Here is a 52573-nt window from a genome sequence, read left to right on the forward strand (position 1 = left end):
TTCTATTTCAAAAAAAATATTATAAAAAGGAAAATTAAAAATTATAAAGGTATGAATATAGTTTAATTTAATATTGAATTATTTATTATATAATCTTAAGAGTATATTGACTGAAGTATTGATTTTAGCATGAGGGAAATGTACAAATTATTAAGTGGATATTTATGATTTTTTAAATGGAAAATTGTGCTTGATAATTATTTTTAATTTAAATAAAGTAAAAAATATCAAATATAATGTGTAATTTAATTTAATTAATAAAAAATAGGTAAAATTTATTCCAACGAAATAAGATATCAACGATAAAAATAATATTAGATATTAAACAATGAACAATAAAAATTATTTTTTCATCTTTTATTTAAATTTTTTTAAACCATTTAAATTATAATAAAAAAAAGAGAAATTAAATATAAATAAGATTAAGAATTTTAAACTTAAATATACTTAAAAATTAATTTAAATAATAAATAAAAATTTAAAATAATTTAACTACTAATTAAATTTAATATTTTATTGTGATAAAAGAAATTTTTAATAGACATTGTTAGGTAATATTATTATTTACGTCCTTCTTACTTTTTTTTTTTTGAAATGGGTGTCCTTCTCAATTTATACATATTATATAGATACAAAATATAATTTTAATTTTAATTTAGTTATATATATATGTATATATATATTAAAATAATTTAATTCATAAAATATTATAAAAATATCAATTTTATAATTAAAGTATTTTTTTAAAACTTTCTTACCAATAGATTTAAATTTCATAAAAAAAAGTCAATTAGACGGTTTTAAAATTTACAAAATCTAAAATAGTAAAATTTTAAAAATTCTTATTAATGGATTTAATTTATGTAAATTAATGAAAAAAAAGTTTTTGCTGTTTAATTTTTAAAAAAGATTTTGTATTTAATTAAAAAAATTCAAAATTTTAGAAAAAAAAAAATTTTCACCGTGCCTTCACCCTCACGGGTGGAGATCGAAGGCTTGACATCACTTTAAGTGATGTCGGACCTTCTATTCATGGCAAAAAATTTCTGCTATGAAGAGAGAAGTCTCTTCGTAGCAAAGAGAAGTCTTTTCACGGCAGAGATTAGTGGCGTCAGGCCTTTATTCATGGCAGAGAATCTCGCCACAGGAGGTCACTCAAATTTCATCAATATTAATTGCTCCTAGCAGCACTCCAGAGCTTTTAGTTTGGCGTCATACTACGAGTAGATTTTACATTGTGCATTCTGGTCATTGGCTTTTACTACATCACCGCCAGCTTTCAGGTTCAATTTTCTCATCATCTCTTGTCCTCGTCATAGTATATGGAAGAGTATTTGGTCCATTCCAGTTACACCAAATTTGAGATTCTTCATTTGGAGATCACTTCATAATACTTTGTCTATTTTACCTAGTTTAGTCAAGCATGACTATTTATATGACTCAGTACAAGATTTGTCACTCTAAACTTGAGATTTTGAACGTATATTTTTTCACTGTTTCTCTATCCGTTTAATATGTTTTGCCAGTCTGTGTGCTGTGTCTACTGCTTTCCTTACTTTCTCGCCTGGTGAGAGGCTCTTTTAGCACAGTCCAACTCCAAACTGGATCCTAAAGGTTTGAAGCTTTAAACTCTTTTCATACTTACACTCTGGCATTTTTGGAAAGAGCGTAACCATTGTGTTCTCAATAAAGTTTCTCCTGATCCTATACACATTGTGTCTTGTATCTTGTTTGATTTCTCATAATTACAGCTCAGTGGGATTTTTGCTGATCCTTCCTCGCGTCCTTCCATATGTCGGCTACAGGCATGAGTTTGATTACTCGTTCTCTAGATTGTATTTTATTACATTGTGATGTCTCGTGAAAGAATCAGTGTTCTCCTGTGGCTATAGCTATTATTATCATTGATCAGGTTGGATATATAATGCATGGTCTTGCTATACGTCTTTGGTGTTTATTGGTTTTGGCAGGTAAAGTTCAAGTTATGTTAGATGGTATTAAACTGATTGTGTCTCTGAGCTATCATCCCTCGTGTGTGACACAAACTCTCATAGTTTATATTCTGCAGTCCAGAATCTTGCTCGTCTAGTACCTTGAAAAATTTGGATATCAGTAACATCTATTTTGCAGGTTTGGTCCTGTTTGTAACAAGTCTCCTATCAATATATTCTTTAATATTTAAATATTTAGACAAATATTATAACTAAATTGTGTCGTTTAAAATCTCAAAACTAGATTTTATACTATATGTATCATTTATAAATTCTTTTATAGTTTTACTATTTTAGTAACCTTGAAAATGTTTTTTTTTTCAGTTTAAAAAATAAAGTAAAATAATTTGCCAGTATTTTTTATAATTTAATAAGTGATTTGATAATTTATTAATTTATGACATAGTACTAAAAGAAATAATAAAAAAATTTATTAGTAATTTCCAACTCATTATTATCCACCGCAAAAGGAGTAATGAAGACTAAATTATCTATAATATATACGTAACAATAATGAAATTGCTAAATTTAATAATAATAAATTTTCATTTATTTTGATTTGAAAAATATTTGTTATTATTTAAAAAAATTAATTTAGTTAATTAAACTGATTTCATACTTAAATTCAAATAATTCATTTTTTCAACATTTATCTTCTTTTAAAATTATTTTTTATTATAATCTTAAATAAAACAAAAGGTTGAAGTTTTTTAAAGAAATTTCATAACTGGTATTGTTTAAGGTACAATAACAAAAAATAGAATTGGTAGCTAACCTAATTATATTATTTTATTGCTGATTGTATTATAATTCCTAGTTTATCACATAAATGATTTAAATATTATTAAAGTAAATAAAATGTATCATGGTATAATTGTGAATAAAATAAATATCATCAATATTCACTAATTTTTTATTTTTGTAATAAATAATTATTTAAATTAATCTCATAAAAAATGAAAAATTTTAATATAAAATCATAAAAATATCCAAAATATTCACATTTTTTACCAGACACAAAATCAAGATTAAAATATGAATCCATAGTTACAAATCTATTAAATGCATTTTCAAAATTTTCTATTATTCTCAACATCAAATAAGTAGAATTCTACCTAATGAAAACATTTACAGATAAATAACATTTACTTTGAATCCGCTTCATCTCTTAACATGATTTGAATTTTCACAATATAGAAGGAGATTGTCGTACATATATCACTACATTTCTAACCTTTTTTACTGCATCAATATTTTCTTTCAGTTCATCAACCGCAACCAAATCTCATATGAAGATATTTACAATTTAAAATTACAAATCCCCAACCATTGATTTTTTTTTTAAATATGCAATAGTTACGTTATTTGAACTAGCATTATCTACAATGATAGTAAATAGTCTCTTAATTCTCCAATTAAGCAAACAACTCTCAACAGTTATGCTAATATTATTACCCTTATAATTTTCAATTGGACAAAAATTAAAATTTTTTTAGTAAGTGTCCAATTACCATCAATGTAATGTGTAGTCATATACATATAATTAATTCTTTGTAATAAAGTATATGTATCCGTAATAATACAAATTCTCTAACTAGACTTTTAAAAGTAACTCTTTAATTTCTTTCTCTCCTCGAAATATAATTCATAACAATCCCTTGAAATAGTCTAATAAGATGGAATTCAAAACTTAGGTTGTATGCATTCAACCCATTCCTTAACCCTTCCCCTTCTATAAACATAAATGACAGCTCATCAACAATTATCATTTTAGCTAAATATGTCTAGCCACATCTTGATCAAAATGCCAATTACTTAACATGCCTAATTGATAATTTATTCCTCCTTCTTGTATACTAGAAGAAACTAGTTGTAAAGACAATTGTGACTATCTTATAGTCACACTATGGAGTTCTTTATATATGCAGATATATGATGTCTAAGTGTAGTAGTGCTTTTTTTTTTTAAATAACAATAAAAATCCTTTTCACAATAATTACACTTGCTTTTTTGAGATCCTACATCATCAAGAAATTTAGTGAAGTGGTTTCACACAGTGCATCTTGGCTTCATGCTCTTCCTTTTCATTTTGAAAGCTGTCTCGTAAGCTTCAGTATTGCTCGAAGCAACTGAAGGTTGTAACGTAAGATTTGATGATTCTTGTTGATTCATCTATAAATAAATAAATTATAAATCTCAGTCAATTATAAATCTCATTACAAACTTACAATCTAACATATAAATTAATATAAATTCATACAAATAACTTATTATAAGATATCAATTTAAACAAAAACAGCAAATGAAATCCAAACTCAATACTCATGATCAAATTTTAGTGTAAAATGATAACTCAAGATAAAATCTCAAGCTCAATATAAAATGATAACATATTAACACGACATACCCATAATTTACTATAAAGATGGCAACTATTGATTGATTTGATAACTTTAAACACCCATTATTTTCAATAGTCATTATTCAGTGACTGAGAATTTTGCATTTGATGGCACAAAATAATAACCCATTTTTGTTGGTGATTGTTCAAAGTTCAAATCAATATAATACCCATTATTTTCGTTTGGTCACAAACTAACATACTCATAATTGAGAATTGATAAATTCTCAAAATTCAAGCACAAATACACAATTGAGAATTGATGCATTCTCAAAATTCAAAAATATTATTATCAAATTAATGATTTCTATTTAAAATTACCACATATTGAAATGAAAGGGATAAACTGAGATTTTTTTTTCTGAATGCAGGTTACAGATTATATAATATTGTGGTGGGGGTACTACTGTGATTCAAGATTTGATAGTACAATATACATATTACAAAATACAGAGCTGAGGGTACAGACCTGGTGGCAGTGGCGTAGTGCAACTGTGCTAGGTTACGACCAGAATTGGAGAGTGGTCGAGTGGGGACTGTCTGACTAAGGTTTGGTCAGTAATGGAGGAGTAGATGACAGCACGGTGGACAATAGGCAATGAAGAGCTCAACCAGCAAAAAAGGGGTGACAGGCTGATAGCGATAGAGGGGCAATGATACAAACTGCTCAATCTTTTCGGAGAGCAATTGATGATGGCGTGACTCATGAGCAATCGACAACAGCATGTCTCATTTGCATGCATGAGGAGAGACTGAGAGAAGATGAATTTTAGTTTCAGAGAGTAATTGATAACAACATGACTCGCGAACAATCAACGACGGCGTTGCATTTGTGAGTGTGAAGAGAGACTGAGAGAAGATAGATTTCGATTTCAGAGAGTAATCAATGACGGCGTTGTGTCTGCGTGCATGAGGAGAGACCAAGAGACCATGTGTGAGGGTCTGAAATTTGAATCGTGACCTAACGGCAATGTACACAGTGCATATTAGTGTAGTTAATAAAACGACAGTATTGTATCCTCTTTGATTCGGTTCGGTTCAATAAAATTTTTCAATCAAAATCAAACCGAACTGAAATCATTGATTTTTTAAAAAATATAAACCGAACCAAACTGAACTATAAATAAAACCTAATTGAATTTTCAAAATTGATCGGTTCGAACAGTTATTTCGATTTGAACCTAATATTGCTTATCCTATCCTCAGCCTCTTTGTCATACCTATTCCTCCTACTTTTCCTCTTAACAATCTCCTGAATATCATCCGTATCTAACTCATTAATGCCATCAAATCAACTAAGATCATCAAAAGATATGTATTCACTCTCATTGTTATTACTTTGGTCACTTTCTTTTGTCTCTATATGATTCTCAATGTCATCAATAATTTTCTCTACAATTGAAACATCACTCTCACTTTCATTTTCATTTTCCCTTAGCTCAATACTATCCCATCCTGCATGACCTACTCTAGTTTCATGTCCTAAAGGATCATGACTAAAAGCAGGCACATCTTCTCCCAATTCCCTAAAATCACTATCCGATCTTCTAAAATTAGTATCAAATCCCCTAAAATCGTCATTAAATACAAATCCAATATCTAGAAGATCATCATTATTAATTGAGCTGTTTTGCATTCCTACCCCTTTATCATGAGTAAATGCTTCATGTAGATCTAATCCCTTAAGTTCATCATTAAATACAAACCCAATTTCTGGCATATCATCATTATTAACCGAGTTGTTTTATGTCTACCCTTTTATTATGAGTAAATGCTTTATTATATTGTTTAGCCCCTCTTCATCTATATCAACATTTATATTAAATACATTCACATTACTTATAGTTGGTTCATGCTCTACACTATTAATGATGTTACTTAGAGTAGGAAATGACTCACTAAGAGTTGGAACATCAACCTCATGCTCCCCATATATATGTGTCCTTAATTTTACCATAATATAATACAGTTTTGTGAGAGAATTGTCGTCAATTAACATGAACACACTCTCCTTAAGACTCTTGAAAGGCTCTGCAATCCATATCTTAGGGATATTTTTTATTTAAAACTATTTTAAAACACATTCTTAATATCCCAATAACTTATAAAATCAGTATCATAATTTGTAGCCACATAAATGTTCTACTCTCATAATTCAGTTCACCATTCTTTTCAATAAAAGTACCTTTGTGATAATACAGTATATCCTCTATAATAAAAATGTGCCACGTTTACAATATGAGAAAAAAAATCAATACAATGTACAAAGGCATTAAAGTAAGATATTTAAAACAAACGTTTATGCACTAACAAATAAAATTAGTCCACTAATATTACATATATTACAAGACAAACATGGACCATAATATAATTTCAACAACCGATTTGACAGAGAATTAAATAATTTGTTTTTTTAAATTTTTACAAAATTTAGAAGTAGTTATTTATCATTTATATCGTTAATGTAAATATTGAAAGTTGAAAGTGATATATCACTTTTATATGAATTATAAATTAAATTACGAATTTTTTTTTTTAATATCATCAGTGTAAATCTTGAAAGTTGAAAATGATTAGCTACTTTTATTATTAGATAAATTATTATTATCAAGGGAAATGGTAAGGCTTATTTTTCCAAATTTTGGGTGCAATTGCGTAGTAAGTTGCAATATGAGACAACTGATCATGTAGAATGATTTATAGCTTGAAATGACTGAACAACTTTTTAAAGCGTCTTCTTCTAACTTCTGAATTTTCAAACTTGTCACTTCAATTTCAGAGAGACAGAGAATTTATTGCTGTCTCAGCTGTGTTTTAGAAAAATCAAAATAGAAGAGCACTCATCTGTAAACGGTAACTAATGAAATTATCCAGTATGCGCTTTCAGCCATATATTTAATCATATTTCCACTTTCAATTTCTTTCTATGGCAATATTGTCTTGGAAAAGGTTTTGAATTTTCCAAAGGCTAAAGACTAAATTAAATTTAGAAAAGTTAATATTTAACTGTAATATATTTCTGAGGTTCTGTAATTAACAAATATCCCATTGATTTAAATTTTTTAATTTCATTCGGTGGACTCTCTTAAAATGGCCTCCCAAATAAAATTTATGCATCTAGCGCTGCCCAAAGGGATAACTCCTAAACCTAACCCATGGAAAATAATATCCTAGTGAGCATTATTCATTTATAGAATTGAATTAATTTAAAAGTTTAGTTTAATTTTTTATTTATTTGAATTCAGTTTAATTTTTAATTTTAAAAATTTTGATTATTTTAATTCGATTTAATTTTAATCAAAAAAAATTAAAAAAATCAAATCGAACCGATTAGTGATAATAATATATTATTTTTAATAATATAGAGAGATTAAATTATATTAAAATTAAAATATTTTAATTAAATTTTAAAATATTAAAAATAAAGTGTAAAAAATAAAAAATTTATTAAAAATTGATCAAACTGAACTGAATCGAATCAAATTAGACCGTTTCAATTCGATTTGATTTTTAACCAAAATTAGTTTGATTTGATTTTTATAAATATTAAAATTTTAAATTTTAGTTTATTCGATTCAATTTAATTTTTAAGAGAACCGATTAAATGTTCACCTTTTACTAGAAATCCAATAAAGCCCCAATTTATTTTCACTACAGCAGATAACCTCACTTTTTAATATTTCTTTTATTATAATCTGGAATAAAATTTAAAAATTAATAAAACGAAATTTATTTTTTTAAGTTTTTTTTTACTCTTTTAAACTAAAATAACAAGCATAGTATGTTTCTCAACACATACATAAATTGATAGCTAATCATACTAATCCATTGCTAATTTTCTTTATTGCACAATATATATTTATTGCTACAAAAACTAGAATTTAATTTATAATATTATTATAATTAATATAAAATAAATTTTATTATACATAAATTTTTATAAATATTCAATTTGTTAATCGATAGCTTGTTCATTTAAAATTTACTTGCTGATGCTTATATACATTTATTTAACTATTTATTTAGTTTTAAATTTATTATTTTTAAATTAAATTTATTAAATTTATAAATAAATTAAATCCCTTAATATTTTTTTTAATAAAAATTTAAATTATTTTATTTTATTTATTAAACGAATCAAATTGAATTATCAATTTATTGATATGTTACTCGAATTAAAAATAATTAAAATTTAAAAGTGCTCGATTTCTAAAAAAGTTTTAATAAATTAAAATTAAAATTTTCAAAATTCAGATTGATTTAATTTTTTTACATTTCAAAATTGTTATTAAATTTCAATATTTTATCAAGAATAATTATTTATTCCCCATTTCATTAAAACAAGAGTTTTATTTCGTAAATGTAAAGATCATTTTAATCGAATAATTAAGAAATTAAATTTAATAAAATAAAGGACCTATGGTAATTCATCCCTATTTAAAACTAATACTTTGCACGCTAGCACGTGTCCTGCCAAATTATAATATTAATTTCCTTTTAACTTATATGTATTTACTTTTTTATATTATTAATTAGTGTAAATCTTTGGAAGTTGAAAATGATTAATTATTTTTATTATTAATTAATATGATGATAATTATCTACGAAAACTTTCTGTATATCACCAAAACCATGGTTGGTTCTATGTCTATATATAGTGTTCTTGCTTAGTTCAGCAATGCATCTATCATCAAATCAAAGCTTAGAAAGCAAGAAACCTCCTTCACAAATCCTGAAGATGGCTAGTCTAGCTCATGGAAAGCATAAAGCTGAGCTACTTGAAGCTCAATCACATATATGGAACCACATTTTCAATTTCATCAACTCCATGTCCCTCAAATGTGCAGTTCAACTAGGAATTCCAGATGCCATCCACAGCCATGGCAAACCCATCACCATTTCTGAGCTCATTGCAGCTTTATCTCTCCACCCAGCCAAAGCCAATTGTATCCCTCGCCTTATGCGCATTTTGGTTCACTCTGGTTTCTTTGCTCGAGCAAAGATCAGCCAAAATGATCAAGAAGAAGGCTATATTCTCACTAATGCATCCCAGCTTCTCCTTAAGGATCACCCTTTAAGTGTCTCACCCTTGTTGCTTACCGTGCTTGACCCTTCTTTAACAAGACCATGGCATTATGTAAGCAATTGGTTCCAAAATGATGATCCTACCCCATTTGCTACGGCTAATAGGAGGACAATTTGGGACTTTGCTGGTCATGAACTAGAGTTCAATAATTTATTCAACGAAGCTATGGCGAGTGATGCTCGGCTGGTTATAAATGTGCTGATGAATGACTGCAAGTGGGTGTTCGAGGGGTTGAAGTCATTGGTTGATGTTGGTGGTGGAACAGGAACAGTAGCTAAAGCCATAGCTAAAGAATTCCCTCAGCTGGAATGCTTTGTGTTAGATCTCCCACATGTGGTGGCTGGTCTGCACGGTACTCACAACTTGAAATACGTTGGAGGCAGCATGTTTGAGGCGATTCCACCTGCGGATGCAATTTTACTCAAGGTAATTAACCACCCCCTCCCTCTCTTGGCCTCATCCTCTAAGATAGTTTCATAATATTCAGAGGGTATTTCTTCTATTAACGGCATCTGAATTTGTGTTGTTGCAATGACAAACAGTGGATCATGCATGACTGGAGCCATGAAAACTGTGTAAAGATACTGAAGCGATGTAAAGAAGCAATTAAGGGAAGAGAAGGAGGGAAGTTGATTATCATAGATATGGTGATGGAGCAGAAGGAGAAAGAAGATCATGAGTCCAATGAAACAGAGCTCTTGTTGGATATGCTGATGATGGTGTTGTATAACAGTCAAGAGAGAAACGAGAAAGAATGGGCTCAACTCTTTCATGATGCTGGTTTCAGTAATTATGAGATAATCCCCATACTGGGTTTAAGATCTATCATTGAAGTTTATCCTTAATTAATCTCGTAATGTACCATGCATGTACCTCCATGCATGCTATCAAACTATTATAGGTTTTAATCAAAATAATGTCTCACCTCCGCATGTCTCCATTACGTATAAAATGTGTGGTTAGTTTGGAAGATAAGGAATAATATCTTCTCATGTTATCAATGCATCAAATCTATGATGCGAATGTACTAGTAAAAAATAAATTTCACAAACTCGTTTCCTATTATTTTAATTAGAACCTTCCGAATTTTTCTTTGATTGGTCCTAGTTTTCTTTGGATGATAAATCTGATCTTTATCAGTTTATTGCAATTGTACCTGCCCTTTTCGGACTGAGGTAACTCCTCCCTTCACTCATCTGGATATGGATTGTCTCCCTCCTCTCTGATATAGGTTGTAAATATTTTTTATTACTTTTTAGTTTTTGAAGAGCAGCACTTAAAAGAGAGAGATTTCTTGTTGCCTGTCTTAGTTTATTTGATCGTCTTCTTTTATTTTCTCTTTTTCACAAGTGCAGGTTTGGCCTTTAGGCCATTGTTCTCTAAAGAATCATGATGGTTGGAAGATGTAAGTGCTGTGGAGCTGGGTTTATGGTGCAACCTCCCTTTTCCACTCGCTATTGTTCAAAATCTAGAAGCTTCTTCTATGCTTTTGGAGGTCACGATTGAGCTCAATTGTGGAAGATTGACCTTCCCTTTCTCAAGCGTCTGGCTCATCGTCTCTCTCTAACTCGGTCTTATATGTTTTCCTTATTGCCTGATCGAGGTTTCCTTGTCAGTTTGAAATTCTTTTTTATCTCGTTGCTATCTTAGTTTAGCTTTATTCTTGGTTCTTCATTGAATTGTTTTGGCTCGTGCCTTTTATTGGAAGAGTGATGCTCTCCTGAAACTACGATGCTAGTAATGACAATAAAAAATCTCACAGAAGAGGAGTGTGGTATATTTGTTTTGTATTAGTTTGAATGGTACCACGAGTTGTCGGATTATGAATTTTTAGATTTATGTGCTTAATTAGGATTTTATCTCTTAGGCACTAGGAACCCTAATATTATTGTAATGTCTATTTGCTACCTTGGGACTTGTTGCTATATTTTGGGCTTTTCTTAGCCATTTCAATGAATTCATCTACCTTAGGAAAAAAAAAATCTGATAATAGTGAGATCGGGTGAGGCGTCAAGATGAGGACATCTAGACAGAGGTCTAATTTGTTGGGTTAATCATTATTATATGATCGGTCCATTAGATCCCTCTATACTTGGCTTTAAGAAATGAGACCTATAAGATGAAGAAGATGGTCAGAGGACTACTGGGGAAGTTTCCGGTGGAGATCCTCCGACTCTCAATTCAGATATGAAAACTTCATGGAGTTAAAGAAAGTAAAACAGAGAAGAGAAGAGAAGAGAAGAAGATGGTGATTTTGGATTCTCCCTGTATGACCGCCAGAGAGAGAGATAGGTCCCTCTTTTCAAAAGGAAAGATCCCTTTTTTGGGGTTAGTCTGGTGCATAAATACCTTTGAATAAAGTTGATACCCCTAGTGCCATATCCTCTTCTGATTGGACATGGATGCTTTTGTGCAAGTGTATCAGGCAGTACATTAATGATGGGCTATAGGACAATAAATGTGGAGTTAGCCGGTTCATACCCTTTACATGCGCATTTATGATCCTTGTGCTAAACCAAGGAGGCGACCAGCTCATAGGAGGTCGGCATCTTTACCCTAGTTTCATCAGGTCGTGCCGGGCTCATTCGATCTACATAGAAATAAGCTCCTTCTGGTTACTGAGATCGGCCACATCGGTATTTAAAGCCTTATTGTAGTACGGGCTTTTGAGGAGGTCGGTCTGTCTGTCCCCTTCGGTCTTTGAGGAGGTCAGTTAGTCTGTCCGTTTCGGGCCTAGGTAAACTCAGGAGTGTTGCTGGTTTGATTCTTTGTATTCAATAGGTTGGGCTTCTTACTTTTCGATTCGACCCGATGGAAAGGTTTTCGATTCACGTATACACGTGTTATGATTTTGGAGGGTCCTATTTTTTTATACGTTATCAGTTGCTTTTTCGCTTCTCCGATGGTTATTTATGACCGTCGGAGAAGGGAACCATTCTGCTAAATCGGCTCCACCTGTTCATTTGGTTGATGCTTATGAATTTTAAAGGGAAGTGCGATTAATGGAATTGGTCAACTTAATATAGACCGAACTGAGAGAGTAAATTTTATATCTTGATAATCATTCCTTTAGGAGATCTGATCTTGGTGGTCTTTTTCATGAAAAGTCTGACCTTGGTAGTTTCTTCTTTTGGAAGGTCTAACTTGGGTGCTCTGCCCTTCTAGTCTTGCCTTTTCGATCTAACATTAATGGTATACCCTTTTAGGTTTCCTTTCCAGCATTTTACTCTGAGGTGTCTTCCGAGCTTTAAGCTCTAGGTCTTTTAATAAGCGTTTCAGTTGATTGATTTTACGAACAGTTTGGCTCTTTACTAGGCTCTCTAGCCTGAACATTCATCCAAACTCTTTGATTTTTTATATCATTTTAGACTATTTAGCCTTGACTATTTTTACGAGCATTTTAACTATTTTCTGAGCTTTTTAGCCTTGATTTTTCATTCGACTTTGGACTTTTTAGTACTAATTCTTTCTTTTGAGCTCTTTGGCTCTCTGTAACTTCCAGACATTTTTTCCCTCAAGTGCTTTCTAGGCTATTTTCACCCTTATTTGCTTTCCGAGCTATTTGCCCTCGAGCTTCTTCCGAGCGTTTTTGCTCCTCCGGGCTATGCCCTTAAGCATTTTGGGGCTCAAAGCCTTGATTCTTCATTCCGAGTTCCTTGCTCTTTGCATTCTTTATTTGAGCCCTTTTGCTCTTTCGGGCTCTTAACCCTGACTCATTTCTTTGGGCCTTTCGCTCTTTTGAGTCTTCTAGGTACTCAGCCCTGAGTATGCTTCCAGGCTTTTTTGCCCTTAGTCCTCTTGTGAGCATTTCTGCTTTTTTGCATATTTTGTGCTCCTATCCTTGATTTTTCTATTCGAGCTCTTCTTGCTTTTTTCGTATTCCGGGCTCTTCTAACCCTGGACCATAGTCCGAGCACTTTTGCTTTATGTTCTCTTGTGGGCTTTCAGCCTGAGTTTTCGTCTGAGCTGTTTAGCTTTTTGTCTTAACTCGTTATCCGAGCACTTTTACTTTGTTATCTTTTGGGCTCTCTATCCTTAAACACTTTCTGGGCCATTTGCCCGTAAGCATCTTTCGAGCATTTTGACTCTTTGCTGGACTTTTTAGCTCTAATTATTCATCCGAGCTCTTTTGTGAGGTCGGACCTAGGCTTTTAGCCTTGTTTGCCTGTGAGCCGAGCTCTTTTGTGAGGTCGAAGCTAGGCTTTAGCCTTGTTTTCCTGTGAACTGAGTTCTCTCTCTCTCTTTTTTTTTTTTTTTATGTCGGACTGAGGCTTTAACCTTTTTCTTATGAGACTTGAGTATGCCAAGGTCTTCTCTTGAAGTTGGCATCATGTCTCTTAGTTCATTTTCTTTTGGCCCATAGTCTTGCTGGTATGGACCTTCATTATTGGTCTTTATCCCTCAACTGGTTTTGTGATGCTGACAGTCTTATTTTTGAGACCGGTCACTTACCTCATTAAGGGCTTTGTCTTCCCAACCTATTTTGTGGTGCCGATAGACTTATTTCAGAGACCAGTCGCCCCACCTCATTGGGGTCTTCATCTCCTCAACCAGTTTTGTGGTGCTGGTAGTCTGATTTTCGAGACCGATCACTTACCTCATTGAGGGCTTTGTCTTTCCAATCGATTTTATGGTGTCAACGGTCTATTTTCAAGACCGGTCATCCACCTCATTGGGATCTTCATCTCCTCAACTGGTTTTGTGGTGCCGGTGGTCTTATTTTCGAGATTGGTCACCTACCTCATTCAGGGCTTCGTCTTCCCAACCGGTTTTGTGGTGCTGGCGGTCTATTTACGAGACCGGTCACCCACCTCATCGAGGTCTTCATCTCCTCAACTGATTTTGTGGTGCCAGCGATCTGACTTTCGAGACTGGTCACTTACCTCATTGAGGGCTTCATCTTCCCAACCGGTTTTTTGGTACTGGCGGTCTATTTCTAAGACCGGTCACCCACCTCAATAGGGTCTTCATCTCCTCAACTAATTTTGTGGTGCCAGCAGTCTTATTTTCGAGACCGGTCACCTACCTTATTGAAAGCTTCATCTTTTCAACCGGTTTTGTGGTGCCGGCAGTATATTTTCGAGACCGGTCACCCACTTCATTGGGGTCTTCATCTCCACAACCAGTTTTGTAGTGCTGACAGTCTTATTTCCGAGATCGGTCACCTACCTCATTGAGAGCTTCATCTTTCCAATCGATTTTGTGGTACTGGCGGTCTATTTCCGAGACCGGATATCCACCTCATTAGGGTCTTTTGGTTTTATGGTCGGGGCTTTGAGGTTTATTAGCCTTGTTCTTACTTTTAAAATTTATCTGCAAAATAAAAGTTTGCACAGAATATATGTAATAAGAATGCTCTTTGTTAATTTGAACAACAAGATATTTAGCTTCATATTTCAACTGAGTGCGAAATATTAATTTTGTCCAACTATATCATCTCATATAATTTCAAATAATCTAATAAACAATATTTCTCATATGTAAATCATTATACAGTTTTTAATTCTCATAGCAGCATATTTTAAACAAATAACCCCTTTCTTAGTGAGTTCATATTAATCACATATGAGAGCTTTTTAAGTTATTTCAGTACACTACCACGTTTGGGACTCATGTATACAAGGCTTTCATTTGAAACTGTAAATTTTGTGAATAGTTCATGATAGCAAGAATGTTTTGAGCTAAAGAAAGTGACCGTACAGCTGGAGTGACTCGTGCACGTCACCTCTCTTCTATGCTGAGCGAATTGCCCTTGTGTCGCATTCCCTTCTCACATTACCTCTCTTCTATGCTGAGCGAATTGCCCTTGTGTCGCATTCCCTTCTCACATTGGCGCTCGCCTTTTTTTTTTTTCTTTCACCATGTGGTTTTTAGATACCTTTAGCAATTTTTGGGTCTTTTCTCTCTCTCTCTCTCTCTCTTTCTTTTGGTTTTTCTTGTTGTTTGGCTATTAACTTTTCTCAGTTTACCATGTGGATTTCAATGGATTTTATTTGGAAACTCCGGTGATAGTATAGTCTCCTTCGTTCCCACAAATGGCACCACTTGATAATAGTGACATCCGGCGAGGCGTGCAGATGAGGACACCTAGACAGAGGCTTGATTCGTTGGGCTAATCATCATTCTGTGATTGATCCGTTAGATCCCTCTATACTTGGATTTAGGGAATGAGACCTGTAAGATGAAGAAGATGGTCAGGGGACCACCAGAAAAGTTTCCGGTGGAGACCCTCTGACGCTCAAGTCAGATCTGGAAACTTTATAAAGTTAAGAAAAGTAAAATAGAGAAGAGAAGGGAAGAAGATGGTGATTTTGGATTCTTCTTGTGTGACTGCCAAAGAGAAAGATAGGTCCCTCTTCTTAGAAGGAGAGATTATTTTTTAGGGTTAGTCCCGTGCATAAATACCTTTGAATAAAGTTGATGCCTCTGGTGTCATATCCCCTTCTGATGGGACAATGATACTTTTGTGCAGATGTGTCAGGCAGTACATTAATAATAGGCTATAGGACAACAAATACAGAGCTAGCCGATTCGTACTCTCTACATACGCTCTAATGATTCCCGTGCTGAACCAATAAGGAGACCAGCTCATAGAATGTCAGCATGTTTACCCTGACTTCATCAGATCGTATCAGACTCATCCGATCTATATAGAAATGAGCTCTTTCTAGTTACTAAGGTAGACCATTAGTATGGATCTTTGAGGAGGTCGGTCTATCCGTCCTCTTTGGTTTTTGAGGAGGTTAGTCGGTCTGTTCGTTTCGAGTTTGGATTTGGATAAACTCATGAGTATTGCTGGTCTGATTCTTTGTATTCAATAGGTTGGACTTCTTACTGTCTGATTCGACCAGATAAAAAGATTTTTTATTTTTATATATATATATGTATCACGATCTTGAAGGGTTATATTTCTGATATGTTATCACAATCAAACAATAAAAATAATAATTTCTTGCTAGATTTTTTCTTTTTAAACTTTTTCTTATTTCTTCCAACATGGTTTCTTCTTTTAAAGAGGGGGAATCACGAACTTGAAGGGTTGTATTTTTTATATGTTATCACAATCAAACAATAAAAATAATAATTTCTTGCTGGAGTTTTTCTTCTTAGGCTTTTTCTTGTTTCTTTTAGAGAAATTCACCTCTTTTATAATAGTTGTGATGTTGAATTATAAAATTGATGTGTTTCATATTATTATGTATTTTTGGGCCCAAGGCATGTGCTTCATTAGGCTTTTAAGTTTTGTTGGGTTTTAGGGCTGCTTTGTTTTTATTTGGGTTTAAGCTTGTATGTTTTTTCTCTGCTTATCTACAGAGGAGACTATCTGCTGCATGTAGTTTCCACTTAAAGCAACTGAACCCATCAAAATCTCCATCCCATGTGGAAACTAACAACACCATTTTAGGTGATTAAAATAAACAAACCGAGAAGATAACTAAAAGAAGAATACATATCATGTTTGCCTCTAAACTTTATGACAATGTCTAATTTTTACCCAAAATTAAGTTTTTGACAAAGTTTTACCTGAGCTTTTCACTCAATGCCCAAATTTGCTCAATTTTTAAACAAACAAAACAAAATATTAATTTCTTAAAATTTTAATAATAATATAGTATTAATTTTAATCTCCTAAATTTATTTGCAAATTTAATTAAATAAAAAAAACCGTGATAACACAAATTTACAAAATGCATTCTTATTTCTTTGTTATCAATGTGGCTAAAACAAGACTATACTGTAATTGGTCAATCTGCAAGAAAAAAAAAAGTGAGGTGATGGCACCTATGACAATCACTCCAATACTCAAGTCAATAACATTGAAATAAAGAGTGAGTGTAATGAGATACTTTAAATTCAAGAATAGTTGTGTAAGAATGTGTACCTTCATATCTCTATTCATCTGCTTTTATACTGTAAGAAGAATGAGTTGGTTACCACATCTTCTAGAAATCTGACTAGCACCAGCTAGTAGATATGTGATCTTGTGATTATAGGTGTAATGAAAATCTACTGGATTGCGTTCTCTAATGGTAACTTCCTATGGAGCCTCACTCTATAGTTGAGAGGGTGACTTTTGACGAAGAGCTGAGACCCATAGTGTCCGAGTCTTCTTTTTCGTCAATGAAACCAAGTATCATCTGATCAGACCCTTGCCACGTAGTCCTGTCTTCGAGTTCCAACTCATAATTTATTTTGGACGATTATTGTGTTGTATCAGTTATTATGTGATTGCTTGCGTAGTTGCATATTTGAATAGTTACCATTATCATGCACAGTCCAATGTATCCCCATTACGCCTATAATGGCGGGATTATCGACCGATCCTTTAGTGATATCCCTTATCAAGCAGCCGAACACATCATCATCGGATTATAAGAAAATACTAAATTTATCTCCATCTTCTTACAATATAAAAGGAGAAGGATCACAAAGGCAAAGGTACGCTATTCTCTTACACAACTACACCACCTCACGTTCTCTTTCTTGCAGATCTAGCCAACTACAACACAACTCTGTTTTTCGGCCACATCATTTGGTTACATTGCTAAGAAGTCCATTGAATCCTCTTTGTTCATTTAGAATATGATCAATCTCCTACTATTTTTCTCATAGAAATAAATATTTCTTTTGTCTCTCTCAAAATGGCCGGTAGTTCGCAAGCTGCTACTAATATTGCTACTAATGAGAATGTCATTGTTTCTTCCACCCCTGGCAGTGGACAAAACACGCTCCCAATGGTCAATAAAGTAGATCCCAATAATCTAAATAACAAGCAGATGCTTCATTACATTCAAAGGTTGCAGGCTACCCTTGAACAGTACAAGGCTCAAGGGGAGGAGTTAAACATGGCTCTTAGGAGAAGGGAAGAAGCCTCTATAGATACCCCAAAGGCTCGGACAGAAGCGATCAATACACGGCCTAAAGGAAAGGCCAAGTCTGAATATGAATTAGATGAAGCTCCAAAAGCCATCAAGTGGAAGCTGACATGGGCTGTGCAAAGGTACCAAAAGGAATAAGAGGAAGACTTTAGCCTAGATGGTGCATTACCTCTTTCGAAAGAAATCTTAGCAGAAACATTTCTAACTAAGTTCAAGATGCCTAGCTTGGATAAGTATGATAGAACAGCAGATCCCATAAGCCACCTAGTGATCTTCAGGACGACCATGCAGCTTCAGGATGTCAATGATTTTGTGTTATGCCGAATGTTTCCATCAACATGCACAAGTTTGGCTAAGAAATGGTACCAAAAGCTAAGCCTAGGTTTAATTCAAAACTTTACGCAATTTGCTACGTTATTTAAATTTAGATTTATCACTTGTATACCTCCTAAAAAAATTTTCTCTAACTTGCGAAAGATCTACCAAGAAGAGGGCGAGATTTTGAGGAGTTTTATCTCATGGTTCAATCCTGAAGTAATACATGTGGAGGAGTTAAATTATGAGATAGCATGTGAAGGGTAAGGAAGAGAGAAGGCCTGAACTCAAGGCAACAACTCCCGAAAGCACCCCTGACCGAGAACCTATAGGGATTATTCATATAATAGTGGAAGGACCTTGGGATGATCAGGGAAAATAAGCAGACCACAGATATAATAGCCAGTCTGGTAAGTGGGGCAATAACTAAAAAAGATTATTTAAAGTCTCAAAGGTCATTTGCCTAAAGTCCTATAAACTAGCCCAACTAGATGGCCGAGTGACTCCCCACTCCTGGGATATTTGTAATATGAGGTATTTTTTCTAATAACATTTAACGAGGTATTTTTTTCATATGTTGTATTCTTCAAGAACAAGAACGATGGGATTGTCTTCCTTAAAAAGATTAAGAAAAGGCCATAAGTATAACAGTCCGGCCCAAACTGACCTAAATAACTTTTGGACTCACTTTCTATTTACTCCAAAATGGTTAACCCAAGTTACATAATAGTTTTTGCTAGCTATTTATAAACTCATCAATTTTCCTATAAACAGTTGATGTGGGACAGTACAATCCCTCCACTCAATTTTGTGACATTCCCGTCACAAACTGAATCAGCATACCCAATTACCTTGGGTATTGTGGTTCGCTAGTGCTTCGGGTAGCTCCACCTCGTCTCACACGAGTAGCCCTTTCCTCATAGGCCCACTAGCTCCACACAATTTTTTAATCCAATCTACTCTGATATCAATTGTAACAATCCGGCCCAAAGTGATCCAAATAACTTGTAAACTCATTTTTTACTTGACCCAAAATGGTTAACCCAAGTTACTTTGTAGTTTTTGCTAGCTATTTATAAACCTATAAGTTTTCCTGTAAACAATCGATGTGGGACACTATAATAAGGCAAGTTCTGTCAGGTCAAGTCATAAGGCGGGTTTTGCCAAACCATAATCTGGGCGTTGGTCCTATTAAACAAGGCCACAAGGCGGGTTCCGCCAGGCCAGGTCACAAGGCAGATTCCATCAGACTATAATTTGGGCGTTGGTCTCACTAAACAAGGCTGCAAAATGAGTTCTGCCAGGCCAAATCACAAGGCGGATTCTGCTAGACTACAATCTGTTGGTTCCATTAAACAAGGCTACAAGGTGGGTTCCGCCAGGCCATATCACAAAGCGGGTTTCATCATATCACAATCTGGGCGTTGGTCCCACTAAACAAAGCCACAATGCGAGTTCCACTAGGCCAAAAGAATGGGAGTTGGTCCCACTAATCAAAGCATTCATGTGGAGCCACAAGGTGTGTCTCCCTAGGCTCAGCTACCAGGTGTGAGTCCCCTATAGAAAATACTAAGGCATGAGGCCACAGGGCAAGTATAAGTCAGACCAAAAGATCGGACGTTAGTCCCACTAATTGAGGCACTCGAGGCAGGTTTTGCTAGACTCAACTATCGAGTGATAGTCCCATATAAAACTTTTGAGGCATTTGAGGCTCAAGCCACAAGATAGGTGTTCATGGACAAGTACTAACTTCAAGATTATAAGAAATCCTATAAGGTATTTCAAACCCAAGGCAAGCATTCGCCAGGCCATATATCTGAGTGTTAACCCCACTATTCAAAAGTTTTTAAGTTATTTATCACCATACTATGATGGATGGTGTTAACTCTTAACAATTTTTTGAGAAATTATTTAAGTTTTGCTTGACAATGGTTGGATGAGGGCTGTGAATGAATATAGGGCATGTAAACGCTCAGTGAAAATAATGACAAGATATGAGAAAATATTTTCATTAAAGGCATAAAAGATTAAATTGGAGGAGGGTATCTTTAAGTCCCTCCTCCCGAGTTTCTATTACATCAGTATTCTCTACATTTATTACATTATCTGTAGAGACACGATCGTTGGAATTGTCCTCAGCTTGCCCGTCTCCCTCTCTAGTCTCATCTTGTAATACCCGGCTAGAGTCCGGCGTCGGAAGTCCTGTAGTCCGGTGGACTTTCTGATGTCGGCATCCTTTGGAAGGGTACAGATTACGTTTTCTATGTTTTGACAGTCTTTTCATGTTTTAAAGTGTTTAAAGAAGTAAGGTTTTGAAAGAAAAGCAACAAGGGAGAAAAGCCAAGGTTCGGCCGCCGAAGGTCACTTTCGACCGCCGAACGTGCATGGCATTCGGGTTCTCCTTCGGCCGCCGTAGTTGGTCTGGCCAGCCAACTATAAAAGGCCCTAGGTTGGTCAAATGGATAAGATTTGCTGTCCATTTGCACAAGCTGAGGTGAGACTTGATCTTCCTTGAGTGATTTGTGTTTTCTCAAAGTTTTCATGGTTTTGATGGATTTGCATGTGGTTTTGAAGTTTTTGAGCAAAAGAGTGAAGTTTGGAAGCTTGGAGACTTTGAGAGAGGATTTCTCCATATCTCCACATTGGGATCGTTTAATCTCTTGTTTGGAAGAGGTAAGTGAAGATCCTGAACTTCCTTTCTTGAGTTTTGAAGGTTTTATGGAAGTTTTATGGGTAGTATGCATGATAGGGTTTAGTTGAGGTTTTTGGTGATCTTTGGTGCATAAGTGTGTATGTGTTGTTTGTGATGTTTGTTGGGGTTTTAGGACAGGTTTAGACCCCTTTGTGCATGTACATATGTATATGCTTGTTGAGGAGTTGTGTGTGCATGTGGAGTGAAGGATTGGAGGAGTTTTGCATGAAACATAGCAGGTTTCTGCCCAACGGGCAAAACCAGGTTCGGCCGCCGAACCCCTTGTGGAGGCAGTTTCGGCTGCCAAAACTTGCCCCCGAACATTTGGACTTTCGTCTCTGGAGGCAAGGTTTGGCCGCCGAAAGTGCCGCCGAAGGTTGAGTTTCGTCTCTGGACGAGACTTTCGGCTGCCGAAGGTGCCGCCGAACATGCATGAGTTTCGTCTCTGGAGGGGAGTTTCGGCCGCCGAACCTACCGCCAAAAGTGCCCTGTCCAGCTTTATTTTGCATGTTTTATGTGATTGTTCTATGATGCTTTAGCGGGGTTTTGGGGAGTTTCTTAGAGATGGTCTTGAGTTAGTTTGGTCCCTCATTTCAGTCCACCTGTGTAGGAACGGACCAAAGGAACCAAGGAGGTCAGCAGTGAGCACTGCTTCAGAACCTGCAGAGTCAGTACAGAGTCAGCCAGAGGTGAGTGGAACTGAACTAAATCTTTCAATGAGCACTCAAACATTTTTAGCATGTTTCATGCATCATTTATGCCATGTTTATAGTATTGCATTAGTGAGCACGAAGATGTTGCATTAATCAGTGCATGTACAGATCGGGCGTAGCTTGGATTCATTAGCCCCCTAAATGACGACCTGAGGAGCCCTAAAAGGGCCGGGCACACGGTACCATAGGGTGCTGAATGAAGACCTGAGGAGCTCCTTCGCGGGCCGGGCAATGTGGGGGAATTTTGAATTAGTCCGTCTGAGATTATGTGATTTACTTGTGTTATGATGCTGATAAGCGGTTGTCGAAGCCGTCAAAAATAACCTATTATCAATCAACAAATAAATTTGCAGATAGTGGCAATAGGGTCGAACCACAGGGAATTGACACCAAGTATCTTCCTAATAATGACTAAGGCAAGTAATAACAAGTAAGTAAAAGAGGGGGGTTTGTTTTGATGAGTTAAAAGCTAAAAGCAAAAGAGAAGATTAATTTAAATAAGTGAGAATATCAATGGGAAAGAGATTCTAGCTGAAGTGTGAGCCTAATTCAGTTTGTTCAGAATTGATCATTGATTATTAAAGACTCCTATTTGATTTCAATAAATCAGTTTTGGTTGTGGAAGACGCTTCTCACAATCCAAATTCCTCCTTAGTTCTAGTTCTATTAGGAAACGTTCGCTAATCAAACACTGATCAACAAGTTGCCAAGGAACATCCTTGGGGCATTTAGCATCGAACAACCGTTGATCGCATTAAGACTTAGAGAAACCCAATTCTATCCTTGCCAACCGCGTGGTCAAGGCTAGGTTATGCAACTGATTATATTTATGTTCAAACAATTTAAGCAATTACGGACCTAAATCATTCAAACAATTTATCACTTAAGCAATTTAAAAGCAATGGGCCCTTATTGATTCTAAAAGCAAAGTAATAATTATGGAAAAGATCAGATTGCATAAATATTGAAACAAGCAAGAGTTCAACAATGGAGTATTAAACCTCCCAATTCATCACAAATCTGAATATTCTCAACTTCAACTAGAAAATAATGAATTTAGCCACTCATGGTGACTAAAATACAGAAATAAAGAAGAAAAGAAAGAAGGATAATTTATGCTGTGTTGCTGGAGAATTTCTGAGGATGGCAGATGCTGAAAAGAGATCCTGAGGTGCCTTTGATGCTGCCCTTTTATAGCTGGAGAGTCTCAAGTCCAATTTGATTAGGGTTTTGTAATCTCAATTTGATTTGGTCTTCTTTGTAGTCTTTGATTCCTCTTTGAATTTTGTGTTTGATTGAGAATGGAACTCTCTAAGTGAAGGGCGTGGCTCTTGGGACTGATCTTGTGGTGTTTGAAGTGGACTTGGACTTCTTTTCTTTGAATTTCTAATTTCTGCTCTTTTCCCGCCTCTGCTGTATTTTCTGCTATTAAAGTGATTTGGGCAAATCCTGCGAGTGATTTGGGCAAATCACTTGCTCATTTTGCCCCAATCGCTTCCTGGGGTTCAGTCCAGTTTCTGTTTTTTATCTCTGCGAGTGATTTGGCCAGTTTCTGCGAGTGATTTGGGCAAATCACTTTGACCCAATCACTTTTCCAGCTTTTTCTTCACTTTTTCTCTAACCTTCCAATTTCTTCCTTTTCTGTAAAAACATATCAAAAACACAAATTAAGCTAGAAAAATGTGTAAATAAACAGTAGAAAATATAATAAAAATGTGGCTAAATTATGCTTGATCAAATACCCCCACACCTAGCTTTTTGCTTGTCCTCAAGCAACAAACAACTTAGTCAATCAAGCTCCTTTTTCTTTTGAGCCTAAGTACCACTTAATCAACCCCCCCTAGACTCCTAAATTGAAGTATCACAGTATAGAGTACATGCACCAAGGTTGTTTCTTCTTTTCCTTGTTTCCCCTCACCTACCATGGTCAAGAAAAAGGTTTTTGATTTAATCATGCTTATTCTCTTTATATGAGCTCAATGCAACCTCTAAGAGTGACTTGCCCTTCTTTGAGTGTTTTATTTTATTTTATTCAGCAGCACTTTTTATTCTTGCCTGAAAAAGTCACTAACCTTTTTACGCGAAGGTGCATATTGGTGATACCCACCCCCGGTTACTCAGTCAGTCACTTGTTCAAGTGGCTACTAGCTCTGTTCATAGCTTATTTGGCCATTGGAACAGTTTTTATGATTTGTGCTTTGTGCTGGTTTTTCTTTTTCTTTTCTTTTCATAACAGTTTGGGCAAATCAGCTCTCAGGGGGCTACACCAACTTTTTATTTGCATGTATTTATATTTTTATTTCCCTTGACCACAACAAGTTTAAGGATTCAATTCAAGAAAAGAACTCCCTAAGTGAAGGTATTAAACTGTGAATGATTCAATTTAGGCTTAAAGGGGTGGAAAATCAATGGGGTCATGAGATAGGAAGCTCTTTTAACCTTGTTATCTATGCTGAGTAGGGCAAAAGCTAAGTCAAAATTCTGTGTGTGTGTGTGAAAAAAAAGTGTGAAAGAAAAAAAATTTTGGTGTGTGTTTATGGGGCAAAAAGATGCAAAAAGAAGCAAAAAGACACAAGTAGAAAGCAAAAGATGATGGAATCAATGCATAAAGAACCTAACAGTACCCCCCCACCTATTGCAAACATTGTCCTCAATGTTTAAACATAAATATGAAAAAATTAATAAGGAGAAGGAAAGGGACTGCCTGGGATGTGGGTGATTTGAGCAGGTGATTTGGGCAAATCACCCAGCCAAATCACTGGCTGTCATGGTCTGTGGGCAGAAAGTGTTGAACCAGCAGCTGCAACATGCTTTCCATGTGTTGCATCATGTCTTGAGCCTCCACCGAATGGTCTTGAGGTGCCTTTTATGTCCTTCAAGGTCCACCTAATTGTTTTCTTGTGCTTCCTCAACACATCAAGGAGCTTTTCCTCTTCTTCTTGGCTGAGCTGGTTAAAAATAATTACTGGAAGTGTATTTTCAGCCCCTAAAAAGGCATATTTGAGGTGATCTGGCAGGGGTTTCAGATCTGGTGCACTTTCTGTCTTTGTCTCAGCCTGCTGTCTGCTGGTTGATTGGGGCAGATTTCCTGTTGATTTGGGCAAATCATCTGGTGATCTGGGCAAATCTCCTTTTGTCATGTCTGTCTGCTCACTGATTTGGGCAGATTGTCTGGGTGATTTGGGCAGATCACTCTCTGTCATTTCTGTCTGCTGGTTGATTTGGGCAGATTGCCTGGGTGATTTGGGCAAATCACTGCCCTGATCACTTTCTGGCAGATTTTTTTCCATGGCCTGTTTTTGCAATTTTTCAACCCTATGGTCTTGCAACTCTTTTCCACTCCTTAATGTGATGGCACTAGCATTTTGCCTTGGATTTATCTCAGTTTGGGAAGGTAGCTTTCCTTGTGATTCAAGCTTGCTCAAGGATGAAGCCATTTGTCCCACTTGTTGCTTCTTTGCTGGCTGTTCAGGAGCTGTTTGAGTGGTGTATGTTGCTGGTTCAGCGAATGCAACAACTTCTGGTTCAGTGGTGTCAAATTCTGAGGTTGCTGGTGTTTGGACAACAACAAGGGATGTAATGGTGGCAGATTCAGCACTTGCTAATTTTTGGACAACATGTTTAGAAATTGCTGATGTAATTGTGGAATTTTCAGCAGGTGGGCAGCAACTGTTGTCTCTATTTGCAGTAGGTTGGACAGCAGCAAAGTCTGAATTTTTGACAGTAGTTGTTGTCTCTTGGATGGCAGAAGCTTCAACAAGTGTTGTTTGGGCAGTAGCTGGTTCAGATTCAAGTGTAGTGGTGATTTGTGCAGCAGACTCAACAGCTCGGTCTGTCTCTTCATCATCGTCCCATAGATCTTGAAGCTCTTCCTCTCTTCTTAATATGTATGCGTCCATTGAGTTGACCGCTTGATCCACTTGCTGTTGGAGAATTTTTCCAGAAATTTCCAACTTCCTCACCATCTCTTCAAGTTCCATATTGGAGTTTTGAGGTGTTGCTTGGGCTTGATAGTTTTGGTAGTAGTTAGCCCTTGCATAGTCATAATTTGGATTGTCCCCCCAACATGGATTGTATTGCAGATCTCTTTGGTAGTCATGGTAGTGGTCTGTCCGAGCATAGCCATAGCTCAGATTGTCTCCCCAACCTGTATTGTATGTGTCCAGGTAGGAATTATGTCTTGGTTGTCCATAGAATCCTTCAAATGCATGTGCTTGTTGAAGTTGTTGAACTTGTCGAGCTTGACCATAATTTCTCACAATAGAGGTTAGTTCAGAAATTTGAGAAGAGAGAAAAGTCATACTTACCGTAGCCATGCTTGTAAGGTCTTGGCAGTGTATTCAATTTCTGGATCGTAAAGAAGAGCTTCTTTACGATCAGCCCTGATCATAAAAGGAAAATACGTTAGTTTAAATCAATTCCCCGGCAGCGGCGCCAATTTTTGATAAGCGGTTGTCGAAGCCGTCAAAAATAACCTATTATCAATCAACAAATAAATTTGCAGATAGTGGCAATAGGGTCGAACCACAGGGAATTGACACCAAGTATCTTCCTAATAATGACTAAGGCAAGTAATAACAAGTAAGTAAAAGAGGGGGGTTTGTTTTGATGAGTTAAAAGCTAAAAGCAAAAGAGAAGATTAATTTAAATAAGTGAGAATATCAATGGGAAAGAGATTCTAGCTGAAGTGTGAGCCTAATTCAGTTTGTTCAGAATTGATCATTGATTATTAAAGACTCCTATTTGATTTCAATAAATCAGTTTTGGTTGTGGAAGACGCTTCTCACAATCCAAATTCCTCCTTAGTTCTAGTTCTATTAGGAAACGTTCGCTAATCAAACACTGATCAACAAGTTGCCAAGGAACATCCTTGGGGCATTTAGCATCGAACAACCGTTGATCGCATTAAGACTTAGAGAAACCCAATTCTACCCTTGCCAACCGCGTGGTCAAGGCTAGGTTATGCAACTGATTATATTTATGTTCAAACAATTTAAGCAATTACGGACCTAAATCATTCAAACAATTTATCACTTAAGCAATTTAAAAGCAATGGGCCCTTATTGATTCTAAAAGCAAAGTAATAATTATGGAAAAGATCAGATTGCATAAATATTGAAACAAGCAAGAGTTCAACAATGGAGTATTAAACCTCCCAATTCATCACAAATCTGAATATTCTCAACTTCAACTAGAAAATAATGAATTTAGCCACTCATGCTGACTAAAATACAGAAATAAAGAAGAAAAGAAAGAAGGATAATTTATGCTGTGTTGCTGGAGAATTTCTGAGGATGGCAGATGCTGAAAAGAGATCCTGAGGTGCCTTTGATGCTGCCCTTTTATAGCTGGAGAGTCCCAAGTCCAATTTGATTAGGGTTTTGTAATCTCAATTTGATTTGGTCTTCTTTGTAGTCTTTGATTCCTCTTTGAATTTTGTGTTTGATTGAGAATGGAACTCTCTAAGTGAAGGGCGTGGCTCTTGGGACTGATCTTGTGGTGTTTGAAGTGGACTTGGACTTCTTTTCTTTGAATTTCTAATTTCTGCTCTTTTCCCGCCTCTGCTGTATTTTCTGCTATTAAAGTGATTTGGGCAAATCCTGCGAGTGATTTGGGCAAATCACTTGCTCATTTTGCCCCAATCGCTTCCTGGGGTTCAGTCCAGTTTCTGTTTTTTGTCTCTGCGAGTGATTTGGCCAGTTTCTGCGAGTGATTTGGGCAAATCACTTTGACCCAATCACTTTTCCAGCTTTTTCTTCACTTTTTCTCTAACCTTCCAATTTCTTCCTTTTCTGTAAAAACATATCAAAAACACAAATTAAGCTAGAAAAATGTGTAAATAAACAGTAGAAAATATAATAAAAATGTGGCTAAATTATGCTTGATCAGATGCATTCCATGAGATCATGTTAGCACTTGTTTTCTATGTACTACTCACTGGACTAGTATAGCTCACCCTCTCCCTCAACCCTAGTCTTGCAGGTACAGAGTCCAGAGAAGTTAGCAGGGTACAGATAAAGAGAAGAGTTATGTAATAGCTAGTGTGGACATGTAATTGTATAAGAAGGATATGGTGTAGAGATGATGCTTGACCTTATGAGTTGTAATCCCTTTTGTATATACATGGTCTGTTATGAAAATGATTTTAGTGTCTATGTATGTATGAAAACCAGGCTTAACAGTATATGAGAGGACCCGCCTAGAGCAAAGATGAGAGCTCTAGCAGGGGTGTTATAGTACAGAGTTAGTGCATGCACAGGTTAAGCCTTGGAACAGAGAAAAGTTTTAATGTTTACAGAAAATGTATGATCATGTATGGGATATCACAGGTACACAGAGTTCACAGTAGGCTTACTACGGGTCCCGGCGGCCTTAAGCCGATCTGGATCCTAGTGCAGGTAGCAGTTCGGTTTTTGGGCTGTTACACATCTCCCTCCTCCTCTAGGAAAATGTCGTCTATCTAAGTAAAGTCTTCAGAAGGAGACCATTTCAACAGCTTCTTCTTGACCGAGTCTTGACCTTGTATGAACATCTCTCCTCTTGGGACACCGTCTCCTAAAGCTCTGCCTCAAGCTCAATGACCCTAGTAGAGGTGGCCCAGACCTCATCAGCTTGAACCTGTAGATCCAAGACTTGGCGATGCAACAAGGACACCTGATCCTCGACAGTCTTTGTCCTATTCTCAAGGACCAGCTTGCAAGCATGGGCCTCATCTAGCTCAGCCTAGAGCTTATCCACTAACTCCAAAGTCTCCTTCATGGTGCCTTCCACTTTGTCGACCCGAGTCTTCAGCCTCGAGCATTCCTTGACCAAGAGCCTCCTGTCTGCCTCTTGAGTGCCAAACTCTTGTCTCAGGGTTTTGTGGTGCTCTTTGGCCACATAGGTATAGAGTGCACTATTTAGGGCAGAGTGCATGACATTATCAAAAAGCTCATATGTCTCGAGCTCATTTAGGCTGTGGCGATCCTCGAGCCTCAGGGCACTTTTGGTTAATAGAACAGCTAGAGTAGGATCATAAAGGAGAGAAGGCACACGGTTTAACATCAATGCTAGGCACTGAATGCTCGAAGGCCATGAGAATTCAACTCCCACATTTGCAGGAGCAGATTCAGAAGGAGTGCAGACAATAGTAGGAGGCTTAAAAGCTGGGGCAGAAGCAGAGGCGCCCAGGGCAGAAGACTCAGGCTAAAAGTAGGCTGACTCTTCTATTATAGGTTGGGCCAGAGGAGGAGAAAGCATGATCACTTTTTCTGTTGGGCGAGCACACTTGGGCAGGGGACCAGTAACCTCAGCAACAACCTTGCCTTTGCGGGCAACACACACTACTTTAGCAAATTTGCTGCATGACTCAACCATATCTATGAAAATTACAAAGTAAGTAAGGAGTTTGAAATCTAAAAGAAGGCAGAAAGAAAAGTACCTAGATCTCTAGCTAAAGAAGTGCTCTCCCTAAGTCTAGGAAGGTTGGGCAGGTGAGGACCTCGAGTTTGGCTCATCTACAAATGACTCTGCCAAGACAAAATGGTATTCCTCATCGCCTGAGTGATGTCTATTTTCTTTAGGGACTTAGCCTTAGGCAAGAGGAAGGCTAAAGCTTCGTCCTCATCCCTCCTCGGTCGGATCCCATCCTTCCTCAGTTTCATCCAAAAGTGCTAGCTCGTTTGAAGAAATCCAAAACCCTCACACATCTGGTGTTGGAGGACAAAAAACTTATTTTTTCACTGCTTTAATGAAGAAGGTATCCGATCCAATATCGTCTGGCGTTTACAGCCGTCAAAAAACTAAAATTCTTCATTTCTATGGGTTCCCAACTGGTACAGCTAGGAAAAGAGGGCTATGCTCAATTCGATGTTATTATCAAGGTAAACGAACTGGAAGGCCACCAAGATTCTCTAGTTCTTGGTATGCAACTAGACAACTGAAAGTTTATGAAAACGAAGGACATTAACAAAAAAGTGATCTAGGAGGAACTGCAGACCCGCCTTCAGCTGCTCCTCGAAGACCATAATAGTATCCTTTGCAGAAATCAAGTTATTCACACGAAACCTTGGGGAAGGGGCAAATATATAAAAAGTTTCTCGATAAATTTAGTATGTATCATAAAGGCAGTCTACATCTTGCTTCAATAGAATGGAAGGGATGTCACTAATCAAGATATCTTCGCTTTCTAGAGCTTCCTTCAATAGAACGATAGGGGCTGGAGCACGGATAAAGCCATCAAAAGAGGAGCTTAAGGCGGAAGCTCTATTGGAGGTAAGAGAAGAGAAAGTATTCTTATTCATTCTAAGGGAAAAAAGAACATAGAAATTATTGTGAAAGCAAGGGAGTATAATCAGAAAAGAATGAGCGACCGAGTCTTTTGAAAGCAAAGATTACAGTTGAGAGCAAGTAACATTTGGGGAAGAAGAAGGGTTCTTATAAGACGATTTTGATGGCAGATTATAAATGCAGCTCGAGAAGCGGAGCAACCATCATTGAAGGGCTAGGTAGGCGAAACTACGTGAGTAGGAAGGAACCAATCTCAGTGGGCCACGTGCCCTAAATTGTGAGATAGCTATCACCTTTGAATCTGAAGAATTAAAAAACCAGCGGAGGGCCTCTGATATTATATAACGATCAGCCAAAGTAAGTTATGAGCTGTCATCACAAGACAGGACCATATGGCAAGGACATGATAAGTGGGAAACACAGTTCCATCCAAGAAAAGGAAGGCACAGACACCTCAACGCCTGGATTATCATTAAGACTTGCCCTCCTATGGATAATACGAGTCTCGGTATAAAGTTACCGTTATCAGGCAAAGTCTAATGTATTCCCATTGCGTCTGTAATCGCGGAATCACCGACCGATCTGATGACGATATCCCTTATCAAACAATCAGCCACATCATCACCAAATTAGTAGAAAATGCTATATTTATCTCCGTTTTCTTATACTATAAAACAAAAATGATCACAGAGGTAAAAGTACGTTATTCTCTTACACAACTACTCTAAAGTTGTAAACAATTCCATTCTCTCGCCCTTCTCTTCAAACCTACTAACTTGAGTATCAGAGTTAGTGTCTACTTATATTCTCTTTCTTGCAGGTCTAACCAACTACAAAACAGTTCTGTTTTTCAGCTACATCATATATAATTATTACTATTACTCTATATATTTGTTTTTTATTTTTAAATAATTTTCGTTCACCCTTAAATCTTTAAGAAATTAAGAGTCAAGTATAATTTAATTAGTTTTAAATATTAAGTAATAAATACTTTATCTATTTTAAACATATATAACATATCTATTAAGAATGTCTTAAAATCATTTATTCATATAGATTTGAATTAATGTATTTAATCATAATAAATATATTACAATTGATATTATTTAGTATATTACAACTGTTCATAAATATTTATGTAAATATTAAAATTAAATTTTGATTAAGTTAACCATTATTATTTATTTTTACCAATCATTTTTTTTGTTACATTTAGTTGTTCTTCATTCACAATTTGTATCATAATATACTCTTACAATTACATATTTTTTATGAAAAAATATTTAAAAATATTCTAAAAAGAAAATATAAAATAATATAAATATTAAATAAAATACTCTTTTCTAATAAATTATAAATATCTTAATATTAATTATATATAATATATTAAGAGAAGTTATTGATGTAAAATAAATTAAATAAATAATATATTAAATATAATTTATTGACGTAAAATAAATTAAATAAATATATATAACTCAAGCTTTTTAATTGAGTTTAAATATAAATCTATTATCAGCTACTCAAATTAAACTCAAATTTTATTAAATATTTTATCATTAAACTTGAGTATATAGAGTTCAATTTAAGTTGAAATTGAAACTTTTAAATTTTTTAATAAATAAATTTAAAAATTCAATCTAATTCAATTTAATTTAATTACACATTACATATTATTTTTTATTTTAGCTGCAAATGTCTTTTTTAAAATTTGGTAGATGTTCATCTTTTATAGTTGATTTTCTGGGTTTTTCATGCTTTAATTCTTAATTTAATAGGTTTATATTGTTTTTAATTTTATGGGTTTGTGTTTTATTTTTTATTTTTTTATTATTGAAAATAATAAATCATTTTAAATATTAAAATATTAATTAAAATACTGTTAAACTTCATTATTTAACAGAGTTGGATCTTCCAAGGAGGTAGGAATTTCTTTAGTTGTATTTTATTTATTTTTATTGGACTCCGCCAATTATATATATATAAAAAATATGTTAATAAATTATGTAAAAATATTAATTTAGATATAATAAAATTATTAAAATAAAGAAAATGATGAAGGAAATAAAGAAAAAGACTTTTTATTTTTTAAAAATAAGTTATTTTATTTCAAAAATATTTCTAATAATTAATTTTTTTGTGTTTTTAATACTAAAAATATATAAAAATATTTGATAAAAAAATACTTTTTGTGAAACGAGACGCAGTGTTTATATTATACATTATTAGATTATTATTATTATTATTTTTTAAGTACCACAAGTTTACATCTATAAAGAAAGTCTAATAGAAAATTAAAGCTTAAATCAAATTGAAAATGTTTTTGAATAATTCAGTTCACTCAGAATAATTTCATTTCTTTTTATATAAAATGGTGAAAAAAATGAAAATGATATAAATAAATATATATATATATATTTTAAATTTAAGAAGCTAGAAAAATTCAAATCTTACACAACTAAAAAAAATAATTTTTATAAAAAAATTTTTATAAAAAATTTTAAAAATAGCTCATTTCTAAATTTTTTTAATATGTATTGTCTGTCTATTTTATAATAACACAATTGATTTTTTTTTGTATCACAAATATTTTACATTCCTTAATTTTTATAAAACTCATTATTTTTTACTTCAAAAATAAAAATTTTGTTATAAATAAAAGAAAAAAAATAGCTTAAAATTGTTTTGTAAATCTTAGTTAAATTTCATAGAATTGAAAATTTCTATTTGAAAGTTTTATGTTCTCCATTTGAAAACTGACATATATAAATAAATAACGCCATTTTTTAGTTTCCATCATTTTTTAAAAAAAAAATTATTAATATTTTTTTTTATCAATGATAAGAGCAAACAAAGCAAAACTCCTAGACCTGAAGAAAGAACGAGGCCAATGACGGGAAGGCAGTGAGGTTGGTTACACAGAGAAAAAGACAGTCTCGACCCACCACCACTTAGGCCAGAGGAGAACCTGCTTGGAAAACACCATATATAGCCAACAAGGGACCCACCACTTCACCACCACCTAGGCCAGAGGATAACCTGCTTGGAAAACACCATATATAGCCAACAAGGGAAATGAGATGCATGTACTGTAGCACCTACTGCCTGACAAGCTTCTGCTCCTTAGAGCACCACCTCTCACCCACTACTTGAAAACCCCTACCGAGCACAAAAGTAAGGATTTCTGCAGATTTAAAACCACAAACCAAAGAAAACTAAAGAAAAGAAAAACAGCAGTAAAAAACATGCCCCTCTCATCAAGCATCGCTGTCCCGAAAAAAAAAATTGAAATCCATAGAAACAACTCTAACCGGTGGTAGAGATCAATGCACAGTCGGGTAGAGAGAGAGAGGGATCTCTCTGCCCAAAAAGGCAGAGGAAACCTCCTACTAAGGCAAGGAAGACATCCAAGAAACTTTCTTTATAGACTCAAGTAAGGTTTAGGTTGTTAAGTACCTACAATATTATTGATGGATAAATGATCAAGGAGGAGCAAAGAAGACCAAATATTGAAGACTGTTGGAAGCTTGAACCATGAAGATTATTAGAGCTTAGCATTATTAGACTTTGTGAAGAATGACAATAGGGATATTGAACTAAACAACGCATTTTGTATCAACCAAGAAATGAAAACATCAGAGACCTAAAATATAAATTGAAAATAAAGATAAGACTAATGAAGCTTGATAATTAAACTAAACTAAGGATAAACTTCAATGATGGATCTTAAACCCAGCACGGGGCTTATCTTATGATAACTAAAACCAGCATCAGAAAAGAGTTTTGCCCATTCTTTTTCATTCCTCTCTTTACCAGTAAGTAAGACCATCATCAGCATATCAAAGAAGAGTTGTGTTTCAGGGAAGTCATCATCTCTTTTGTGGTTCTCTATCATCATGTCTATGATAATCAACTTCCCTCCTCTGCCTTTAATGGCTTCTTTGCATCTCTTCAGTATCTTCACACATTCTTCGTCACTCCAGTCATGCAATATCCACTGTCCATCATTTGCCCATTAAAGAAAAGCATAAAAAATATTAATTTAGTTATTGAATGCCAAAATCTATTGGTTTGCCTCCAACAACAGAGAAAGGAGAGGGTCAGGTTTACCTTGAGTAAAATTGCATCGGTAGGAGGAATTTCATCAAACATGTCGCCTCCAACATATTTCAAGTTGTGAGTGCCTTGCAGACCAGCCACTACATGTGGGAGATCAAACACAGTGCAATCCAAATCGGGGAATGATTTAGCTATGGCTTTGGCCAGAGTCCCTGTTCCACCACCAACATCAACTAATGACTTCAACCCCTCGAACACCCCCTTGAACTCATTGATCAGCACTTGCGTAACCAGCCTAGCATCACTAGCCATTGCTTCGTTAAAGAAATTGTTGAGATTCGGTTCGTGTCCAAGATACTCCCAAAATGTCTTCCCATGAGCTGTATTAAATGGAGTAACATCGTCGTTTAGGAACCAAGTGCTCATATAATGCCATGGTCCTGTTAAAATAGGATCAAGCATGGCCATCAAGAATGGTGTCACACTCAAGGGGTTGTCCTTGAGGAGGAGCTGAGATGCATTGGTGAGAACATACCCTTCTTCTTCATCATTTTCACTGATTTTTGCTCGAGCAAAAAAGCCAGAGTGAACCAAAATGCGCATTAGGCGAGGGATGCAACGAGATTTGGCTGGGTGGACAGGCAAAGCAGAAATGAGGTGGGAAAGGGAGATGGGTTTGCCATGGCGCTGGATTACATCTGGGATTCCTAATTGAACTGCACATTTAAGGGACATGGAGTTGATGAAATTGAAGATGTGATTCCATACATGTGCTTGAGCTTCAAGAAGCTCAGCATCACCCAAATTAATCATCTTGAAGAGGTGCTTGTGACAAGTTTGCTATGGTAGATGTGCAATGCCCAGTACGCTATATATAGAGTGACGCTGGTCCAGGTGTTTGGATTGAAAAATCAAAGTATAGGATTATATAATTGAAATATTAAATAAATTATTTTTATGAATAAGACTCGATCAACTTGATGTTAAATTTATATCATGCGTTTTGCTGACACTCCGTCATTACCAATAAAAAAAAATAATTATTCATTCCCGCTTGATGCAGGAAAAAAGACTTAAAAAAACTGGGCATTTCCTTAATTTTGAAATATATAAGAAAAATACTTATATGAATTTATGTAGATTTAGCTTTTCGTTTGTATACAAAAAATAATTTATATTTAAAAATATTTTTTATAAAAAAAATTTCATAAAAAATATTTTTTATAAAAAAAATTTCATAAAAAATCTTTTTTAATGAAATAATTTATTTTTTATTATTTAATTTTAATTTAAAAATAAATTTTATTAATAAATTTATATATGAAAATTTTTATAAAAATTTCAATATATAAAAATGACTTTATTTTTAAAAAAAATAAAATCATTTTCTTTAAAATAATTTATTTTTTCTTTTAATCAAAAAATATTTTTCATTAACTAAATTTTTTAAATATTCTAAATATCAAAAAGTACATAAAATATTTTTTTAAAAAATATTTTCTGCGATACAAAGAGAATCTTATAATATAAATATATGATGAGATCTATATGAAACTCTATATTTTTACACAACTAGTTCATATTGATCTTATTTAAATAAGAAGATTTTCTTTTCTTATCTTTTTTTGTTTATATCTCTTCTACTAGAAGCAGGGCTTTTTGTTCGGTAATGATTTTTTCTAGTTGGTTATCTGAGTTTGAACAGATAATAGATAACTAAATATTGAAATTAAATATTTGAAACTAAAAATAGATGTCTAAAACTAGTAGCAAACTAAGAGAAGAAAAAAAAAAAACAGAGCAACTCAGAATGTCTCTAACTCTCTCCTTCTCTTATTGAGAGATAATAGTTCTTTGAATATATAGCCAAAATGATGTTGATTATATAGATTATAAGAGATATTAGTAACTCTCACAAGTAAAGTAAAAAAGTATAGTTAAAGAATGGTGATTTGTACTATAATCAGTTACCTATTATTTACATATTACATGTATAGTAAAAAAGTAAACTTAGGTCAAAATATTAACTAAAATTTAAGCAACCAAAGTATTTAGTAAAAGTCTCATAAGTCAACACTACTTGGGATTTTTCCTTGATACCCACAGCTTTTTCCTTAGTTCTTCAAATTTGTTCTTAGACAATGCCTTTGTAAATATATCAGCAAGTTGTTCATCAGACTTGCAAGGCAGCAGCTTGATCCCTGATTCCCTTAGAAAATAAAATTTTACCTTAATATGCTTAGTTCCCCATACTGAACATGATTATTTGCAATAGCAATGGTTGATTTATTATCACACCATATAACAATAGGCTTACATTGTTCAATTCCCAAATCCTTCGATAGCTTTCTATAGGGGAGATCATTCGGTGGATTCAGTTCAAAATCGAACCGAACCGAATAAACCGAAAACTAAAATTTTAGTATTTATGAAAATCAAACTGATTTTGGTCAGAAATCGAATCGAACTGAACCGGTCTGATTCGATTTGATTTAGTTCGATTTGATCGGTTTTGATTTTTAATATTTTTTTTTATTTTTCACACTTTATTTTTAGTATTTTAAAATTTAATTAAAATACTTTAATCTTAATATGATTTAATTTCTTTATATTATTGAAAATAACATATCATTATCACTAATCGGTTCGGTTCGATTTTTTATTAAAATTGAACCGAACTGAAATAATTGAAATTTTTTAAATTAAAAACTGAACCGAACCAAATTGAATAAAAAATTGAACTGAATATTTAAATTAATTCGGTTCGGTCCATTTTTTCGGTTTGAACCGAATACTGCTCACCCCTAACTTTCTAAGCCAAATTGATTGATTTGCAGCACCAACAGCTAAAATATATTCAGCTTCAATAATAGATTGAGCAACCACCTCTTGCTTTCTTGAATTCCAGGAGAAAGGACTTGAACCAAGAAAAAAAAAAATTAAATGAAGTGCTCTTTGAATCATTAACACTTCCAGCCCAATCACTATCCACATAACCTTCAAACTTGATAGTTTTTCATCTTTGAAACTACAAACCAAATTCAATAGTATCCTTTAAGTATCTCAGCACCCTCTTACCCATAGCAAAATACAATTGACAAAGAGAATAAATAAATCTAGATAACAATCTTGCTAAATACATTAAATCAGGTCTGAAAGTAGTCAAATATAACAAACTACCAACCAAACTTCTATACAATGTATCTACTGGTTCAGTTCCATCATCCTTGTTAAGTTTCTCATTCACAACAAGAGGAACAGCCACAGACTTGCATTTATCCAAATTAAACTTTTTCAACATTTCAATAACATATTTCCTTTGAGACACAAAGATACCATCAACACCTTGCTCAATCTCTAGCCTAAGAGAATAGCTCATAATTTTTAACTTAAAATTATTCACTAATTGAGAATTTTCACGAGTCTCCAACATAAAGTGATACAATTAGTTTAGATTCATCTCCAATATTGTTCGCATATAAGGTTGGCTCATTTTCACTTCTCCTGAATCTATTTTGGATCAGATTTGAATCAATCATTGCATACCAAGCTCTTGGAGCTTATTTTAGGCCATAAAGAGCTTTCTTAAGCTTGTACACTTTGTCTTCTTAATCCTCTACTTCAAACCCTTTAGGTTGCTATATATAAATCTCCTCATTCAGTAAACCATTCAAGAATGCAAATTTGACATCCAAGTGAAACACTTGCCATCCATTTTAGACTACCCAAGACAACAACAATCTAATAGCGTCATGCCTAGCAACTGGAGCAAAAGTATCTCCATAATCAACCCCTGATTGCTGAGCATAACCCTTCATAACAAGCCAAGCTTTGTACTTGAAGATAAAGCCATCATGATTTACTTTAACTCTGTGAACCCACTTCACACCAATTGCATTTATGCCCTTTAGTTTGGAAGTCAATTCCTAGGTTCCATTATTCTCAATTGTTATAATTTCTTCTTTTATAGCATGTTGCCATTCTTTAACTTGAGAAGCTTTTTTATAGCAACTTGATTTTGCCACAACCATATTACGCCTCTCATAAATATCAGAAAAAGACTTAAATTTAGGAGCATATGCTTTATCATCGAAATTAGACTCCTTTTCAGATTCTGAATAAAAAATAGACTGGTTTCCAGATTCTAAATTAGAATTAGACTCTTTTCCAGATTCTAAATCTCCATTGCTAGAGCTTCCAAAAATAACTTTTAGCTGCAAAGAGTTTGATGCTCTAACAATCTGCTCTTTCTCAAAGTTCTAGTAGGCTCTTTCATCAAACTTCTCATCTCTACTAACAACCACTTTCTTGATTTTCACATTGTAGATCTTATAGCCTTTTGATGAAGTTGCATAGCCAAGAAAAATATCTAAATCAGCTTTATCATATAGCTTTACCCTCTTGACATCAAGAACAAGCATGTAGCATACTGATCCAAAGACCTTCAAGTGACTTGTAGAAGGCTTTGACCCAACGCATGCTTCAGCTGGAGTTTTTCCTTCCACTACTTTAGTAGGAAGTCTATTTAACAAATACACAACTGTATAAATAGTTTGCTGCTCTAACAATATGCTCTTTCTCAAAGTTCTAGTAGGCTATTTCATCAAACTTCACATCTCTACTAACAACCACTTTCTTGATTCTCACATTGTAGATCTTATAGCCTTTTGATGAAGTTGCATAGCCAATAAAAATACCTAAATCAGCTTTATCATCTAGCTTTACCCTCTTGACATCATGAACAAGTATGTAGCAAACTAATCCAAAGACCTTCAAGTGACTTACAAAAGGCTTTGACCCAACCCATGCTTCAGCTGAAGTTTTTCCTTCCACTGCTTTAGTAGGAAGCCTATTTAACAAATACACAGTTGTATAAATAGCTTTAGCCTAAAACATCTTTGGTAGCTCTTTCTCTTTCAACATACATCTAGTCATTTCAATAACTATTCTATTCTTTCTCTCAATAACTCCAGTCTGTTGAGGTGAATAAGGGACTGAAAGTTGATGTTGAATACTAGTATCTTCACAGAATTTGTCAAATTCCTTTGAGGTATACTCTTTACCATTATTAGACCTTAAAGTTTTAAGAACACAACCACTTTTCTTTTCAACTAAAGTTTTGAATTTCTTAAACACATTGAAAACTTGACTCTTGCTACTTAGAAAATACACCTAAGTCATCCTAGTCAAGTTATCTATAAACAAGATAAAATACTTATTTTGGCTCAAGGATGGCACACTCATAGGTCCATACACATCAATATATACAATCTCTAATTTTTCAATAGTCCTCCTAACTTGATCCTTAGGAAATGAGTATTTATGCCATTTATCAAATTGATAGCTAGAGCACACCCCATCACAAATAAAAACAGCGGGCATGTCTATAATCATATCATGAGATTGCATAAACTTCAAAGAATTCAAGTTAAAATGCCATATCTTTTATTCCATAACCAAGACTCATCTACAACTTTACATGAAGATTCAACACCATTAGAAGATATTAGAGGAAAGCTATTACCAATTATTCTAACCTCACTTCAGAATTATTTGAGTCATAAATATGGCATGAAGAATCTTTGAAAGATATGGAATATCCTTTTTTCATCATTTGAGCAACACTCAGTAAATTCTGATCTAGATTAGGAATATAGAGAGCATCAGAAATATACTTGGTACCTTTCTTTGCTTGCATAGCAACAATACCCTTTCTCATAGTCTGAACTATCTCCCCAGTTTCCAGCTTCATAGTAGCTTTTACTTATTTGTCCATGGATACAAATAAGCTTTTATCTCAAGCTATATGACTTGTACTCTAACGACCCGGGAACCGAACCTCTACCGGCGCTAGGATCCAGGTCGACGTAAGGTTGCCAGGACCCGTAGCAAGCCTGCTATACTGTCTGTGTACCTGTAAAATCTCATACATGATCATACATTTTCTGTAAAAGTATAAAACTTTGCTCTGAACCACGGCTCTACCTGTGCATGCACTATCTCTGTACTACAGAACCCCTTACTAGAGCTTGCTCCAGACGGGTTAAACTCATACTTTGGTAAGCCTGGTTTTCATTCTCATAAAAACATTTACATACAATAAACAGATCATGTATACAAAAAGGATTTACAACACATCTAGGTCAAGCACCATTCTCAACTCTATACAATACCATTACAGCTCTTTACACAATAATACATGTCTACACTATGCTATTTCAAAACTCTTTAATCTTTCTGTACTCTTCTGACTCCCCCTGTACTCTGATCCTGCAAAACTGGGGTTAAAGGAGAGGGGTGAGCTATACTAGCCCAGTGAGTAGAACAGTAAAACATGTTAATGAAACATGCTCAAATAAAATGCATCATATCATAGACAATTCACGGCAAGGATGAAGGTGTCACCAATAGTCCCGACATCCTATCCTCGTGCCAGCGCGTAGAATGGGCACCTAGTCTTCCTGTCTTACCTGATACCTCGTGCCAGGGCGTAGAATGGGCACCTGGTCTTCCTGTCTTACCTGATAACTCGTGCTAGGGCGTAGAATGGGCACTTGGACTTCCTCATAACTAGTGCCAGGGCGTAGAATGGGCACCTGGTCTTTCTCAGAGACTAATGGATCACTCACATTCCATCCACATCAACAACATAAAATGCAATGCAACATCTTCGTGAGTTCTAATGCAATCAACCTATTGCATAATCATGGTGCATGAAACATGCTCAAAAGTATTTGCTTACTCATATTTAAAAGATTCAGTTTAGTTCCACTCACCTCTGACTGACTCTGAACTGACTCTGGAAACTCTGAAGCAGTGCTCACTGCTGATCTCTTTGGTGCCTCTGGTCCGTTCCTACATAGGTGGACTCAAATGAGGGACCAAACTAACTCACGAACATTTCTAAAATACTCCCCAAAAACCCCCTAAAATATCCGAAAACAATCAAGGAAAACATGCAAAGGAAGGCTGGACATGGCACTTTCGGTGGCAGGTTCGGCGGCCGAAGTCCCTTCCAGAGCCGAAACTCAAGCACTTTCGACGGCACTTCGGCTGCCGAAAGTCCTCTCCAGAGACGAAACTCATGCATGTTCGGCGGCACTTTCGGCGGCCGAACCTCCCCTCCAGAGCCGAAAGTCCAAACTTTCGGGGGCAAGCTTGGGCAAGCTTAGGCAGCCGAAACCACCTCCTTAGCATGTTCGGCGGCCGAACCCTCTTTCGGCGGCCGAAACTGGGTTCTCCAGTAAGGCAGAACCCTGCTCAACTTTATGCAATCTTTCGCCAAACTTCTCAAACATGCACACTTCAACTCTACAACACACAAATACGCAACCAAAAGCACAAAGGGGTCCAAAACTACCTCAAAACCCCAACAAACATCACAACTAAACACATAAGCATGCTTTGACCACAAAGCAACCAAAAACTCAACTTACCCTAATCATGCATCTCTACTCAAAAACCTTCATAAAACCTTTATAAAACATCAAAGAAGCTAAGGATCTACACTTACCTCTTGAAGATCTAGAGGATAAGTGATCTTAACGTGGAGATATGGAGCAACTCTCTCTCAAACTCTCCAAACTTCAAAATCTTGGGTTTTAGCTCAAAACCTTCAAAACAACATACAAACTCATCAAAACTTTGAAAGATTTGTAAAAGTCATGAAGATCACCCAAGGAAGAGCATGGTCTCACCGAGGTCTGTGAAAATGAAAGAAACTTATCCATTTCACCGACCTAGTGTAATACCCGGCTAGATCAGGCATCAGAATTCCTACCGTCCGGTGGAGTTCAAGGATGGCAGAGATTTCTAGAAGGGTAGAGTGAAGGTTTTCTAAAAGAGTTTTTAAGAGTTTTAGTGTTTTAAGTGTTTGAAAGGTTTTGACTCAAACCGGATTGAGTTTTGAAGAGAAAAGGCTTTGGAGACAAAGGCCAGGTTCGGCCCCCGAATGTTAAGTTCGGCCGCCGAAAGTGCCCAATGTTCGGCCCCCGAAGGTTAAGTTCGGCCCCCGAAAGTTGCATGGTTTTGCATGCAGTTTCGGCAGCCGAAACTGGGATGATCGGTTAGCTGTGCACGCTCCTCAGTCCGTGGTTTGGCCAGGTGTTCGCCTCCAAATCACCACAGAGGGTTAGGCCACGTCTCCCATGACTCATCTGCAAGCTTTAATCAGCTCATGCAGAGGGTTTGGTTATTTGCAAAGGGTTTGAACGTTTTGGAGAAAAAAGAGAGAAAAGAGAGGTTTTGGTGGTTTGAAGTTTGTGAAGGGGATTTGCTGAGTTCAAGTTGTTCCTCTTCTGGTTTCAGGAGGTAAGGGAAGTCTTTACACTTGTTTTCATGTTTTTTAACAGCTTTTGCATGAGTTGCATGCTTAGGTTTTAAAGTGAGTTTTTGATGTGTTTAATGGTGTAAGCTTGATTATGTGTTATAGTAGCTGTTTTGTTGGGGTTACTAGGTAGTTTTGGACCCCTTTGGAGCATATACTTGAGTATATGTAAGTTGAGGTTTGGAGTTATGCATGTTTAGAGAGGAGGAAAAGATGGAGGAGCTAGGTTGCGGGAGAAGCTGAGTTCTTGAAGAACTCAGGTTCGGCAGCCGAAGAAGGATTCGGCCGCCGAACCCCTTGCATGGTGGCTTAGACTGCCACAGCTTGCCCCTGAGTGCCTTGAGGTTCGGCTCTGTTTAGGGGTTTCGGCCTCCGAAAGTAGCCCCCGAAAGGGTTCGGCCGCCGAAAGAGGATATTCGGCCGCCGAAGGTACTTGAGTTTCGGCTCTGTTCAGGACATTCGGCCGCCGAACCTGCCGCCGACTGTGTTCTGTCCAGCCTTCTTTTGCATGCTTTGTGTGATTGTTTTTAGAGGGTCAGAAGGGATTATGGGGGATTGTTTAAGAGTTGATAAGAGTATGTTTGACACCTCATTCGAGTCCATTTGTGTAGGATTGGACCCGACAGTTCAGGGAGGTCGTCAGGATTAGCAGTTGCAGAGTCAGTCAGGTTTCTGCTTGAGGAGCCGAGGTGAGTAGAACTAAACTTAATGTTTTATCTTAAATAACAGAATGTTTGAGCATAGTTCATGCATCATGGATGCCATGATATATCTTAGGGTGATTGCATTAGAATCACGAATATGGTGCATTGCATTTTCATTGTTTATGAGGATTGGACCAAGGCGACATCAATAGCCCGTCGAGGGAGTTTTGAGGTCATGTCTAATCCAAGATGTGGAATGTTTGAGTTGTGATGCATTTTCATATAAAATGCGTATGAATGAACTGTTTTCAGTGTTTCTACTCACTGGGCTTTATAGCTCATCCCTTTCCCTTAATCCCAGTTTTGCAGGTACAAGGTTAGCTGGGAAGGTTAGAAGCAGCAGGGTATTGGCTACAGTATTGCTTGTGTAATAGAGTAATGGACATGATGTAAATTAAAGAGATATTTGTTACCGATGTATAGATGATCAGTTAAGGTGCTTATGGATTAGTATGTGCTTTGCCTATAGTATATTTCATCCCTTGTATATGCATGTATCCTGTTTTCAGTTTCTTGATGAGAAATGAGTCAAACCAGGCTTAATACATGTTGTGTTTCGAAAACCCAGTGAATTATAACTGTGAGGGAAGACAGGGTTTAATTCCCTTGACCCAAGACCAGTGCAGAGGGAAGACCAGGTTTGATTCCTGTGACCCATAGAGAGTCCATTAGAGAAGACCAGGTTTGATTCCTGTGACTCTATGGTAGCCAAGGTTAACTTATGATATGCTGACCCTACAGAGTGGGTTCTATGTTTCCAAGCATAGTGCATGGAGGTTACTTGGTAGTGTATCACTGGTTTAGCCCTGAGGGCTATTTCAGATTGAGATGTCTGATGTTTTAAAGGTTAAGTCTGGTAAGTTTTCAGAAAATGTTTAAATAGCTAGTAGTCAAGTTGGATCACGTATGGGATGTTTGGAGTTCAGGTTAGGCTTGCTACGGGTTTTGGCAGCCTTAAGCCGATCTGGATCCTAACGCCGAGCAGTTTGGGCCATTACAGAGAGGTACTGGTTTTCGGGCTGTTACAGATGGTATCAGAGCATAGGGCCTCTTAAGTACGGTGTGTTGAGCATTTTTGTTCAAGGATTAGAGATATCCCACATCGGAAAGAGGTTGGTTTAGATGTTCTAGGAAGGCAAGCACAATAAGTAAACTCATGTCCACTAGGATAAGAAAGTTAAGTTTTGTTTTGAGGATGATGTGATATGCCATGAATATATGCCTGTGCATAAATATTGTACTGTGTATGCATGTATACAGTTTGTAGGTTCATGTGTTTTCATATGAACTCTATGTGTGTGCTAATGATTGTTTCTTGTGTGTTGTTCTTCAGGAGAGCTAAGATGAGTGATGCTGGTTACCTTGTGGAATCAGATCCGTCTGAAGAGTCTTTTGAGGAAATTAGAGAAGGAATAGATCTAGGAAGAATGTCAGGAAACAGGAGAGAGACAGGAGGAGATGTGCAAAGAAAGGATGTAGGTATACAGGTGAATTTGAATGAAGAGGCTTTAGAGGATGCTCAGACCAAGGACTCTAGGATAGGAGAGAATGAACCCTCCACTTGGAGTACAGCTACCGCGAAAGGAGTGATGTGGGGGAGAACCATTAAGAAAAAGGTTAGAGGCTTGAGACAGTCAAAGAAAAATAAGAGTCTAGGTTATGATGTTGGTGCAAGTTCTGGTAGAGGCAGAGCAAAATGTTTGAGGTGTGGAAGGTTGCATAAGGGAGTTAGTCTTGTTGGTACGACAGGATGTTACAGGTGTGGACAGGAGGGACATGTGATGCGTGAGTGTCCTTTTACGCCCCAGTTGGTTCAGTCTCAGGGAGCAGATACAGATAGAGCAGCTCAGGCTGATAGGCAAGGAGGAGAGGCTGACACATCTGACACCTCTGTGCCAGGTATGCTCATGATTGAGTGATCTGATATGTGTTTGTATGAACTATAGTAGGATATCAGTTATGTGATAAAAGTAAGTAAGATCGAGCAGAAAAGAATACATAAGAGTAGGAATAAGTCCAGTCTGAGATTGGGTGGTAGTTGAGGTAGAGAAAAGGGTCAGTCTTTTCTGGAAAGATTCCCGAGGGAAGTTCCATGAGTTTTAGTTTGGATCTTCACCCTGACGTAATAGGAGACTAACACATCGAATACGGCGACGTTAGGTACGTTCGTTTGTAAGTATTCGGATGTGTATGCTGTTTGTGTTGGACCCCAGTGTTTCGCTTTCCTTGTTGTTGTGAGCTGTTGGTAGGATGGGTTTGATGACTTCTGGGCTTAGAATGTGTTTCTTGGGTCAGTGGACCTAAGTGTATGATCCATCTGAAGCAGAGTCAGTCAGTTCAGTTTAGAGTTTGTGGTGAGTAGATGCGATCCAGCTGACCTTATGGTTCTAGAGTTGACTGTGTGATGTCATTCTAGGGCGGATTGGCTAGCTACTCATAGTACTACCTGTGTCCACAGAGACAAGGTAGGAGAATTCAGAGGCAAGGGTGGATCAGAGTGTCCTTGAAAGGACAGAGTATAGGAGATAGAGTACAGTATAGATGCCTAGAAGTTTGATATCAGTCCCGCAGGCTCATGGTTGCTCAGGAAAGGTTATCAGAGGGTTCTAGCTCTGTTGAGCGAGTTTAATAGTCAGGACAGGGAATCAGCCTCAGTACCCAGTGCTAGTGAGCTCTGGATGTTTCTCAGACTAGTTGTCAGGTTTTCCATCTGTTAGGGAGTCAGAGTTTGGAATGAAAAATGGTATCTGGACGCAGAACCAATTCGTTCTTTCCTTTTCCTACAGAATGGCACCTGCAGAGAGAGCTAAGAGTTATCAGAATAGTGGAAAGTTTGGGTAGATAAGGTTTTATCTGACTTAGTATTTCACCCTGGAATGTTTCCAGTGTTGTTGTGGGAAACGAAGGATGATTCTTTAAGATTTGATTGTTACAGATTAGTATTACAGATTGGTATCTGTTGGGAATTAAAGAGTGAGAGTTTCACAAAGAGATGATTTTAGTTAAGAGGAAAAGTGAAGAGTAAGGATCAGAGTAGCGCAGCGAAAGCTGTGGAGTTCAGAAAAAGATTAGGATACTAATTCTGGAGTATGGACTCAGATCAGGAAGTAGAGTTTCAGAAATTCTTTTGGTACAGAGCAGTGTTAGGCTTTACTTGCCTGTTATTTGTTTGTTTTTAACATTCGAGGACGAATGTTTTTAAAGGGGGGAAGATTGTAATACCCGGCTAGATCAGGCATCGGAATTCCTACCGTCCGGTGGAGTTCAAGGATGGCAGAGATTTCTAGAAGGGTAGAGTGAAGGTTTTCTCAAAGAGTTTTTAAGAGTTTTAGTGTTTTAAGTGTTTGAAAGGCTTCCCAGCTAACCTTGTACCTGCAAAACTGGGATTAAGGGAAAGGGATGAGCTATAAAGCCCAGTGAGTAGAAACACTGAAAACAGTTCATTCATACGCATTTTATATGAAAATGCATCACAACTCAAACATTCCACATCATGGATTAGACATGACCTCAAAACTCCCTCGACGGGCTATTGATGTCGCCTTGGTCCAATCCTCATAAACAATGAAAATGCAATGCACCATATTCGTGATTCTAATGCAATCACCCTAAGATATATCATGGCATCCATGATGCATGAACTATGCTCAAACATTCTGTTATTTAAGATAAAACATTAAGTTTAGTTCTACTCACCTCGGCTCCTCAAGCAGAAACCTGACTGACTCTGCAACTGCTAATCCTGACGACCTCCCTGAACTGTCGGGTCCAATCCTACACAAATGGACTCGAATGAGGTGTCAAACATACTCTTATCAACTCTTAAACAATCCCCCATAATCCCTTCTGACCCTCTAAAAACAATCACACAAAGCATGCAAAAGAAGGCTGGACAGAACACAGTCGGCGGCAGGTTCGGCGGCCGAATGTCCTGAACAGAGCCGAAACTCAAGTACCTTCGGCGGCCGAATATCCTCTTTCGGCGGCCGAACCCTTTCGGGGGCTACTTTCGGAGGCCGAAACCCCTAAACAGAGCCGAACCTCAAGGCACTCAGGGGCAAGCTGTGGCAGTCTAAGCCACCATGCAAGGGGTTCGGCGGCCGAATCCTTCTTCGGCTGCCGAACCTGAGTTCTTCAAGAACTCAGCTTCTCCCGCAACCTAGCTCCTCCATCTTTTCCTCCTCTCTAAACATGCATAACTCCAAACCTCAACTTACATATACTCAAGTATATGCTCCAAAGGGGTCCAAAACTACCTAGTAACCCCAACAAAACAGCTACTATAACACATAATCAAGCTTACACCATTAAACACATCAAAAACTCACTTTAAAACCTAAGCATGCAACTCATGCAAAAGCTGTTAAAAAACATGAAAACAAGTGTAAAGACTTCCCTTACCTCCTGAAACCAGAAGAGGAACAACTTGAACTCAGCAAATCCCCTTCACAAACTTCAAACCACCAAAACCTCTCTTTTCTCTCTTTTTTCTCCAAAACGTTCAAACCCTTTGCAAATAACCAAACCCTCTGCATGAGCTGATTAAAGCTTGCAGATGAGTCATGGGAGACGTGGCCTAACCCTCTGTGGTGATTTGGAGGCGAACACCTGGCCAAACCACGGACTGAGGAGCGTGCACAGCTAACCGACCATCCCGGTTTCGGCTGCCGAAACTGCATGCAAAACCATGCAACTTTCGGGGGCCGAACTTAACCTTCGGGGGCCGAACATTGGGCACTTTTGGCGGCCGAACTTAACATTCGGGGGCCGAACCTGGCCTTTGTCTCCAAAGCCTTTTCTCTTCAAAACTCAATCCGGTTTGAGTCAAAACCTTTCAAACACTTAAAACACTAAAACTCTTAAAAACTCTTTTAGAAAACCTTCACTCTACCCTTCTAGAAATCTCTGCCATCCTTGAACTCCACCGGACGGTAGGAATTCCGATGCCTGATCTAGCCGGGTATTACAATCTTTACACCTAGGGCCTTTTATAGGTGGCTGGCCAGACCACCTTCGGCGGCCTAACGTGAATCCAAACTCATGCATGTTCGGCGGCCGAACTTTCACCTTCGGCGGCCGAACCTTGCATTTCTTCCTTGGCTCTTTTCTTTCCAAAAAACTTATTTCCTTTATACTTAAAACATAAAAACATACTACAATGCTTTAGAAAAACATAAATCTTACCCTTCTAGAGGATTCTGACATCCTAGATTCCACCAGAAAGTAGAATTCCGATGCCAGACTCTAGCCGGGTATTACATTCTCCCCCCCTAAGAACATTCGTCCTCGAATGTTCCTCAAACAAATAAACACATAAAAAAAAGGAAACTAACCTTAAAACAGATATGGATATTGCTGGAGCATAGACTCCCGTGTCTCCCAGGTGCACTCTTCTAGATTATGGTGGTTCCACAAAACTTTCACCATTGGAATTTCCTTGTTCCTTAGCTTTCTGATCTGTGTGTCAAGGATCCACACTGGCTGCTCTATATAGGTGAGATCTCCAAGGATCTCCACATCAGGCTTACTAAGAACCTTACTCGGATCTGACACGAACTTTCGTAGCATAGAAATATGGAAAACCGGGTGAATTCTCTCCATAGAAGCAGGTAAATCCAGCTTATACGACACATTCCCAATCTTCTGCAAGATCTCAAAGGGTCCAATGTATCGTGGAGCTAGCTAACCCTTCTTCCCAAAGCGAACCACTCCCTTCATTGGAGACACCTTCAACAATACCATATCCCCCTCCTGAAACTCTATCTGCTTCCTGCGGATATCTGCATAGCTTTTCTGTTTGCTCTGAGCAGTTCTGATTCTTTCTCTGATCATGTGCACTACCCTGCTGGTGATTTCCACTAACTCTGGCCCTGCAAGAGCCGCCTCTCCTACTTCTTCCTAGCAAACAGGTGATCTGCACTTCCTCCCATACAAGGCTTCATAAGGAGCCATCCCGATGCTAGCATGATGGCTGTTATTGTAGGTAAACTCCACCAAAGGTAGATGCTGCCTCCAAGAATCGCCAAAATCTAACACACACATTCTGAGCATATCCTCTATGGTCTGGATGGTCCTCTCTTACTATCCGTCAGTCTGTGGATGGAAAGCAGTGCTGAAATCCAACCTTGTGCCCATAGCACTTTGCAGACTCCGCCAAAATCTAGAGGTGAACTGAGGTCCTTTATCTGATACTATAGACACTGGAACCCCATGCAACCTTACTATCTCCTCCAAATACACCGGTGCCAACTTATCCACAGAGTAAGTACTCCTAACAGGGATGAAATGAGCAGATTTAGTCAGTCTGTCCACAATCACCCATATGGAGTCTAACCTGTTGGACATTGCCAATAAGCCCACTACAAAATCCATAGCTATGTTCTCCCATTTCCACTCTGGAATCGGCAGTGGGTTAAGCATTCCAGCCGGCTTCTGATGTTCCAGTTTCACCCTCTGGCAAACCTCACAGGCGGACACAAACTGTGCCACTTCTTTCTTCATGATTGGCCACCAATATACTCTTTTCAGATCCTGATACATCTTGGTGGCTCCAGGGTGAACACTGTACCTTGCATTATGAGCTTCCCTCATAATGTCTCCCTTCAGATTTATGTCATCTGGTACACATAGTCGATTCCCATAGCGGAGGATCCCTTTGCTGTCAAATCTGAACTCTGCACTGTTGCCTGACTGAACAGTCCTGGCAATTTTCACTAACTCAGGGTCTTCATGCTGTTTCTGAGCCACCTGCTCCAGAAACACTGGTGTCACTCGCATCTGTGCTATCAACGCACCCGTACCAGACAACTCTAGCTGTAGCCCTTTGTCGATGAGCTTGTAAAACTCCATCACCACTGGTCTTCTCTCTGCTGCTATGTGGGACAAACTGCCAAGTGATTTCAGGCTTAGGGCGTCTGCCACAACATTTGCCTTACCCGGATGGTACTGGATCTTGCAATCGTAGTCACTGAGCAGTTCTACCCATCTTCTCTGTCTCAAATTCAGCTCCTTCTGACTCAAGATGTACTGCAAACTCTTGTGATCGGTGAAGATCTCGCATTTAACCCCATAAAGGTAATGCCTCCACATCTTGAGTGCAAAGATGACTGCTGCCATCTCTAGGTCATGGGTGGGGTAATTCAACTCGTGCTTCTTCAGCTGTCTAGAGCATAAGCAATCACCCTATCATTCTGCATCAAAACACAACCCAATCCCACTCTGGACGCATCACAGAACACTGTGAAGTCCTCATTACTGACAGGTAGAGCTAACACCGGTGCTGATGTTAATCTTCTCTTTAACTCTTCAAAGCTCTCTTCACACTAGTCCGACCACTCGAACCACTGATTCTTCTTAGTCAGTTTGGTCATAGGAGCAGCTATCTTTGAGAAGTCCTGTACGAACCTCCTGTAGTAACCTGCCAAACCCAGAAAGCTTTTGATCTCTATCACTGACGTGGGTCTGGGCCAGTTAGCTACAGCCTCTATCTTCTTGGGGTCTACCTCTGTAACGCCCCGGAAATCCGGACCGCTACCGGCGCTAGGGTCCGGGTCGACTTAAGGCCGCCGGGACCCGTAGCAAGCCTGACATATAACCTGTAAACCTGTATAATCCCATACATGATCAACAACATGCATAAAAATTAAAACTTTTCTTCATACATACTGTCATCAACTAACTCAACCTGTGCATACTCTGATCATATACATAACATAGTCCCTCTGTGGGATCTCATCAAGCCTTAAAGGCAAAACAACCTGTGTTGAGTTAGTTTACATAAACATCATAACATAAGATCATGTACATACAAAAGGGATTAACAATATATTATGGTCAAGCACAACTCTATCCTCAATAACCTCATTACATAATAACCTGAATATTTTTACATCTCATCATAATACAATTGTCATGTCCACAACTAACTATTACATACATATGACTTTTTCTCGTCTTGCCTTCTCTATCTATCCCGTACCTGCAAACCTGGGGGTTAGGGGAGAGGGGTGAGCTAGATGCCCAGTGAGTAGAACTATAAAAAGAATATTTAAAACATGCTATCATGAAATGCGTCACTGCACAAACAAATCACACCACGGATGGACTAATTCAAAAATCCCTCAACTCCATGCCCGGCCCTATTATGGGCACCACAGGACTTCGTATTGCCCGGCCCTATTATGGGCACCACAGGACTTCGTACTCGGAGTTATTGCCCGGCCCTATTATGGGCACCACAGGTCTTCGTATTGCCCGGCCCTATTATGGGCACCACAGGACTTCGTATATAGAAGGCTAATGAATCATCCTAATGTCCATCCACTATCATCTATCACAACAATACAATGCGGCATAGTCGTGAATTCTAATGCAAACAACCTATAATATGATCATGATGCATGAAACATGATAAAAGCATTTCATTTCTTAATTTAAAAAGGTTAAGTTTAGTTCCACTCACCTCTGGCTGACTCTGACAAACTCTGTAGCAGCTGGCTCACTGCTGGGGTCCTTGGTTCCTCGGGTCCGAACCTACACAGGTGGACTCCAATGAGGGACCAAACATACATAAACATAACTCTAATATATTCCCCAAAAACCCCCTAAAACATCCTGAAAAAATCACATAGAGATATGCATGAAGTGGCTGAACAGGGCACTTTCGGCGGCACCTTCGGCGGCCGAAAGTCCTGGACAGAGACGAAACTCAGGTAGGTTCGGCGGCACCTTCGGCAGCCGAAAGTGCCAGACAGAGACGAAAGTCTCTTTTCGGGGGCAACTTCGGCAGCCGAAAGGCCTGCCTCCCCAGCCATGTTCGGCGGCCGAAAGTGCCTTCGGCTGCCGAACCTGGTTTCTGCCAAAGGGCAGAAACTTGGCTCCTTTGTGCATTTTCGCCTCCAAACCCACAAATCATGCATACCACTCAACCAAAACATGCATACAAGCTCCTAGGGGTCTCAAACAAGCATATACCCCAACTACAACACTTCAAACACACAAAAATCAACATACATTGCTCAAATCATCAAAATAACCCATAAACTCAACATATAACCTAACATGCATTTCTACCCTTAGATCTAGCATAAAACTTACTTAAAACACATGAGGAGCTTAAGATCGGCCCTTACCTCTTGAA

At 36.8% G+C, this 52573-nt stretch overlaps 2 protein-coding genes across 2 annotated transcripts; one reads left to right on the plus strand and one right to left on the minus strand.

Moving 5' to 3' along the window:
• The first annotated feature begins 9089 nt into the window (after nucleotides 1–9089).
• On the plus strand, nucleotides 9090–10549 carry LOC122721543 (trans-resveratrol di-O-methyltransferase-like). Its single transcript, XM_043949439.1, has 2 exons — nucleotides 9090–9904; nucleotides 10021–10549. The coding sequence occupies exons 1-2, from the start codon at nucleotides 9131–9133 to the stop codon at nucleotides 10321–10323; spliced, it is 1077 nt and encodes a 358-aa protein (XP_043805374.1). The 5' UTR covers nucleotides 9090–9130; the 3' UTR covers nucleotides 10324–10549.
• A 23313-nt stretch (nucleotides 10550–33862) lies between these two features.
• On the minus strand, nucleotides 33863–35260 carry LOC110607466 (trans-resveratrol di-O-methyltransferase). Its single transcript, XM_021746586.2, has 2 exons — nucleotides 34456–35260; nucleotides 33863–34342 (listed from the first exon to the last, which is right to left on the minus strand). The coding sequence occupies exons 1-2, from the start codon at nucleotides 35215–35217 to the stop codon at nucleotides 34046–34048; spliced, it is 1059 nt and encodes a 352-aa protein (XP_021602278.2). The 5' UTR covers nucleotides 35218–35260; the 3' UTR covers nucleotides 33863–34045.
• Between the last annotated feature and the right edge of the window lie 17313 nt (nucleotides 35261–52573).

Source organism: Manihot esculenta, chromosome 13, assembly GCF_001659605.2.
Source record: "Manihot esculenta cultivar AM560-2 chromosome 13, M.esculenta_v8, whole genome shotgun sequence".
In the NCBI taxonomy this organism is placed as follows: Eukaryota; Viridiplantae; Streptophyta; class Magnoliopsida; order Malpighiales; family Euphorbiaceae; genus Manihot; species Manihot esculenta.

Coding starts and splice junctions, on each gene's coding strand:
- LOC122721543 (XM_043949439.1), top strand. CDS start 9,131: ATGGCTAGTCTAGCTCATGGAAAGCATAAAGCTGAGCTACTTGAAGCT. Junction 9,905..10,020: donor CGGATGCAATTTTACTCAAG/GTAATTAACCAC, acceptor AATGACAAACAG/TGGATCATGCATGACTGGAG.
- LOC110607466 (XM_021746586.2), bottom strand. CDS start 35,217: ATGATTAATTTGGGTGATGCTGAGCTTCTTGAAGCTCAAGCACATGTA. Junction 34,343..34,455: donor CCGATGCAATTTTACTCAAG/GTAAACCTGACC, acceptor AATGATGGACAG/TGGATATTGCATGACTGGAG.